The 72089-nt window shown below is 48.2% G+C and overlaps 1 protein-coding gene and 2 pseudogenes across 1 annotated transcript; all 3 read right to left on the bottom strand.

Moving 5' to 3' along the window:
• Positions 1–17905: 17905 nt before the first annotated feature.
• On the bottom strand, positions 17906–19476 carry LOC147988597 (uncharacterized). The gene is made up of 2 exons (XM_087543714.1): positions 18177–19476; positions 17906–17943 (listed from the first exon to the last, which is right to left on the bottom strand). The coding sequence occupies exons 1-2, from the start codon at positions 18868–18870 to the stop codon at positions 17906–17908; spliced, it is 732 nt and encodes a 243-aa protein (XP_087399840.1). The 5' UTR covers positions 18871–19476.
• Positions 19477–22908: 3432 nt separating this feature from the next.
• LOC147988596 (uncharacterized) lies at positions 22909–24291 on the bottom strand (annotated as a pseudogene).
• A 15643-nt stretch (positions 24292–39934) lies between these two features.
• LOC147988595 (uncharacterized) lies at positions 39935–61059 on the bottom strand (annotated as a pseudogene).
• Positions 61060–72089: the final 11030 nt, after the last annotated feature.

Raw genomic sequence — 72089 nt, 5'->3', positions numbered from 1 at the left:
TAAGAATATGATCACGTGGATCAACTTGTCTGTCTAGGGGTGCCCCCTGCCCCCGTATATAAAGGAGCAAGGGGAGGTGCGGCCGGCCAGGAGGAGGGCGTGCCAGGAGGAGTCCTACTCCCACTGGGAGTAGGATTCCTCCCCTTTCCTAGTTGGAATAGGATTCGGGAAGGGGGAAAGAGGAGAGAGAGAAGGAAGGGGGGGGGGGCGCCGCCCCCCTCTCCTTGTCCTATTCGGACTAGGGGGGAGGGGCGCGCGGCCCAGCCCTGGCCACCTCTCCTCTCTTCCACTAAAGCCCACTAAGGCCCATATGCCTCCCAGGGGGTTCCGGTAACCTCCCGGTACTCCGGTAAAATCCCGATTTCACCCGGAACACTTCCAATATCCAAATATAGGCTTCCAATATATCAATCTTTATGTATCGACCATTTCAAGACTCCTCGTCATGTCCGTGATCACATCCGGGACTCCGAACAAACTTCGGTACATCAAAATGCATAAACTCATAATATAACTGTCATCGAAACCTTAAGCGTGCGGACCCTACGGGTTCGAGAACAATGTAGACATGACCGAGACACGTCTCCGGTCAATAACCAATAGCGAAACCTGGATGCTCATATTGGCTCCTACATATTCTACGAAGATCTTTATCGGTCAGACCGCATAACAACATACGTTGTTCCCTTTGACATCGGTATGTTACTTGCCCGAGATTCGATCGTCGGTATCTCAATACCTAGTTCAATCTCGTTACCGGCAAGTCTCTTTACTCGTTTCGTAATACATCATCTCGCAACTAACTCATTAGTTGTAATGCTTGCAAGGCTTATGTGATGTGCATTACCGAGGGCCCAGAGATACCTCTCCGACAATTGGAGTGACAAATCCTAATCTCGAAATACGCCAACCCAACATTCACCTTTGGAGACACCAGTAGAGCTCTTTATAATCGCCCAGTTACGTTGTGATGTTTGGTAGCACACAAAGTGTTCCTCCGGTAAACGGGAGTTGCATAATCTCATAGTCATAGGAACATGTATAAGTCATGAAGAAAGCAATAGCAACATACTAAACGATCGAGTGCTAAGCTAATGGAATGGGTCATCTCAATCACATCATTCTCCTAATGATGTGATCCCATTAATCAAATGACAACACATGTCTATGGTTAGGAAACATAACCATCTTCGATTAACGAGCTAGTCAAGTAGAGGCATACTAGTGACGTTTGGTTTGTCTATGTATTCACACAAGTATTATGTTTCCGGATAATACAATTCTAGCATGAATAATAAACATTTATCATGATATAAGGAAATAAAATAATAACATTATTATTGCCTCTAGGGCATATTTCCTTCAGTCTCCCACTTGCACTAGAGTCAATAATCTAGATTACACAGTAATGATTCTAACACCCATGGAGCTTTGGTGCTGATCATGTTTTGCTCGTGGTAGAGGCTTAGTCAACGGGTCTGCTATATTCAGATCCGTATGTATCTTGCAAATCTCTATTTCTCCCACCTGGACTAGATCCCGGATGGAATTGAAGCGTCTCTTGATGTGCTTGGTTCTCTTGTGAAATCTGGATTCCTTTGCCAAGGCAATTGCTCCAGTATTGTCACAAAAGATTTTCATTGGACCCGATGCACTAGGTATGACACCTAGATCGGATATGAACTCCTTCATCCAGACTCCTTCGTTTGCTGCTTCCGAAGCAGCTATGTACTCCGCTTCACATGTAGATCCCGCCACAACGCTTTGTTTAAAACTGCACCAACTGACAGCTCCACCGTTTAATGTAAACACGTATCCGGTTTGCGATTTAGAATCGTCCGGATCAGTGTCAAAGCTTGCATCAACGTAACCATTTACGATGAGCTCTTTGTCACCTCCATATATGAGAAACATATCCTTAGTCCTTTTCAGGAATTTCAAGGATGTTCTTGACCGCTGTCCAGTGATCCACTCCTGGATTACTTTGGTACCTCCCTGCTAGACTTATAGCAAGACACACATCAGATCTGGTACACAGCATTGCATACATGATAGAGCCTATGGCTGAAGCATAGGGAACATCTTTCATTTTCTCTCTATCTTCTGCATTGGTCGGGGACTGAGTCTTACTCAATCTCACACCTTGTAACACAGGCAAGAATCCTTTCTTTGCTTGATCCATTTTGAACTTCTTCAAAATTTTGTCAAGGTATGTGCTTTGTGAAAGTCCAATTAAGCGTCTTGATATATCTCTATAGATCTTAATGCCCAATATGTAAGCAGCTTCACCGAGGTCTTTCATTGAAAAACTATTATTCAAGTATCCTTTTATGCTATCCAGAAATTCTATATCATTTTCGATTAGCAATATGTCATCTACATATAATATCATAAATGCTACAGAGCTCCCACTCACTTTCTTGTAAATACAGGCTTCTCCAAAAGTATGTACAAAACCAAATGCTTTGATCACACTATCAAAGCGTTTATTCCAACTCCGAGAGGCTTGCACCAGTCCATAAATGGATCGCTGGAGCTTGCACACTTTGTTAGCTCCCTTTGGATCGACAAAACCTTCCGGCTGCATCATATACAACTCTTCTTGCAGAAATCCATTCAGGAATGCAGTTTTGACATCCATTTGCCAAATTTCATAATCATAAAATGCGGCAATTGCCAACATGATTCAGACAGACTTAAGCATCGCTACGGGTGAGAAGGTCTCATCGTAGTCAATCCCTTGAACTTGCCAAAAACCTTTTGCGACAAGTCGAGCTTTGTAGACAGTAATATTACCGTTAGCGTCAGTCTTCTTCTTGAAGATCCATTTATTCTCAATTGCTTGCCGATCATTGGGCAAGTCAACCAAAGTCCATACTTTGTTCTCATACATGGATCCCATCTCAGATTTCATGGCTTCAAGCCATTTTGCGGAATCTGGGCTCACCATCGCTTCTTCATAGTTCGTAGGTTCATCATGATCTAGTAGCATGACTTCCAGAACAGGATTGCCGTACCACTCTGGCGCGGATCTTACTCTGGTTGATCTACGAGGTTCAGTAGTATCTTGTTCTGAAGTTTCATGATCGTTATCATTAGCTTCCTCACTAATTGGTGTAGGTGTCACAGAAACAGGTTTCTGTGATGTACTACTTTCCAATAAGGGAGCAGGTACTGTTACCTCGTCAAGTTCTACTTTCCTCCCGCTCACTTCTTTCGAGAGAAACTCCTTCTCCAGAAAGTTTCCGAATTTAGCAACAGAAGTCTTGCCTTCGGACCTGTGATAGAAGGTGTATCCAATAGTTTCCTTTGGATATCCTATGAAGACACATTTCTCCGATTTGGGTTCGAGCTTATCAGGTTGAAGGTTTTTCACATAAGCATCACAGCCCCAAACTTTTAGAAATGACAACTTTGGTTTCTTGCCAAACCACAGTTCATAAGGCGTCGTCTCAACGGATTTTGATGGTGCCCTATTTAACGTGAATGCGGCCGTCTCTAGAGCATATCCCCAAAATGATAGCGGTAAATCAGTAAGAGACATCATAGATCGCACCATATCTAGTAAAGTACGATTACAACGTTCGGACACACCATTACGCTGTGGTGTTCCGGGTGGCGTGAGTTGTGAAACTATTCCACATTGTTTCAAATGTACACCAAACTCGTAACTCAAATACTTTCCTCCACGATCAGATCGTAGGAATTTTATTTTCTTGTTACGATGATTTTCAACTTCACTCTGAAATTCTTTGAACTTTTCAAATGTTTCAGACTTATGTTTCATTAAGTAGATATACCCATATCTGCTTAAGTCATCTGTGAAGGTGAGAAAATAACTATATCCGCCACGAGCCTCAATATTCATCGGACCACATACTTCTGTATTTATGATTTCCAATAAATCTGTTGCTCTCTCCATAGTACCGGAGAATGGTGTTTTTGTCATCTTACCCATAAGGCATGGTTCGCAAGAACCAAGTGATTCATAATCAAGTGGTTCCAAAAGCCCATCAGTATGGAGTTTCTTCATGCGCTTTATACCGATATGACCCAAACGGCAGTGCCACAAATAAGTTGCACTATCATTATCAACTCTGCATCTTTTGGCTTCAACACTATGAATATGTGTGTTACTACTATCGAGATTTAATAAGAATAGACCACATACATCTGTATGTATAATTTCGAACAAATCTGTTGCTCTCTCCATAGTACCGGAGAACGGCGTTTTGGTCATCTTGCCTATGAGGCACGGTTCGCAAGTACCAAGTGATTCATAATCAAGTGGTTCCAAAAGTCCATCAGAATGGAGTTTCTTCATGCGCTTTACACCGATATGACCTAAACGGCAGTGCCACAAATAAGTTGCACTATCATTATCAACTCTGCATCTTTTGGCTTCAACATTATGAATATGTGTGTTACTACTATCGAGATCCAACAAGAATAGACCACTCTTCAAGGGTGCATGACCATAAAAGATATTACTCATATAAATAGAACAACCATTATTCTCTGATTTAAATGAATAACCGTCTCGCATCAAACAAGATCCAAATATAATGTTCATGCTTAACGCTGGCACCAAATAACAATTATTTAGGTCTAATACTAATCCCGAAGGTAGATGTAGAGGTAGCGTGCCGACTGCGATCACATCGACTTTGGAACCATTTCCCACGCGCATTGTCACCTCGTCCTTAGCCAATCTTCGCTTAATTCATAGTCCCTGTTTCGAGTTGCAAATATTAGCAACAGAACCAGTATCAAATACCCAGGTGCTACTGCGAGCATTAGTAAGGTACACATCAATAACATGTATATCACATATACCTTTGTTCACCTTGCCATCCTTCTTATCCGCCAAATACTTGGGGCAGTTCCGCTTCCAGTGACCAGTCTTCTTGCAGTAAAAGCACTCAGTTTCAGGCTTAGGTCCAGGTTTGGATTTCTTCTCTTGAGTAGCAACTTGCTTGCTGTTCTTTTTGAAGTTCCCCTTCTTCTTCCCTTTGCCCTTTTTCTTGAAACTAGTGGTCTTGTTGACCATCAACACTTGATGCTCCTTCTTGATTTCTACCTCCGCAGCTTTCAGCATTGCGAAGAGCTCGGGAATAGTCTTATTCATACCTTGCATATTATAGTTCATCACGAAGCTCTTGTAGCTTGGTGGCAGTGATTGGAGAATTCTGTCAATGACGCAATCATCTAAAAGATTAACTCCCAATTCAATCAAGTGATTATTATACCCAGACATTTTGAGTATATGCTCACTGACAGAACTGTTCTCCTCCATCTTGTAGCTATAGAACTTATTGGAGACTTCATATCTCTCTATCTGGGCATTTGCTTGAAATATTAACTTCAACTCCTGGAACATCTCATATGCTCCATGACGTTCAAAACGTCGTTGAAGTCCCGATTCTAAGCCGTAAAGCATGGCACACTGAACTATCGAGTAGTCATCAGCTTTGCTCTGCCAGACGTTCATAACATCTGGTGTTGCTCCAGCAGCAGGCCTGGCACCCAGTGGTGCTTCCAGGACGTAATTCTTCAGTGCAGCAATGAGGATAACCCTCAAGTTACGGACCCAGTCCGTGTAATTGCTACCATCATCTTTCAACTTTGCTTTCTCAAGGAACGCATTAAAATTCAACGGAACAATAGCACGGGCCATCTATCTACAATCAAACATACATGAGCAAGATACTATCAGGTACTAAGTTCATGATAAATTTAGGTTCAATTAATCATATTACTTAAGAACTCCCACTTAGATAGACATCCCTCTAATCCTCTAAGTGATTACGTGATCCAAATCAACTAAACCATGTCCGATCATCACGTGAGATGGAGTAGTTTCATTGGTGAACATCACTATGTTGATCATATCTACTATATGATTCACGCTCGACCTTTCGGTCTCCGTGTTCCGAGGCCATATCTGTATATGCTTGGCTCGTCAAGTATAACCTGAGTATTCCGCGTGTGCAACTGTTTTGTACCCGTTGTATTTGAACGTAGAGCCTATCACACCCGATCATCACGTGGTGTCTCAGCACGAAGAACTTTTGCAACGGTGCATACTCAGGGAGAACACTTCTTGATAATTAGTGAGAGATCATCTTATAATGCTACCGTCAATCAAAGCAAGATAAGATGCATAAAAGATAAACATCACATGCAATCAATATAAGTGATATGATATGGCCATCATCATCTTGTGCTTGTGATCTCCATCTTCGAAACACCGTCGAGATCACCATCGTCACCGGCGCGACACCTTGATCTCCATCGTAGCATCGTTGTCGTCTCACCAATCTTATGCTTCCACGACTATCGCTACCGCTTAGTGATAAAGTAAAGCATTACAGCGCGATTTCATTGCATACAATAAAGCAACAACCATATGGCTCCTGCCAGTTGCCGATAACTCGGTTACAAAACATGATCATCTCATACAATAAAATTTAGCATCATGTCTTGACCATATCACATCACAACATGCCCTGCAAAAACAAGTTAGACGTCCTCTACTTTGTTGTTGCAAGTTTTACGTGGCTGCTACGGGCTTAAGCAAGAACCAATCTTACCTACGCTACAACATTCGGTAACCACATACAAACTTCCTTTATAACCCTAGCGTCATCGAACCTTAAGTGTGTAGACCCTACGGGTTCGGGAACCATGCAGACATGACCGAGACGTTCTCCGGTCAATAACCAACAGCGGGATCTGGATACCCATGTTGCTTCCCAAATGTTCCACGATGATCTCATCGGATGAACCACGATGTCGAGGATTCGATCAAGCCCGTATTCAATTCCCTTTGTCTAGCGGTACGATACTTGCCCGAGATTCGATCATCGGTATCCCGATACCTTGTTCAATCTCGTTACCGGCAAGTCTCTTTACTCGTTCCGTAGCACATCATCCCATGATCAACTCCTTGGTCACATTGTGCACATTATGATGATGTCCTACCGAGTGGGCCCAGAGATACCTCTCCGTTTATACGGAGTGACAAATCCCAGTCTCGATTCGTGCCAACCCAACAGACACTTTCGGAGATACCTGTAGTGTACCTTTATAGCCACCCAGTTACGTTGTGACATTTGGCACACCCAAAGCACTCCTACGGTATCCGGGAGTTGCACAATCTCATGGTCTAAGGAAATGATACTTGACATTAGAAAAGCTTTAGCAAACGAACTACATGATCTTGTGCTAGGCTTAGGATTGGGTCTTGTCCATCACATCATTCTCCTATGATGTGATCCCGTTATCAACGACATCCAATGTCCATGGTCAGGAAACCGTAACCATCTATTGATCAACGAGCTAGTCAACTAGAGGCTTACTAGGGACATGGTGTTGTCTATATATCCACACATGTATCTGAGTTTCCTATCAATACAATTCTAGCATGGATAATAAACGATTATCATGAACAAGGAAATATAATAATAACCAATTTATTATTGCCTCTAGGGCATATTTCCAACAATGACATGCTGGTAAGCAGTATGACTTATATCGCCCACAACTCACTTGTGTTCTACTCGTGCATATTACATCAACGCGTAAAACCTGGCTCTGATACCACTGTTGGGGAACGTAGTAATTTCAAAAAAAATCCTACGCACATGCAAGATCATGGTGATGCATAGCAACGAGAGGGGAGAGCGTTGTCTACGTACCCTCGTAGACCGGAAGCGAAAGCGTTAGCACAACGCGGTTGATGTAGTCGTACGTCTTCATGGCCCGACCGATCAAGCACCGAAACTACGGCACCTCCGATCTTTATGTCTCGACCATTTCGAGACTCCTCGTCAAGTCCGTGATCACATCCGGGACTCCGAACAACCTTCGGTACATCAAAATATATAAACTCATAATGAAACTGTCATCATAACGTTAAGCGTGCGGACCCTACGGGTTCGAGAACAATGTAGACATGACCGAGACACGTCTCCGGTCAATAACCAATAGCGGAACCTGGATGCTCATATTGGCTCCTACATATTCTACGAAGATCTTTATCAGTCAGACCGTATAACAACATACGTTGTTCCCTTTGTCATCGGTATGTTACTTGCCCGAGGTTCGATCGTCGGTATCTCAATACCTAGTTCAATCTCGTTACTGGCAAGTCTCTTTACTCGTTCCGTAATACATCATCTTCCAACTAACTTATTAGTTGCATTGCTTGCAAGGCTTAAGTGATGTGCATTACCGAGAGGGCCCAGAGATACCTCTCCGACAATCGGAGCGACAAATCCTAATCTCGAAATACGCCAACCCAACATGTACTTTTGGAGACACCTGTAGAGCACCTTTATACCCAGTTATGTTGTGACGTTTGGTAGCACACAAAGTGTTCCTCTGGTAAACGGGAGTTGCCTAATCTCATAGTCATAGGAACATGTATAGGTCATGAAGAAAGTAATAGCAACATACTAAACGATCGGGTGCTAAGCTAATGGAATGGGTCATGTCAATCACATCATTCTCCTATTGATGTGATCCGTTAATCAAATGACAACTCATGTCTATGGTTACGAAACATAACCATCTTCGATTAACGAGCTAGTCAAGTAGAGGCATACTAGTGACACTTTGTTTGTCTATGTATTCACACAAGTATTATGTTAACGGTTAATACAATTCTAGCATGAATAATAAACATTTATCATGATATAAGGAAATAAATAATAACTTTATTATTGCCTCTAGGGCATATTTCCTTCAGTTTGCTAGCCAGTCCGGGTGTTTTATTTCTCTGATGAATCCGGCCTCCAATAACTTGGCTAGTTCCTCTCCCATGGCCTGTCTCTTAGGTTCGGAGAAACGCCGAAGAGCTTGCTTGACCGTCTTGAATCCCTTTGGGATATTGAGGCTATGCTCGGCCAGCCTGCGTGGGATTCCTGGCATGTCCGAAGGATGCCAGGTGAATATGTCCCAGTTCTCGTGCAGGAACTCTCGTAGTGCGGCGTCCATAGAGGGGGTTTAACTGTGCCCCGATGGAGGCTGTTTTTGTAGGTTCCGTTGGGTGGACTTGGAATTTGACTATTTCATCTACTGGTTTAAAAGAGGTGGACTTGGATCTCTTGTCGAGTATCACGTCGTCCCTGTCCACTATGGAGCGTAGCGTGGTTAATTCCTCGGCCGAGAGGGCTTCGGATAATGCCTCAAGGGCCAGTGCGGCTGTTTTGTTTTCGGCACGGAGTGCTGTGTCCCGATCACTGGCGAGAGTGATGATTCCGTTGGGCTCGGGAATTTTGAGCTTCATGTACCCGTAATGGGGTATGGCTTGGAAGATTATGAATGCCTCCCGTCCTAACGGAGCATGATAACCACTGCTGAACGGGGCCACTTGGAATGTAATTTCTTCGGACATGTAATTATCCGGCATGACGAATACCACATCTAGTGTGATTTTCCCAGCGCAGTGTGCTTCCCAACTGGGGATGATTCCTCTAAAGGTTGTGCTACTTTGCTCAATGTGGTTCCAGTCTATTTCCATCTTTTGAAGAGTTTCCTCATAGATGAGGTTTAATCCGCTGCCGCCGTCCATGAGTACTTTGGTGAGTCGAAAGCCGTCCACGATTGCACTGAGGACCAGTGCGGTTGGTGCTCGGGTTGTTCGGAATTTAGGTTCGTCACTGTCATTGAAGGTAATAGCCGTGTCACTCCATGGATTTATTGCTGGTACGTGGCAGATTTCGGCCATGCTGCGGAGTGTTCGCTTGCGCCTATTATTTGACGCGAAGGTCTTGAAGATCGTTAACACCGTATTGTTATCCATGGGATGGTGCTCTATGGTATTTGGGAGAAGAAGATCTTCACCACTTTTGGCCACCTGCCGGAGTATCCAACATGCTCTAAGGCTATGAGTTGTATTGTATCTGCTGTACTATGAATTTTGCAGGGTCCGTTGAGCCATCCCTCTAGTACGGTTCCATACCCTGTAGAGGGTTTTTGCTTTTTGGTAGTTGAGCTGGGTGTATTGTGATAATGCACCCTTTTGTTTCTAACTGAGTTTGTATTCAGGGCCGGATTATCCCAAAAGTTTATTTCGGTTTTTCAGGCACTTTCCATCGCATAGTACTTTCGTACTATGGACGCCAAGTCAGCGAAGCGTGTTATCTCACGGCGATTTATGGCGTTAAGGATTCCCTTGTCCGTGCAATTATTGCAGAAGAATAGGATTGCGTCTTCCTCGCGACAGTCCTTAACCTTGTTCATCGCAAGGAGGAATCTGGCCCAATAGTGATGTACTGTTTCCTGGGGCTCTTGCCTGATGTCGGAAAGATCGCTTATGTTTGGGTGGGTGGGTGGAATTGAATCCGAACCCTCACCTGATCTGGGATCGAGGGGCCGAGGAATTTCCAATTTTGGAAGTTCCAGTTCTGGGGTGTGACCCGATAATCCTAGCCCGCTACCTGACTCTAAGTTCAGGGATTGGATGTTGTCCTCCCGCGAACGGGCGTCTGGCTCAGAGAGATCGAGAATCCGGACATAGTTGGTCCTCAAGATGGAGGAAAGGTCGCCGCATTGTTTCTCCACCACTGCAATATGATGGGTGACCGGTGGAGAGTTAATCTCCCTTTGATCGGGTTTAAGCCCAATCCGATCATAGTCCGTAGCGACTCCCAAGGCGGCGATGCGATCCAAGAGCTCATTTAAGGAGGCGAGCTCCATTGGATCCATCTGTTTGGTGAGTGCCGATTTGACGTGGAGGCTGTTTTCGATGACCCATCGTCGGTGCGGTGGCCGAACAGGCGGTCATGATGAAACCTCTTAGCCGAAGAGTTTGGCCGACAGCCAAAGCTCCCGCGACAGTAATACCGTCTTTAAAGACAAGACGAGACATCCTTCCTTCTAGCGACGGCACAGAGGAACTCTCAATGAAAGCACCAATGTCGGTGTCAAAACCGGCGGATCTCGGGTAGGGGGTCCCGAACTGTGCGTCTAGGCAGATGGTAACAGGAGGCAGGGGACACGATGTTTTACCCAGGTTCGGGCCCTCTTGATGGAGGTAAAATCCTACGTCCTTCTTGATTAATATTGATGATATAGGTAGTACAAGAGTAGATCTACCATGAGATCAGAGAGGCTAAACCCTAGAAGCTAGCCTATGGTATGATTGTGTGTCGTCCTACGGACTAAAACCCTCCGGTTTATATAGACACCGGAAAGGGTTAGGTTTACACAAGGTCAGTTACAAAGGAAGAGATATACATATCCGTATTGCCTAGCTTGCCTTCCACGCCAAGTAGAGTCCCATCCGGACACAAGACGAAGTCTTCAATCTTGTATCTTCATAGTCCAGCAGTCCGGCCAAAGGATATAATCCGGCTGTCCGGAGAACCCCTAATCCAGGACTCCCTCAGCTGGTTCGGTGCATGTGAAGTGCACGGCAACGGGCAGTTCCAGTGCTCTTCTAGGACTTGGTCGGATGAAGACGTTGGATTTGGAGTCCGACGGGTACGGGGATGCTCCCCGGGCGATGAGCCACATCGAAGAAGGTTCTGTCGTTCGCGGCGGGCGAGTTCATCGGCTCACAAAGTGGCTTTGTCCGCGATGGTGCTTCTTCGGACCAGGGTATGAAGGTTTGTTGTCTCTCTTATCTCCGGCTGCGCTGCCAGGGTGGTGGAGATCGGCGGTAGTTGACAATCTGCACAAGCACCTCCAAGGTTGTGATTCTAATTTATCTCATCTCGGGGTGTTTTGTGCAAATGCACTTGGACTTTTTTCCTCTCTTTCTCTCATCAGGGACTGCGTGTGTTGTAACTTTGACAAATATTAAAACACGTGGTTACCATTTCAAAAAAAGGACTATACCAAAAGTACCTGATCAATCAGCCCAAGCACGTATATATGATCATCATCATTTATTGTCTTTGTCACCAAGATCTCATAGGCTACTCTGGCAGCATCCTTGCGGTGGCTATGATTGCAAGTTGATTGAAACCACTCGCCACCCACCTTAACGGTGCTTCTGAACTCAAGTCGATGATGGTCACGTTTTGACTCAGTATAATAAGCTGGCAAGTTCTGATTATTCCTTTGAGTCCACTCTTGCAAATAGTTTTTATAATTCGTACATTTGTCTGCATAACAAAGCACACACAAATAAGTACAATAGACCATCCATTAATTGTTATCATTCTATCACAAGATCCTAGACTCGAGAATATTTTGCCAGTGTTAGAAGCGAGAGGGAGGTTTGGTGGAATCGTTGATGTATTGCTTGAGCCTCGTGGGCATATATATATATACGAGTACAAGGTCGTCTTGGAGTACAAGACAAGGTGGAATAAATCCTACGCTATCCTATGTTTTCATAATAACAATGATACTCAACAGCCAGGAACAGATATACAAGCAGACCAGATCTAGTATAACTAAGTCGTTGATCCCCACTAACATATCCACCTGAACATGCCACTATGCCACTATAACTTGCAACTACGCATGGAAAAAGGCCCATCTCAACATACAACCATGCATGTTAAATGTTTTAATTACACTATGCTACTTAAGTACTTATATTCAATAATTATTTTATAATTATACAATACAAATACTTGTGTATTCATCTTACAAAGAGAAGCAGATGCGACAATATTACGGCGTTGAATCCAAGAACTTGAAATAAACACCATCTGGGCTAGAAGATGTTTTTTTTTGCGAGAGTGGGCTAGAAAATGTTAAGAAGACAACAAACAGAATTTGATTCTGCATGCATATGGTAATAGGCTAACGGCTCGAGACTCACATGGAGGAGCCCTCCATGCAATATAGTGTTGGAACAACAATCATTTGCCAGCTGTAATCTAGCCAGTTCATTTTGACACGCTTAACACAGGATGAGCTATGTTAAATAGCCTCATGTCGTAGTTGTACTAACATAATACTTGTGATACCAGGTTAAAGATTACAATGTAGTTTCGATAACTACAATAACCAGGTGCTACAAAGAGAGGGGCAACATATGATACGGAAAGGGAGACAACAACCCCGGTAGTCATAAAATAAGCATTTCTCTACAAAAACCAATGGAGTACACTTATTGCAATTCTTGTAAATTAAAATGAAATAATTTGGACAAAATAGAAATGAAACATTTAAACTGATTAATAAGTCACAAGCAAATCCCCAATCATATTCTCTACGGGTGTGTTTGGTTGGGGGACAAAATGGAATTGTTCCATCCCTATGTTTGGTATGAATTGATATAAATGGTGGAACAGTTCTAGAGTTTGTTTGCTTGAAGCAATATTATGGAATGGAATAGTTTCATCTCAGTGTTTGTTGGAGAGAGAATAAAATGGATATGGTTAAAATCACCTCTTACACTGAAGGGTGATGTTACATATGCATGTATATAGTTCACAATAATAACTCATTTGCATTCCAACCATATGTTACTTGAAGATTGAACGCCATTTAATTCATATTTCTAGTACCCCAACAGTGTAAACAAGATAAATCCAACAGTTCCAGTCAGCATTGCGGTGGCTCTCGCGTCGCTTCCGCTGCCGGCCATTGCGCGCACTTTTTCTGCTGCCTAGGAGATGTGCATCACCATGGCTGTCGCCTGCCGCCTGCACCGCTCGGTCTTTGGCCTCTTCCTAGGAGATGCACGCCGCCGCTGGCTACAGGTCCATGTTCATGATAGTTTGCATCGGTTACCAGATCATTAGGAGGCACTCACGTCAAGTCCCCTGACTAGTGGAAGCAGATCGGGATCAATTGGTTCCATCAATTTTGAGTAATCAGTTCGTTCCCCATATACATGGAATATTCAATCAGGCGAAAGCACATGGTTAAGTTCCACTTTGCAGGATTCTGTGAACCAAACAATGGAATGAGGTTAGGCTCTAGAACGGTTCCAGTACATTCTACTTCATTACCTCAACCATATCAATCTCCAAAAAGAAAGAATACATCAACCATATACACACCCTACAAGAATAGCAGACAAAGAGCAAATCTCTCCACACAATATTCCTCCATTGATATAGGCCCTGAGGAGTCCACCTAGATTGTGTTATTTACACATGAACTAAAATCCTAGGGCTGTTATGAATGTGCGACCAATCGGAGGATAACGCATGACTAATCGACGAACACAACTTCACAAATCTTAGTCCGCGAGATACGGCCAAGGAACCTAACATCGGAGAGAAAAACGAATGAGTGCGGCGGAAACGAGGAGGGGGGAGGGGTGGGGTGGGGGGTGAGTTTCACCAGGAACGGGATGCGGTTCCGCGGACGGGGGCACGGGTGCAGCGGCGGGAATAGCGTCTGGGACAACAGCGGCGGCAGCTATGGTGGCCATGTCAGTCTCGGATGGACTGGAGTCGCAGTGCTGTGGAGATGGAGGAAATCCGGACCTCGGCTGTGAACTACAGACTTGACTTGGTCGCTAATTTTGGGGGGAAACGGGTGACACACGCACAAATCAGAAAAAGAAACTGGCCAAAGGATTTCTATTTTTTGGTGGAAAGCCACTTGGACCACTTTACTACCATTATACTATTGTCATCTAGGGTGCCCTAGGACCTACCGCAATAGTTCAGTATATGTTGTCCTATGGCGTTTGCTTCGAAATAACATACTCCCCTGATATCCCAGACAAGCTCATCTCGCGTTGGACTAGTTAAGGAGTCTACACTGCCAGTTATGGGATGAATTATGTCTATATTTCCATTAGCTCATGGAGAGATTACATATAGGGGGAGACCTCAACGGCTCCAGGAAGTTAGGCACGTCCTAGGCGTGCGAGAGTCTATCCAGATCCTATAGACTAGGGGAGAGTTACATCATGAACAATTCATACAACAGAATTACAATACACAGTATGTATACAACATATACAACACACTAACCCCCCCCCCCCCCCCCCCCCGTAGCCGGAACTCCTTCTGGAAGGATGTTGAGGCTGAACTGGAAATCTTGAAACACCGCCGTGGGGAGTCCTTTGGTGAAGACGTCCGCAAATTGGGAGCTGGACGGGACGTGAAGAACTCGTGCTTCGCCAAGGGCCACGTGATCGCGAACAAAGTGCAAATCAATTTCCACATGCTTGGTCCGTTGGTGCTGAACTGGATTGGTCGACAAGTATGTGGCACTGATGTTGTCACAATAGACTATGGTGGCACGAGAGGGTGGCTGATGCAACTCATGAAGAAGCTGGCGCAACCAGCAAGACTCGGCAACACAGTTAGCAACAGTTCGATATTCTGCCTCGGCACTGGAGCGGGACACAGTGGGCTGTCGATTGGATGACCAAGAGACAAGGTTGGAGTCGACGAAGACACAGAAGCCGGAAGTGGACTTGCATGTATCGGGACAGCCAGCCCAATCGGCATCTGAGTAGGCAACCAGGTCATGCGAGGTGGATTTGAAGAACCGCAGCCCAAAGTGTGATGTGCCCTTGAGATAACGTAAAATATGTTTGGCGAGCTTCATGTGAGAGGAGTGAGGATCATGCATGAACAAGCATACTTGCTGAACCGCGTAGGACACATCAGGCCGAGTCAGCATGACATACTGTAGGGCCCCAGCAAGACTGCGATAGAGCGTGGGGTGCGAGACAGGAGGGCCGTCAGCGGCAGACAACTTGGCTTTGGTGTCGATGGGTGTGGCGATGGTGTTGCAATTGAGCATGTGTTCATGATCTAAGATCTCTAGGATGTATTGCTGTTGAGACAGGAAGAGAGCGTCAGGTGAACGAGTAACATTGATCCCGAGAAAATGGTGAAGATCGCCTAAATCCGACATGGAGAATTCAGACTTGAGGGACGATATAATGGAGTGTAGAGTGGCGGTGGTGTTGGCGGTGAGGATGATATCATCGACATATAGGAGAAGATACGCCACATGGGAGGCACTACGATAAATGAAGCGAAGAAATAAACCCTAGAGAAATAAGGAATGACTTGAAGCGAAGAAACCAAGTCTGAGGGGCTTGCTTCAAGCCATATAGGGATTTTTTGAGAAGGCACACATGGTTGGGGTGAGTTGTATCAAGAAAACCCGCCGGTTGAGCACAGTAGATGGTTTCACCAAGGTGGCCATGGAGGAAAGCGTTTTTGACATCAAGTTGATGGATGGGCCAAGAATGAGAAGTGGCAATGCTGAGCACAACACGTATAGTGGCCGGTTTGACGACCGGGCTAAAGGTTTCGGTGTAGTCCACACCCTCACGTTGAGTGAAGCCACGGACCACCCAACGTGCCTTGTAACGAGCCAAGGAGCCACCCGGATGGAACTTGTGCCGATAAATCCACTTCCCGGTCACCACGTTAACACCTGGAGGTCGAGGTACCAAACACCACGTCTCATTCTTTAACAAGGCCTTATATTCATCAAGCATAGCATTGTACCAATGGGGATCCTTAAGGGCAGTCCGGTAGGAAGATGGAAGGGGAGAGATGGGATTGGGCGAGGAGGAGACAGCGAATAAACGCTTGGGTTGGGCAAATTCGGTTTTAGCGCGCGTTGTCATTTTATGTGAGTTTTGGGGGGGGGGGGGGTAGCTGAGACAGCCCTATGTGGAAGACGAGGTGTAACAGGAGTTGGCGGCGACGGGATCGAGGAAGATTGCACAACAGAGGCGTTAGGGGCGACAGAGGAGGCGGGTGCGGAATTAGAGGTAGATTCAGTGGGTCCGGGCGGAGTGGATTGGGCAGAAGACGTGGGCGTGCATGGGGAGCGGGCGGTGTGATTGGTGGGAGGAGATCCTGACGCGGATTGGTTGGAGGAAGCGGGCCCACGGGACGCGTGGGGCGGAGTGGGCGGATGCGGGGCGTGGGGCGCGGAATGCGAGGGCGATCTGCTGGGGCCGCCCGTGTCTGAGGCTGCCAGGACGTAGATCCCGGGGCAGATCACGCTAGAGGCTGGGTCAGAGGGAGGATCCGGTGTGGCGAGTGCTCGTGTGGCCGTGGGTGTGGGCGACTCGTAAGGAAAAATTGTTTCATCAAATGTGACATGCCGAGAAACAATTACCTTGCGCGAGGTTAAGTCAAAGCATCGATAACCTTTGTGTTCGAGTGTATAGCCGAGGAAAACGCACCGAGTGGAGCGAGGGGCAAGTTTGTGAGGGATTGTGGCATAGAGATTGGGAAATCAAAGGCACCCAAAAACATGGAGGTGATCATAGGTGGAAGAGCGGCCGGTGAGGAGGAAGAAGGGTGTGTTGGAGCTAATGGCACTAGAGGGTCGCCGGTTGAGTAAATGTGTTGCTGTGTGTAGAGCTTCAACCCAAAATTGGGGAGGAAGATTGGCTTGGACGAGAAGAGTGCGGATGATGTCGTTTGTGGTGCGTAGTAAATGTTCTGCCTTGCCGTTTTGAGGAGAAGTATGGGGACAAGAGAGGCGAAATGAGATCCCATGGTGAGAAGAGAACGAGCGGAGGGCAGTGTTGATGAATTCACCGCCGCTATCACATTGCATGCATTGGATGAGAACATGGAATTGAGTGAGAATATATTGAAAGAAACGTAGAAGAGTGGCGAAAGTGTTGGATTTAGCATGCAATGGAAACGACCACGAGTAATGGGAGTAATCATCTAAAATAACAAGGTAATAGTCATAGCCAGAAAAGCTTGTAACAGGGGATGTCCAAAGATCACAATGGATTAATTGAAATGGGGCAGTAGCAACATTATGGGAAGAAGGAAAAGCCAAGCGAGGTTGGCGTCCAAGTTGACATGCCTCACAAAAGGAGGGTGTAACATTATTACAATCATGTAAAATAGAGCTAATGGTGCGAGCTAATGAAGATTTGCCGCGATGTCCAAGCCGACGATGCCACAAGTCACTGGTGGTGATGGAGAAGGCCCGGCCGCCGGTGGAGTTATTGCCAAAGAAGGGGTAAAGGTCGCCGGAGCTACTGGACGTCATGAGAACCTTCTAGGTGCGAAGATCCTTCACATAAAAGCCATGAGGAGTGAAAGTTATAGAGACATTGTTATCGATAGTAAATTGGCGAACAGAGATAAGATTAGGAACAATGGAAGGGGAGGCTAAAACATTGTATAGAGAGAAGGGGGTGGGGGAGAGGTTGATGGAACCTGACACCACAATAGGTAAATGCTACCCATTGCCAACAATAATGCTTGAGAAATCATGCCTCGGAAGAGAAGGAGACGAGAAGATACCTGCATTACCCGTCACGTGAGAAGAGGCACCGGAGTCGAGGAACCACTCGTTGGAGGGCAGTCCGGACTGATGGGCGGCGTGGTTGAAGAGAGCCGCATGACCCCAGGAGGGAGCCAGCTGGTAGCCGTGCTGCATGGAGTATGGCGACGGCGGCGGCCCGGAGAACTTGACGGGGTAGGCCTGCAAGTGGACGCCCGGTCGGGGGCCGAGCACACCCGCCGCGTTGGGGGCAGACCAGCCGGGGCGCGGGGACGGCAGAGCCATGTCGTACGGAGCGAAGTAGCCGGTGTAGGGGACGGGTGGTGAAGGGGGAGCGCCACGGCCGGACGAGTCGCCGCGCCCACAGCCACGGTCACCGTTGTGGCCACCACGGTAGCCACCACCACGCCCGGAGGATCCATCGGAGCCAGCGCGGTCGCTAGCAGGAGGGCGAGAACCACCGCGGTCGCCGAACCCGCCGGAGCCGCCAGAGCCGCCAGGACCGCCAGAGCCACCCGATCCGCCGGAACCGCCAGGGCCGCCGTGGGTGATGGAGAGGGCGGTGGCACCATCGGTAGTCGAGCGAAGGTTGAGGTTGTACTCGGCCAGCTCGAGCCGAGAACGGACGACGCCGAAGGGTGGGAGCGGGTGCGTGTCGCCCAGCACGATACAGATCGTCTTGAACCAGAGAGAGAGCCCGTGGAGGAGCTGCATGGTGAGGTCGTTGTCGGAGACGGCGGCACCCACGTCGGCGAGGCCGTCCGCAAGAGCCTTGAGGCGTCGAGCATATTCAACGACGGGAAGGTCGCCCTGCTGCAGGTTGCGGTACCGGCGAGTGAGGTGAAAGATCTAAGTGCCCTGGATGGCGAGGTAGTAGTCGGCGATGCGGTGCCAGGCCGTGTAGGCATCGAGAACACCGCCGGAGATGAGCTCGAGGAGAGGATCAGCCAGGGCGAAAAGCATCCAGAGAACTAGACGTTGGTCGACGGCGAGCCAATCGGCATCGGCACCGCGAGGGGGCGGGCTCTTGACATGATCCTGCACGCGATACTGGAGGAGGACGATGCGTAAGAAGGGGCGCCACTTGGAGAAATTGTTCTCAGCAGGATCCAGTTTGAATTTGACATAGTTGGAGATGTGATCGTTGTGGATGTTGAGAGGGGAGTGGCTGGAGGAGGGAGCAGTGGAGGAGGAGAGGGCAGAGGTGGTGGTGGAGGATGCAGCCGGAGTAGAGGGACAGGTCCTAGAGGAGAGGGCGCCGGAGGAAGGGGAGAGCGCCGCCGGAGAGGGAGGTGGGCTGAAGAGGTCCTCGAAGGCCATAGCAACTGATACGAAGTTATGGGATGAATTCTGTCTATATTTCCATTAGCTCATGGAGAGATTACATATAGGGGAGAGCTCAATGGCTCCAAGAAGTTAGGCACGTCCTAGGCGTGCGAGAGTCTATCCAGATCCTATAGACTGGGGGAGAGTTACATCATGAACAAGTCATACAACAGAATTACAATACACAGTATGTGTACAACATATACAACACACTAACCCCCCCCCCCCCCCCCCGCGCGCAGCCGGAACTCCTTCTGGAAGGATGTTGAGGCTGAACTGGAAATCTTGAAATACCGCCGTGGGGAGTCCTTTGGTGAAGACGTCCGCAAATTGGGAGCTGGATGGGACGTGAAGAACTCGTGCTTCGCCAAGGGCCACGTGATCGCGAACAAAGTGCAAATCAATTTCCACATGCTTGGTCCGTTGGTGCTGAACTGGATTGGTCGACAAGTATGTGGCACTGATGTTGTCGCAATAGACTATGGTGGCACGAGAGGGTGGCTGATGCAACTCATGAAGAAGCTGGCGCAACCAGCAAGACTCGGCAACACAGTTAGCAACAGTTCGATATTCTGCCTCGGCACCGGAGCAGGACACGGTGGGCTGTCGTTTGGATGACCAAGAGACAAGGTTGGAGTCGACGAAGACACAGAAGCCGGAAGTGGACTTGCGTGTATCGGGACAGCCAGCCCAATCGGCATCTGAGTAGGCAACCAGGTCATGCGAGGTGGATTTGAAGAACCGCAGCCCAAAGTGTGACGTGCCCTTGAGATAACATAAAATATGTTTGGCGAGCTTCATGTGAGAGGAGTGAGGATCATGCATGAACAAGCATACTTGCTGAACCGCGTAGGACACATCAGGCCGAGTCAGCATGACATACTGTAGGGCCCCAGCAAGACTGCGATAGAGCGTGGGGTCCGAGACAGGAGGGCCGTCAGCGGCAGACAACTTGGCTTTGGTGTCAATGGGTGTGGCGATGGTGTTGCAATTGAGCATGTGTTCATGATCTAAGATCTCTAGGATGTATTGCTGTTGAGACAGGAAGAGAGCGTCAGGTGAACGAGTAACATTGATCCCGAGAAAATGGTGAAGATCGCCTAAATCTGACATGGAGAATTCAGACTTGAGGGACGATATAATGGAGTGTAGAGTGGCGGTGGTGTTGGCGGTGAGGATGATATCATCGACATATAGGAGAAGATACGCCACATGGGAGGCACTACGATAAATGAAGCGAAGAAATAAACCCTAGAGAAATAAGGAATGACTTGAAGCGAAGAAACCAAGTCTGAGGGGCTTGCTTCAAGCCATATAGGGATTTTTTGAGAAGGCACACATGGTTGGGGTGAGTTGTATCAAGAAAACCCGCCGGTTGAGCACAGTAGACGGTTTCACCAAGGTGGCCATGGAGGAAAGCGTTTTTGACATCAAGTTGATGGATGGGCCAAGAACGAGAAGTGGCAATGCTGAGCACAACACGTATAGTGGCCGGTTTGACGACCGGGCTAAAGGTTTCGGTGTAGTCCACACCCTCACGTTGAGTGAAGCCACAGACCACCCAACGTGCCTTGTAACGAGCCAAGGAGCCACCCGGATTGAACTTGTGCCGATAAATCCACTTCCCGGTCACCACGTTAACACCTGTAGGTCGAGGTACCAAACACCACGTCTCATTCTTTAACAAGGCATTATATTCATCAAGCATAGCATTGTACCAATGGGGATCCTTAAGGGCAGTCCGGTAGGAAGACGGAAGGGGAGAGATGGGATTGGGCAAGGAGGAGACAGCGAATAAACGCTTGGGTTGGGCAAATTCGGTTTTAGCGCGCGTTGTCATTTTATGTGAGTTTTGGGGGGGGGGGGGTAGATGAGACAGCCCTAGGTGGAAGACGAGGTGTAACAGGAGTTGGCGGCGACGGGATCGAGGAAGATTGCACAACAGAGGCGTTAGGGGAGACAGAGGAGGCAGGTGCGGAATCAGAGGTAGATTCAGTGGGTCCGGGCAGAGTGGATTGGGCAGAAGACGTGGGCGTGCATGGGGAGCGGGCGGTGTGATTGGTGGGAGGCGATCCTGACGCGGATTGGTTGGAGGAAGCGGGCCCACGGGACGCGTGGGGCGGACTGGGCGGATGCGGGGCGTGGGGCGCGGAATGCGAGGGCGATCTGCTGGGGCCGCCCGTGTCTGAGGCTGCCAGGACGTAGATCCCGGGGCGGATCACGCCAGAGGCTGGGTCAGAGGGAGGATCCGGTGTGGCGAGTGCTCGTGTGGCCGTGGGTGTGGCCGACTCATAAGGAAAAATTGTTTCATCAAATGTGACATGCCGAGAAACAATTACCTTGCGCGAGGTTAAGTCAAAACATCGATAACCTTTGTGTTCGAGTGTATAGCCGAGGAAAACGCACCGAGTGGAGCGAGGGGCAAGTTTGTGAGGGCTTGTGGCATAGAGATTGGGAAAGCTAAGGCACCCGAACACACGGAAGTGATCATAGGTGGGAGAGCGGCCGGTGAGGAGGAAGAAGGGTGTGTTGGAGCTAATGGCACTAGAGGGTCGCCGGTTGAGTAAATGTGTGGCGGTGTGTTGAGCTTCAACCCAAAATTGGGGAGGAAGATTGGCTTGGACGAGAAGAGTGTGGATGATGTCGTTTGTGGTGCGTAGTAAACGTTCTGCCTTGCCGTTTTGAGGAGAAGTATGGGGACAAGAGAGGCGAAATGAGATCCCATGGTGAGAAGAGAACGAGCGGAGGGCAGTGTTGATGAATTCACCGCCGCTATCACATTGCATGCATTGGATGAGAACATGGAATTGTGTGAGAATATATTGAAAGAAATTTAGAAGAGTGGCAGAAGTGTCGCATTTAGCACGCAATGGAAACGTCCACGAGTAATGGGAGTAATCATCTAAAATAACAAGGTAATAGTCATAGCCAGAAAAGCTTGTAACAGGGGATGTCCAAAGATCACAATGGATTAATTGAAATGGGGCAGTAGTAACATTATGGGAAGAAGGAAAAGCCAAGCGAGGTTGGCGTCCAAGTTGACATGCCTCACAAAAGGAGGGTGTAACATTATTACAATCATGTAAAATAGAGCTAATGGTGCGAGCTAATGAAGATTTGCCACGATGTCCAAGCCGATGATGCCACAAGTCACTGGTGGTGATGGAGAAGGCCCGGCCGCCATTGGAGTTATTGCCAAAGAAGGGGTAAAGGTCGCTGGAGCTACTGGACGTCATGAGAACCTTCTGGGTGCGAAGATCCTTCACATAAAAGCCATGAGGAGTGAAAGTTATAGAGACATTGTTATCGATAGTAAATTGGTGAACAGAGATAAGATTAGGAACAATGGAAGGGGAGGCTAAAACATTGTATAGAGAGAAGGGGGTGGGGGAGGTTGATGGAGCCAGACGCAACAATAGGTAAATGCTACCCATTGCCAACAATAATGCTTGAGAAATCATGCCTCGGAAGAGAAGGAGATGAGAGGATACCTGCATTACCCGTCACGTGAGAAGAGGCACCGGAGTCAAGGAACCACTCGTTGGAGGGCAGTCCGGACTGATGAGCGGCGTGGTTGAAGAGAGCCGCATGACCCCAGGAGGGAGCCAGCTGGTAGCCGTGCTGCATGGAGTATGGCGATGGCGGCGGCCCGGAGAACATGACGGGGTAGGCCTGCAAGTGGACGCCCGGTCAAGGGCCGAGCACACCCGCCGCATTGGGGGCAGACCAGCCGGGGCGCGGGGACGGCAGAGCCATGCCGTACGAAGCGAAGTAGCCGGTGTAGGTGACGGGTGGTGAAGGGGGAGCGCCACGGCCGGACGAGTCGCCGCGCCCACAGCCGCGGTCACCGTTGTGGCCACCACGGTAGCCACCACCATGCCCGGAGGAGCCATCGGAGCCAGCACGGTCGCTAGCAGGAGGGCGAGAACCACCGCGGTCGCCGGACCCGCCGGAGCCGCCAGAGCCGCCAGGGCCGCCGGAGCCGCCAGGACCGCCAGAGCCACCCGATCCGCCGGAACCGCCAGGGCCGCCGTTGGTGATGGAGAGGGCAGCGGCGCCATCGATGGTCGAGCGAAGGTTGAGGTTGTACTCGGCCAGCTCGAGCCGAGAACGGACGACGCCGAAGGGTGGGAGCGGGTGCGTGTCGCCCAGCATGATACAGATCGTCTTGAACCAGAGAGAGAGCCCGTGGAGGAGCTGCATGGTGAGGTCGTTGTCGGAGACGGCGGTACCCACGTCGGCGAGGCCGTCCGCAAGAGCCTTGAGGCGTCGAGCATATTCAACGACGGGAAGGTCGCCCTGCTGCAGGTTGCGGTACCGGCGAGTGAGGTGAAAGATTTAAGTGCCCTGGATGGTGAGGTAGTAGTCGGCGATGCGGTGCCAGGCCGTGTAGGCATCGAGAACACCGCCGGAGATGAGCTCGAGGAGAGGATCAGCCAGGGCGAAAAGCATCCAGAGAACTAGACGTTGGTCGACGGCGAGCCAATCGGCATCGGCACCGCGAGGGGGCGGGCTGTTGACATGATCCTGCACGCGATACTGGAGGAGGACGATGCGTAAGAAGGGGCGCCACTTGGAGAAATTGTTCTCAGCATGATCCAGTTTGAATTTGACATAGTTGGAGATGTGATCGTTGTGGATGTTGAGAGGGGAGTGGCTGGAGGAGGGAGCAGTGGAGGAGGAGAGGGCAGAGGTGGTGGTGGAGGATGCAGCCGGAGTAGAGGGACAGGTCCTAGAGGAGAGGGCGCCGGAGGAAGGGGAGAGCGCCGCCGGAGAGGGAGGTGGGCTGAAGAGGTCCTCGAAGGCCATAGCAACTGATACCACGTTATGGGATGAATTCTATCTATATTTCCATTAGCTCATGGAGATTTTACATATAGGGGGAGACCTCAACGGCTCCAGGAAGTTAGGCATGTCCTAGGCGTGCGAGAGTCTATCCAGATCCTATACACTAGGGGAGAGTTACATCATGAACAAGTCATACAACAGAATTACAATACACAGTATGTATACAACATATACAACACACTAAGACTGCCGCCTCCTGCTACCCCACCATGTTCGTTGGTTCGGTGCCAGATCCACATTGGCGGCTCACTTGAAAAACATGGATGCCTTTTCATGTCAAGATCTTCATGAGGCGGGCCTCCCAAGAGTGATGTTGAACCGCAGAAATACTCGCTTTCCATGGTCTACCTTATGCGGATATGTGCCTCCCGTGCGACCAAGAATTGCAAAGGAATACATCACCTCTTGGTCGGCTGCTCCTTCTCCCGCCAACTCTGGCACAAGGTGCTCGTGTGGTGTCGTTCAACGGTTACTCTACCCCACCCCAACTCCCCTTTCATGGAGAGGTGGTGAGATACCCCAGCCATGTCCACATCCTCCTACTGAAAAGGTTTCTTACCCGTCCTTCTGACGGCTTGGCTTTTATGGAAGCATCGGAACGGCTGCACTAACTACAACCCTCCTTGAGCCATCTCCTACAACTCATCAAGGAGAAAGCTCGGCTTTGGGTGTGGGTGCTTTTGGCTTGGCCAACAACATTACCGAGTAATCTACATGTGATTGTTTGTAAACCCCCCCCCCCCCCCCGACCTCTCCCCGCCTCCCGTTGAGTGCTGGACCTCGTATTGTTGTTCTACTCTTCTACTAATGAAATATACACAAGCTTTGCGTACTCGCGGAAAAAACACTACTCAAGCAAGATTGCGCGCCAACCTATTCGCTTCCCTAGGGTACCCAGTGAATTAAACTAGGCATATACGATATCCTTTCTAAAATAATCTTCTAAGATAGTAGTGCATGGACCACAAAGTTTGATCATATTGATGTATGCTTGGATTACTTCTAATGAGGCTTCTTCGACAATCACTCGTGAACATTCGAGGTTCTTCACAAGGCCCAATCCTCGCTGAAGAGCAGTCGCGTTTGCTATTGTAACATCATGAAAATGATTCAGAAGCCAAAGAAGCTCTGGCGAGAGCCTCGCCGTGGCTGTTGCGGAGGATAGCAGCATCCACCCAGATAAATTGTCAAAGTAAGCAACATCGACATTCAACTTATATGAGTTTATAGAAGGTTTCTGCCTCGCTCTGGACTACTGACCCGGCGAAGTTACTCATGGTCGCATGCATAGCAAATGACATACTTGGGTTCAAAACATCCCCCTCCCCCTTGAAAATTTTCTTCCTCCGCCACCAAATGTATCAAGCACCAATGACTAAGCACCCATGGCCAGTGGCTCACTCAAAACCAAGTGATCTAGGACTGGTGATTGTGTTCTTTGTTGAGCAAGTAGTTTCTCCAGAATAACACTCTCAGACCTATCCAAATATTTTACTACTGCAAATACTTCATACAAATCCAACTAGCTCTAAACTTCATTAGTTTTTTTCCATGTAGACATAAGATGGCATAGATCATCTGCACCCTGATGGCAAACATTACATTGCAAACAGACACAAATATATCTATTCGCTAAAACCGTCATACCGGGAACAATAGCATCGAGAGCACGACATGTGAATATTTTTATCTTGGTGGGAATCTGAAGTTTCCATAAACATCCAACACTAGGTTGGTTGTAGATGAGACTTGTCCATCACCCCTTCTAGTTTGTGCTCCACATTGGTGTTGCCATTCGCCATAATAAACAAAATGAACCAAAAACAATAGGATTTTATGTGATACAATGCTACAAAGTCATTTGTCATGTTTATATTGAGGGGAAGGCTCACAATTCTTTCTGCATCAAACTAAAGTTTTTTTATCTTAGTGGGAATCTAGAGTTTTCACAATATTTCACACACTCGATTTCTTGTAGCTAAGCCTTGTCCCCCCCCCCCTTCTAGCATGTGCTCTGATGAGTGTTATTTTTGCACTCATTCACCCTTTGTTTAAACCAATGTATTTCATTAAAACCAAGATATTCACTTCGATATTGCTACTAACGACTACTGAATGCAAAGGATTCCACAAATCCCCTCGATGTGTTCCCACTGGAAATTGGCTAAAAGGGGAATAAATAACGTGTGAATATAGAAAGGAGTGGAAAAGGAGATAGAAGATATCAGGAGGAGGAGCGCCAGCGAAGATAGCACAAAAGATGGCTTTCCATACGACCGTGAGCACTCGTATGAGCGGTCGTATGGCATGAATTATGAGGTTCCTCGTCCACCTGAACAACTTTCTTGTGGAATGCCAAGCACCTCACCAAGTAGCAGGCTCGCATCGCCTGCGTCTAGCTGGGAAGACCTTCTCACCCTCGCCTTTTGGCACCTTCAGCAACGACAACTGCCCCTGGGGCATGTACAACGACTAGAACTCCAACACCCACTACACTCCAAGGACGCCAAGGGGAATGGCCTGACAAGGAAGTGGCAAAATTGCTATCGAGCTATCTATGGATTGAAATTACTATGTTCGGTTTTATGTCCAACTTTCTATTTATCAAGTTTATCTATGTTGCATGAGATTGTATGGATTCGGGGTTTGGATATTAGGGGGGCGGCAGCACATATGGATAAATGAGAGTCAGATGAGCACTTTCAGCAAATGCATTCGCGGACATATTGGGGCCTAAATTAGATATGTCTGGTTGGTGATGCTCGTAGTATGCCAACCAAACATGCCATAAACATAAAGATAGAAAGAACACCCAACCAGTAGGCATTCCTCTCTTGAGTCATGACGATTGGAAGCGTTCTCAAGGAAAAGTTGGAAAGTGTGGGAAGCACTTAGAGATTACACTTGGATCCTCAAGATAAATCATTCCAATGTCCTCTCTCCCAACCATATTCGAGAATTCTCCACCTTTTGGATGCTTATTCATGAATTCCACCTTGATGACCTCATGACGTTGTGTGAAAACACACGGCTAGTGGGGTTTACTTGGCATCTTGCGCTCTTAAGGCTCAACTTTTTGGAGCAATTTTTACCCATATAGAGCATATGGTTTGTAAGGTATGGGCACTATCTAAGATGATGTTTTTTGTTTGGTTGACACTTCAAGAGATAATTTCAACTGCCTACAGATTGTCCAAAGCAATGAAATGTGATCTTTGCCCCCTTTGCGAGAGAGAGAGAGAGAATCTGAAGCTCACCTTTTCTTAAAATGTCGCTATACTCCTATGCTTACGAAATTGGTCCACGATTCGCTTCATATGGAGAACTTTGACACATCCTCCTGGCACTTGGAGTGCTCCATGAAGAATTGGTGGGTGAATAGAATCGGCTCGAGCACACCAAATACAGAATACATGGCCTCTCTTACTATGTTTGTCATTTACTTCCTCTGTTCATTAATATGAGACGTTTTGGTAGTTCAATAGGAAATTTAGAATGAACGAAATGTCCCTGTCTTCCCGCGCAATTCTTCTCAACATCAAGGAAGAGGACAAACTTTTGGTAACTGTGGGATCCAAGAAATTAGGGACAATCATTTTGTGTGAGTAATCATTTTGTTACGAAACAAAGTGTTGGCCAGACACAGGAAACCCACCTTACCGTCCTTCTTGTGTCGGCCCGCGCACGACCGAGAGGGAGCCCTAGCCACCGTCGGTCTTCCCCCTACTCTCCTCCTACCTCGCCACCGCTAGAGGGCGCGGCCGGGCGAAGCCCGGTCATTGCCGGCAGTGGTGGGGTTCTTTTGTCTCCTCGCACGGTCGCTTCGGGGTAGGATGCAGCGGCTGGTCGGGGACGCGGCGCTTGGCGGCGGACGGGGCGGTTCATTGGTGCTGAGGTGCGGTTGTGGTGTGGGCTGGCGGCGTGATAGGCGGCACGATTGTTGGTGAGTGCGAGCAGGCCGCGGATGGCGTGGGCGTCTTGGCGGCGGTGCGCAGATCCGGTCGGCTTGTGGTACGGGGCCTTGGCTGCGGGCGTCCGTCTTCTGCCATGGCTGCTGGTGGGGGTGGCAGCGCTGTGGTGCTGGTGGTGCTGGCCAGCGGGTGGTGTCGGCGCTGCGGCTTCGTGGCGGCGCGTCCAGATCGTCCCTTGTCGCTGCGGGCGGCCCTCTCTCCGTTATGGTGAGGGGGCGGCGCGGCAGAGGTGGAGGTGGGCGGCCCTCGTCTAGATGGGCCCTTGCGGCTGGACTGCGGCCCTCGGCGCGGGAGAGCCTCCCTGGTAGGCTACCTTGGCTGCTGCTGCGATTCGTTTTGCTTTCCCTCATCGGCGGGCACGCAATTGTGGATGGCCTCGCGGAGATGTGTGCCAGCTACCATGGTGGAGCGACAAAGGGGTGCTCGCGGGGGAACTTGGTAGGAGGGATGGGTGGCCTCGATGTGGTCGCGCCACCTGTCACCGGCACCGTTTGTTGGTCCGGATGCGTCCACTCCTCCTTCTCCCCCTTTCCTCGTGTTCGGCGGGGAGCTCGATTGGAGGGATGGGTGGCCTCAATGCGGTCGCGTCACCTGTCATCGGCACGAGGTGTGCCGGTCAGGATTTGTCTGCTCCCACTAGTAGAAAAAGGACCTAATGTGAGACACATTAGTCCCGGTTTGATTTTGATCCGGTACTAATGGTACCATTAATGCCGGTTCGAACGGTTATGCATCAATGCCGGTTCGTGTTGAACCTTTAGTACCGGTTCGTGCCACGAACCGGTACTAAAGGGGTGGTGGCTGGCTGGCATCAGGCCGGGGCCCCACCATCACCTTTAGTACCGGTTCATGGCACAAACCGGTACTGAAGGGCTAACCTTTAGTACCGGTTCGTGCCATGAACCGGGACTAAAGGGGTCTGACCTATAGTCCCGGTTGGAGACACAAACCGGGACTATAAGGCAATTTTCAAACTCTACCCCTCCCCCCCCCCCCCCCCGGTATCGCCATTTCAGTTTTGAAAAAATCAAAAGAAAATGATAAAAACTTCAAAAAATAAAATCCTTTGAGAGGTAGTTATATTACTACATCTACTAGTTAGGAAAATTTGAAAACTTAAATTTGGACATGTTTTGCAAAAAGTGTAGGGAAAATGTAAAAACGGCTATAACTTTTGAATACGATGTCGGAAAAAACGTATAATATATCAAAAAATTCAGCACGAAAATCCGCATCTGATTTTGACAGCCTACGGCCTGTTTGTAATTTTTTAGAATCCTCAAATTCCAAAAGGAAAAAAGATATGCCCAAATTTCAGTTTTTTTTAGTTTTGGTTAAATCTGGTCAAACTATGGTCAAACAACTTATTCAAAAAGTATTAATGTTACTACATAATTAGTCAAGAATATTAGTGTTACTAAATAATTATTTCAATTTTTTGAATTTTGGTCAAATCTGGTCAAACTATTGTCAAACTATGGTCAAACTTATTCAAGAAATATTAGTGTTACTAAATAATTACTGTTTTTTAGAATAATAGTTTCAAACTCAAACGGTGAAACGTGTGACCTAATGCTCAAGCTAAACTGCTGAGGGTTAATAGGATTGACAGCTTACATTTGTCAGGAAAACAACAAGTGCAGACTTGGAAAGTAGGGGGAATAGAACTCCGAAGTTAAGCGTGCTCAAGCTGGGGGAGTTTGAGGATGGGTGACCAGTCGGGAAGTTAGACGATTTGGAATGAGTGATCCACACTTTGAGCAGTTGAGAGGGGTGATTAGAGACTAAATCATCAAATAATTCGGAAAATCAAGAATTGAAAAAAATCAGGACTAAAGGCCCTTACAAACCGGTGCTATTGCCCGGTTCTGCACTAGTGTCCCCTCTCTCCCCCTTTCCTCGGCCATGGGCGGGATGGCACAGGTCTACCAGCGGAGCGTCTGCGAGTGGATGTTTTGGTCGAGGGTTGTCAGTTGGTCCAAAGCAGGGGCCTTTTGTAGGTCTCGGGGTTGTCTGGGTGCAGGGCGGCGGCTCTGGCGGCAGGAGGCACGGCATTTTGTGTTGGGGAACGTAGTAATTTCAAAAAATTTCCTACGCACACGCAAGATCATGGTGATGCATAGCAACGAGAGGGGAGAGTGTGATCTACGTACCCTTGTAGATCGACAACGGAAGCGTTTGGTTGATGTAGTCGTACGTCTCCACGGCCCGACCGATCAAGCACCGAAACTACGGCACCTCCGAGTTTTAGCACACGTTCAGCTCGATGACGATCCCCGGACTCCGATCCAGCAAAGTGTCGGGGAAGAGTTCCGTTAGCACGACGGCGTGGTGACGATCTTGATGTACTACTATCGCAAGGCTTCGCCTAAGCACCGCTACAATATTATCGAGGACTATGGTGGCAGGGGGCGCCGCACACGGCTAAGAATATGATCACGTGGATCAACTTGTGTTCCTCTGGGGTGCCCCTGCCTCCGTATATAAAGGATCAAAGGGGGGTGCGGCCGGCCTAGGAGAGGTGCGCCAGGAGGAGTCCTACTCCCTCTGGGAGTAGGATTCCCCCCCCCCCAATCCTAGTTGGAATAGGATTCGCGGAGGGGGGAAAAGAGAGAGGGGGGCCGGCCCCATCTCCTTGTCCTATTCGGACCAAGGGAGGGGAGGGGCGCGCGGCCCATCTTGGGCTGCCCCTTCTCTTTTCCACTAAGACCCATTAAGGCCCATATAGTTCCCGGGGGGTTCCGGTAACCTCCCGGTACTCCGGTAAAATCCCGATTTCACCCGGAACACTTCCGATATCCAAACATAGGCTTCCAATATATCAATCTTTATGTCTCGAACATTTCGAGACTCCTCGTCATGTCCGTGATCACATCCGGGACTCCGAACAACCTTCGGTACATCAAAATGCATAAACTCATAATATAACTGTCATCGAAACCTTAAGCGTGCGGACCCTACGGGTTCGAGAACAATGTAGACATGACCGAGACACGTCTCCGGTCAATAACCAATAGCGGAACCTGGATGCTCATATTGGCTCCTACATATTCTACGAAGATCTTTATCGGTCAGACCGCATAACAACATACGTTGTTCCCTTTGTCATCGGTATGTTACTAGCCCGAGATTCGATCGTCGGTATCCAATACCTAGTTCAATCTCGTTACCGGCAAGTCTCTTTACTCGTTCCGTAATACATCATCCCGCAACTAACTCATTAGTTGCAATGCTTGCAAGGCTTAAGTGATGTGCATTACCGAGAGGGCCCCAGAGATACCTCTCCGACGATCGGAGTGACAAATCCTAATCTCGAATTACGTCAACCCAACATGTACCTTTGGAGACACCTGTAGAGCACCTTTATAATCACCCAGTTACATTGTGACATTTGGTAGCACACAAAGTGTTCCTCCGGTAAACGGGAGTTGCATAATCTCATAGTCATAGGAACATGTATAAGTCATGAATAAAGCAATAGCAACATACTAAACGATCGGGTGCTAAGCTAATGGAATGGGTCATGTCAATCAGATCATTCAACTAATGATGTGATCCCGTTAATCAAATAACAACTCTTTGTCCATGGTTAGGAAACATAACCATCTTTGATTAACGAGCTAGTCAAGTAGAGGCATACTAGTGACACTTTGTTCGTCTATTTATTCACACATGTATTATGTTTCCAGTTAATACAATTCTAGCATGAATAATAAACATTTATCATGATATAAGGAAATAAATAATAACTTTATTATTGCCTCTAGGGCATATTTCCTTCAGTCTCCCACTTGCACTAGAGTCAATAATCTAGATCACATCGCCATGTGATTTAACATCAATAGTTCACATCTTTATGTGATTGGTTCACATCTCCATGTGACTAACACCCAAAGGGTTTACTAGATTCAATAATCTAGTTCACATCGCTATATGATTAAGACCCAAAAAGTGATCATGTTTTGCTTGTGAGAGAAGTTTAGTCAACGGGTCTGTCACATTCAGATCCGCATGTATTTTGCAAATTTCTATGTCAACAATGCTCTGCATGGAGCTACTCTAGCTAATTGCTCCCACTTTCAATATTTATCTAGATTGAGACTTAGAATCATCTGGATCAGTGTCAAAACTTGTATCGACGTAACCCTTTACGACGAACCTTTTGTCACCTCCGTAATCGAGAAATATATCCTTATTCCAGTAAGGATAATTTTGACCGCTGTCCATTGATCTACTCCTAGATCACTATTGTACTCCCTTGCCAAACTCAGTGGTAGGGTATACAATATATCTGGTACACAGCATGGCATACTTTATAGAACCTATGACCAAGGCATAGGGAATGACATTCATTCTCTTTCTATCTTCTGCCGTGGTCGGGCTTTGAGTCTTACTCAATTTCACACCTTGTAACATAGGAAAGAAACTCTTTCTTTGACTGTTCCATTTTGAACTACTTCAAAATCTTGTCAAGGTATGTTATTTATTGAAAAAACTTATCAAGCGTCTTCATCTATCTCTATAGATCTTGATGCTCAATATGTAAGCAACTTCACTGAGGTCTTTCTTTGAAAAACTCCTTTCAAACACTCCTTTATGCTTTGCAGAATAATTCTACATTATTTCCGATCAACAATATGTCATTCACATATACTTATCAGAAATGTTGTAGTGCTCCCACTCACTTTCTTGTAAATACAGGCTTCACTGCAAGTCTGTATAAAACTATATGCTTTGATCAACGTATCAAAGCGTATATTCCAACTCCGAGATGCTTACACCAGTCCATAGATGGATCGCTGGAGTTTGCACATTTTGTTAACACCTTTAGGATTGACAAAAACTTCTGGTTGCATCATATACAACTCTTCTTTAAGAAATCCATTAAGGATTGCAGTTTTGTTATCCATTTGCCAGATTTCATAAAATGCGGCAATTGCTAACATGATTCGGACATATTTAAGCATAGATACGAGTGAGAAACTCTCATCGTAGTCAACACCTTGAACTTGTCGAAACCCTTTTGCGACAATTCTAGCTTTGTAGATAGTAACACTACTATCAGTGTCCGTCTTCCTCTTGAAGATCCATTTATTTTCTATGGCTTGCCGATCATCGGGCAAGTCAACCAAAGTCCATACTTTGTTCTCATACATGGATCCCATCTCAGATTTCATGGCCTCAAGCCATTTTGCGGAATCTGGGCTCATCATCGCTTCCTCATAGTTCGTAGGTTCGTCATGGTCTAGTAACATAACTTCCAGAACAAGATTACCGTACCACTCTGGTATGGATCTCACTCTGGTTTACCTACGAGATTCGGTAGTAACTTGATCTGAAGTTACATGATCATCATCATTAGCTTCCTCACTAATTGGTGTAGTAGTCACAGGAACAGATTTCTGTGATGAACTACTTTCCAATAAGGGAGAAGGTACAATTACCTTATCAAGTTCTACTTTCCTCCCACTCACTTCTTTCGAGAGAAACTCCTTCTCTAGAAAGGATCCATTCTTAGCAACGAATGTCTTGCCTTCGGATCTGTGATAGAAGGTGTACCCAACTGTCTCCTTTGGGTATCCTATGAAGACATATTTTTCCGATTTGAGTTTGAGCTTATCGAGATGAAACTTTTTCACATAAGCATCGCAACTCCAAACTTTAAGAAACGACAACTTTGGTTTCTTGCCAAACCACAGTTCAGATTGTGTCGTCTCAACAGATTTAGATGGTGCCCTATTTAACGTGAATGCAGTTGTCTCTAATGCATAACCCCAAAATGATAGTGGTAGATCGGTAAGAGACATCATAGATCGCACTATATCTAATAAAGTACGGTTATGACGTTCGGACACACCATTACACTATGGTGTTCCAGGTGGCGTGAGTAGTGAAACTATTTCACATTGTTTTAATTGAAGGCCAAACTCGTAACTCAAATATTTTACCTCTGCGATCATATCGTAGAAACTTTTATTTTCTTGTCACGATGATTTTCCACTTCACTCTGAAATTCTTTGAACTGTTCAAATGTTTCAGACTTATGTTTCATCAAGTAGATATCCCCATATCTGCTCAAATCATCTGTGAAGGTTAGACAATAATGATACCTGCTGCGAGCCTTAATATTCATCGGACCACATACATCAGTATGTATGATTTCCAACAAATCTGTTGCTTGCTTCATTGTTCCAGAGAACGGTGTTTTAGTCATCTTTCCCATAAGGCATGGTTCGCAAGCATCAAGTGATTCATAATCAAGTGATTCCAAAAGCCCATCAGCATGGAGTTTCTTCATGCACTTTACACCAATATGACTTAAACGGCAGTGCCACAAATAAGTTGCACTATCATTATTAACTTTGCATCTTTTGGTTTCAATATTATGAATATGTGTATCACTACGATCGAGATCCAACGAACTTGTTTCATTGGGTGTATGACCATCGAAGGTTTTATTCATGTAAACAGAACAACAATTATTCTCTGACTTTAATGAATAACCGTATTGCAATAAACATGATCAAATCATATTCATGCTCAACGCAAAAACCAGATAACACTTATTTAGGTTCAACACTAATCCCGAAAGTATAGGGGAGTGTGCGATGATGATCATATCAATCTTGGAACTACTTCCAACACACATCGTTACTTCACCCTTAACTAGTCTCTGTTTATTCTGCAACTCCTGTTTCGAGTTACTACTCTTAGCAACTGATCCAGTATCAAATACTGAGGGGTTGCTATAAACACTAGTAAAGTACACATCAATAACATGTATATCAAATATAGTTTTGTTCACTTTGCCATCCTTCTTATCCGCCAAATACTTGGGGCAGTTCTGCTTCCAGTGACCAGTCCCTTTGCAGTAGAAGCACTTAGTCTCAGGCTTAGGACCAGACTTGGGCTTCTTCACTTGAGCAGCAACTTGCTTGCCGTTCTTCTTGAAGTTCCTCTTCTTCCCTTTGCACTTTACTTGAAACTAGTGTTCTTGTTAACCATGAACACTTGATGTTTTTCTTGATTTCTACCTTCGTTGATTTCAGCTTCACGAAGAGCTTGGGAATTACTTTCGTCATCCCTTGCATATTATAGTTCATCACTAAGTTCTACTAACTTGGTGATGGTGACTAGAGAATTCTATCAATCACTATTTTATCTGGAAGATTAACTCCCACTTGATTCAAGAGATTGTAGTACCCAGAAAATTTGAGCACATGCTCACTGCTTGAGCGATTCTCCTCCATCTTTTAGCTATAGAACTTGTTGGAGACTTCATATTTCTCAACTCGGGTATTTGCTTGAAATATTAACTTCAACTCCTGGAACATCTCATATGGTCCATGACGTTCAAAACGTCTTTGAAGTCCCGATTCTAAGCCGTTAAGCATGGTGCACTAAACTATCAAGTAGTCATCATATTGAGCTAGCCAAACGTTCATAACGTCTGCATCTGCTCCTGCAATAGGTCTGTCACCTAGCGGTGCATCAAGGACATAATTCTTCTATGCAGCAATGAGGATAAACCTCAGATCATGGATCCAATCCGCATCATTGCTACTAACATCTTTCCACACAATTTTTCTCTAGGAACATATCAAAATAAACATATGAAAGCAACAACGTGAGCTATTGATCTACAACATAGATATGCTAATACTACCAGGACTAAGTTCATGATAAATTAAAGTTCAATTAATCATATTACTTAAGAACTCCCACTTAGTGATCACGTGATCCAAATCAACTAAACCATAACCGATCATCACGTGAAATGGAGTAGCTTTCAATGGTGAACATCACTATGTTGATCATATCTACTATATGATTCACGCTCGACCTTTCGGTCTCAGTGTTCCGAGGCCATATCTGCATATGCTAGGCTCGTCAAGTTTAACCTGAGTATTATGCGTGTGCAAAACTGGCTTGCACCCGTTGTAGATGGACGTAGAGCTTATCACACCCGATCATCACGTGGTTTCTGGGCACGACGAACTTTGGCAACGGTGCATACTCAGGGAGAACACTTTTATCTTGATAATTTAGTGAGAGATCATCTTATAATGCTACCGTCAATCAAAGCAAGACAAGATGCATAAAAGATAAACATCACATGCAATCAATATAAGTGATATGATATGGCCATCATCATCTTGTGCCTATGATCTCCATCTCCGAAGCACCGTCATGATCACCATCGTCACCGGCGCGACACCTTGATCTCCATCGTAGCATCGTTGTCGTCTCGCCAATCTTATGCTTCCACGACTATCGCTACCGCTTAGTGATAAAGTAAAGCATTACAGCGCGATTGCATTGCATACAATAAAGCGACAACCATAAGGCTCCTGCCAGTTGCCGATAACTTGGTTACAAAACATGATCATCTCATACAATAAAATTTAGCATCATGTCTTGACCATATCACATCACAACATGCCCTGCAAAAACAAGTTAGACGTCCTCTACTTTGTTGTTGCAAGTTTTACGTGGCTGCTACGGACTTAAGCAAGAACCAATCTTACCTACGCATCAAAACCACAACGATAGTTTGTCAAGTTGGTGCTTTTTTAACCTTCGCAAGGACCGGGCGTAACCACACTCGGTTCAACTAAAGTTGGAGAAACTGTCACCCGCAAGCCACCTATGTGCAAAGCACGTCGGGAGAACCGGTCTCGCGTAAGCGTACGCGTAATGTCGGTCCGGGCCGCTTCATCCAACAATACCGCCGAAACAGAGTATGACATGCTGGTAAGCAGTATGACTTATATCGCCCACAACTCACTTGTGTTCTACTCGTGCATATAACATCAACACATAAAACCTAGCTCTGATGCCACTGTTGGGGAACATAGTAATTTCAAAAAAATTCCTACGCACACGCAAGATCATGGTGATGCATAGCAACGAGAGGGGAGAGTGTGATCTACGTACCCTTGTAGATCGACAACGGAAGTGTTTGGTTGATGTAGTCGTACGTCTCCACGGCCCGACCGATCAAGCACCGAAACTACGGCACCTCCGAGTTTTAGCACACGTTCAGCTCGATGACGATCCCCGGACTCCGATCCAGCAAAGTGTCGGGGAAGAGTTCCGTCAGCACGACGGCGTGGTGATGATCTTGATGTACTACTGTCGCAAGGCTTCGCCTAAGCACCGCTACAATATTATCGAGGACTATGGTGGCAGGGGGCACCGCACACGGCTAAGAATATGATCACGTGGATCAACTTGTGTTCCTCTGGGGTGCCCCTGCCTCCGTATATAAAGGATCAAGGGGGGGTGCGGCCGGCCTAGGAGAGGCACGCCAGGAGGAGTCCTACTCCCTCTGGGAGTAGGATTCCCCCCCCCCCCCCAATCCTAGTTGGAATAGGATTCGCGGAGGGGGGAAAAGAGAGAGGGGGGCCGGCCCCATCTCCTTGTCCTATTCGGACCAAGGGAGGGGAGGGCCGCGCGGCCCATCTTGGGCTGCCCCTTCTCTTTTCCACTAAGACCCATTAAGGCCCATATAGTTCCCGGGGGGTTCCGGTAACCTCCCGGTACTCCGGTAAAATCCCGATTTCACCCGGAACACTTCCGATATCCAAACATAGGCTTCCAATATATCAATCTTTATGTCTCGAACATTTCGAGACTCCTCGTCATATCTGTGATCACATCCGGGACTCCGAACAACCTTCGGTACAGCAAAACGTATAAACTCATAATATAACTGTCATCGAAACCTTAAGCGTGCGGACCCTACGTGTTCGAGAACAATGTAGACATGACCGAGACACGTCTCTGGTCAATAACCAATAGCGGGACCTGGATGCCCATATTGGCTCCTACATATTCTACGAAGATCTTTATCGGTCAGACCGCATAACAACATACGTTGTTCCCTTTGTCATCGGTATGTTACTAGCCCGAGATTCGATCGTCGGTATCCAATAACTAGTTCAATGTCGTTACCGGCAAGTCTCTTTACTCGTTCCGTAATACATCATCCCGCAACTAACTCATTAGTTGCAATGCTTGCAAGGCTTAAGTGATGTGCATTACCGAGAAGGCCCCAGAGATACCTCTCCGACGATCGGAGTGACAAATCCTAATCTCGAAATACATCAACCCAACATGTACCTTTGGAGACACCTGTAGAGCACCTTTATAATCACCCAGTTACGTTGTGACATTTGGTAGCACACAAAGTGTTCCTACGGCACACGGGAGTTACATAATCTCATAGTCATAGGAACATGTATAAGTCATGAAGAAAGCAATAGCAACATACTAAACGATCGGGTGCTAAGCTAATGGAATGGGTCATGTCAATCAGATCATTCAACTAATGATGTGATCCCGTTAATCAAATAACAACTCTTTGTCCATGGTTAGGAAACATAACCATCTTTGATTAACGAGCTAGTCAAGTAGAGGCATACTAGTGACACTCTGTTCGTCTATGTATTCACACATGTATTATGTTTCCGGTTAATACAATTCTAGCATGAATAATAAACATTTATCATGATATAAGGAAATAAATAATAACTTTATTATTGCCTCTAGGGCATATTTCCTTCATTTTGTGGGCGGAGCGTGCGTCTCAGGTGCGGGCGGGCAACCATGGCCACATGGGTGGACTGGTTGCGAGTGTTTGACGGAGTTAGGGTGCGACGGTGGGGTGTGAGCGTCGGGGTACACCACTTCCCCACTCCTTTGGCTGGCCAACCGTGGCGGCGGTCGGTGACATTGTATCCTTCTTGAAGAATCCGTCGCGGTGTTCCCACTCATGCCGTCTTGCTCCGGGTGAAAACCTGATCTTCGCGGATCGGGCGGTGGCAGTTATCCATGGTCGTACCCTTCTTGAAGGCACTACTTTGGAGGCCTAGCTTTGTTGTTGTCCGGCTCACATCTCTATTGCGTTGTCGGTGGGGTGGTGTGTCGGTGCCCGGCACCTCTGTATCTTGCCTTGGGTGTGTGCGTTGTTCGGTCTCTCAGATGTATTCAGTGATGGTTGCTTTATGATATCAAGCGGGGGAAACCCTTTTTCGGTACTCATTTTGTTGCAAGGGAGGCAATTGCAAAACAAACTCTATTCTCTTCTTAATTAATGGATAAGGTGGTTTTCAAAATAAATAAATAAGACGCCTGGAAGCATTAGAACAGCTGATGCTTCAACTAGGTGCTCCAGCTGAAGAATGAAGGCAACGAAGTTCTTGATGATGCCACATCGGTAAACAAATTTTCAGTAGCAACATCAGCACTAAAGGTTTTGCATCAGGAAAAGGGGGAGAGATCCACCTTGGAAATACATTCTGGGCTTGTCATCGGACATCACATGCATTACAACGGTAGGTAGATAAACTATATATATGTACTAAAGTAATGCTTGGACAGTTGGGATTAAGTCAGCTGTCTTGTCCTAAAAATGTGTTCCCCTTGTAAGCAAAATATGTGCCTTGCATGAATAATCAGACACATGCCAAAAGTGCATGATGCCAACAGAATCAGACATAACATTGATAGATGAAATTCTGACACATGACCAGCGAGGAGTAGCAATCACAAAGGTGCGGGACCTGAGAAAACAACATCATACCACACATCCTATTCTTTCTTTTCTCTTTTTTTGAGATGGAAACATCCTATTCTAGGTCCATAGGATCCATGGTGTCATCCCCTTGTTCCACTTGGGCGTTCTGCAGATTTTGTCCACTTGAGCTCCCATACATCAACGGGACAGCACGCAGCAGCTTCTTGTTAGCGGAACCAGGCAACACCATCCCAGGTCTTTTCACGTTACCCTTTGCACCTGCACAGCAAAAACATTCCCATGTTAAGAATGACGAGTCGAAACTAGTAGCTCAAGACTGCCAATGCTAAATATAGGCCAGACCAGGCCAGCTAGAATAAATTCCAGTTTCAGAATTAATGTAGTTGACAGCCAGGTGATGTGCTCTTTTGCGTGTCCATTTTGGTGTTATAGAACACCGTAGATTTCATTATGATGTTTAGTTCCAGATCAGAGTCTTAGGCCTGCAATTACTCCTTTCGTCCTATTATATAAGATGTTATTACAACCAATGTACTCATATATATGTTCTATTATGGGCCGGAGCGATTACATTTTACTGGACCTCGCGTTAACATGGCCTCACTGGAGCAAAAGGATTACATATATAAATCTCTCAACAGTAATGGACCTGAAACGGCTGTAGTACTGCATATATCTCTATGTCACGAAGAGGAATTTTATTTGATAGTGTATGTGAGAACTAGGCAGTAAATAATGGTGAGACAGGCCAGGGTGTTGTCATCAACAACCTGGTGGAGTCAGATACATGGAGCTGGTGGTTGGAATGTAGGTGAACTCCAAGCTGTGCCTGCTACGTGGTCTGAACTCAGAAACTCCTTGCAACACCTTTTTCTTTGTGTTGACAGCAAGCACCCATGCCTCCTCCTCCATCTCATCGATCTTGGCCATGAAGTAGACGACATCGCCACTGTCATCACCCAAGCTGATTGTGGGGTGACCAATGTGGAGCCTCTCCAAGGCTGTCGCGGCAGGACTATATATCTTCCTCTGTTGGCAAAATAGGCAGCAATTGTGCCATGTCTGCAGGGACGATGATATCAGAAGCACTGAGCTTGCAGTCCATCGTCCAGCGGGAGGTGACCGTCCTGCTCCACCTGAGGACGGTCCAGCCATCTGAAAAGTAGGTGCCGTGGAGCCGGCTTGGGCGAGCCCCCGTCCGGACCTGGATTTGCACCTCGACATACTGAATGCGATCATGTACCATAGCAACGGTGTGGTAACGCTGTGTGGTACCACGGAGAATGTTGCGTGGCTTAACCGGACCATTATCCGGCAGCGAGATGTATCGAATCTGCAGTGGTGGAGCTGTCCTCCTTCCCTCCCAAGACATCGCAGAGGGCAATGCCATGCTCAAGGTCGACCCATCCCATGGTGCCGGCATCTCCCCCGATGTTGATGAAGATTCGGGATTGATGTGAAGCAAGCAGGAAACTATGTTTCTTGCCCTTCAGAACTGCGGCCTTGCGGTCCCATGTCTTATCCTGGGAAGTTGTACGTGTAGAGGTTGTAGCGGCTCCCATGGCGTTCGATATCATGAGTACGGAGAGTGGCGATCTTGTAGCCGTCCAAGCCCTGGCGGCGGTAGCGCAGGAGATCGACCTCGTTGTTATGGAAGTAGTATGGGGCGGCGTGATAGAAGAGGGCTGGCTCAGGAATAATGATAAGCTCGAGCATCGGCGGCACCCCGCGAGAAGCGTCGGGGGCCCGGTAGATGTAGTAGTCGTGCTTGTGACACGGATCTTGTGTCTAGGCGATAGGATTTACTCTCAGATGATCAGATCGAAGATACAAGTAGCTAGGGTTTTTCAGCAAGAAAGGGGATCGGGGAATGAGAGCCAGAGGTGGGAGAGAGGATACATCGCCCTTGCGGCGCCGTCAGGTCTGATCTATCGATGCCCTAGTTCTCCACTCGTTTCGCCTCTAGTAGTCTCACTTGCTCCACATGGTCCCGGTCACTTGGCGGTTGGGCTGGCTCTCCCTCCTGGGCCGGTCTGGTGGTGCTGGGCCTTGGTCTTCAGTAGTTCCCGTGACATTCCTCCCCCTTGCTTTTTGGCTTGTCCCCAAGCCAAGGCTCGAGGAAAACGGGCGCGAAGGGGCACTTCGTCCTTCCAGGTGGACAGCGATCGGGGAAACCCCGACCAGTGCACCAGTACTTGCGGTACTTGCCGGACTCCACGCTGCACGTCTCGACGCTGAAGGATGGCTGCCGGCACCTGGAATGGTAGGAGATCTTCATCGAGGACTGGCAACTCCGGCATGATTTCTGTGTCCGAAGGCACGCCCGCGCGGAGCTGCTACACATGGATGACAGGGTGGATCTTGGCGTGCTCCGGTAGCGCCAACTTGTACGCCACCTTGCCGACCCGCCCGATGACCTGAAACGGACCAAAGTATCGAAAAGCCAACTTGTGGTTAGCTCGAGCCGCGACCGATGATTGCGCATACGGCTGCAGCTTGAGATACACCCAGTCCCCAACTGCAAACACCCGGTCCATTCTCTTCTGGTCTGCCTTTGCTTCATCACTTGACGAGCGTGGTGTAAGTGTTGCTTCAGGGATTGCAGCACTGTGGCTCGGTCTTTCGTCCAAGCTGCCAGGTCAGACACCGTATCGTCTGCGATATTGGTGATACCAAAGAATCGGGGTTTGTGTCCGTACAGCACCTCGAAGGGAGAAGATTTGAGCACTGAGTGGTAGGATGTGTTGTACCAGAATTCTGCCAGGGCTAGCCAGTCAGCCCATTTGCTCGGACAGTTGTGGGCGAAGCATCTCAAGTAAAGCTCCATGCAGTGGTTCACCCTTTCCGTTGTGCCATCGGTCTGCGGGTGCCGCGCCGACTAGATGTTCAGTGTGGTCCGTGTCAGCTTGGCCAGTTCTTGCCACACCCGACTTGTGAAAATCCGATCTCTATCTGAAACCATCTTGTCCGGAGGTCCGTGCAACTTGAATACATTCTCCATATATGCCTTGGCCACTTGCAGCGCAGAGAGTGGGTGCCGGAGTGGGATAAAATGGGCGTACCGTGTGAGTTTATCCACGACCACCAGGATGGAGTTGTAGCCCTTCGACCTTGGCAGTCCTTCAACAAAGTTTAAGGTTACCATTTCCCAAGCCTGTTCTGGAATTGGAAGAGGTTGGAGAAGGCCAGGATACTTGACATGCTCTGGCTTGGCCTGCTTGCAAATGACACAATTGCCCACGAACTTCTTAACGGCCTGCTTCAGTTTAGGCCATGCAAATAGTCTGATGATGCGGTTGTATGTCGCTTGGACTCCTGAGTGTCCTCCCAGTGCTCCGGAGTGTAGTTCGTGCAGCACCTTGTTCTGGGCCTCTTTGTTTTGACCCAGCCACACTCTTCCTTTGTATCGGATGAGGCCATTTGTTACCTGGAAGGGCCCTTTTAGCGCAATCCCTTGTTTTGCCTTATCCAACATGTCGCTGCAGCTTGAGTCTGCACTGTAGCCTTGCTTGACTTGAGTTAGCCACGTAGGGACGCAGACCGTGATTGAACAGTTGGTCCCAGTCGGTCTGCGAGACAAGGCGTCAGCGGCCAGATTGGTTGCCCCTTTGCGGTACTCGATCTTGTACTATAATCCCAACAGTTTCGACACTGCCTTGTGCTGCCAGGGTGTGGTGAGTCGTTGGTCATCCAGGCACGTTAGGCTGCGGTGGTCTGTGCGAATGGTGAACTCAGACTGCATCAGGTACGGTCGCCATCTCTCCACTGCCATGAGGATGGCGAGGCACTCCTTCTCGTAAGTGGATAACATCCGATGTCGAGGGCCAAGCGCTTGTACTGCCGGCGGTACCGGAGCCGTTTCTACATCTGCCTTGATTTCTGCTACCAGCAAAACGTGAGCGATGGCCGTCCGTGCTTGCAACAGATTCAGTTGGGTAGAGGAGATGGGTTCACAAACAATCTCTAAGCTTTCTATCCCCTGGAGTTGCACCCGTTTGCCTTTGTGTTGAAAAGCCATAGATTTTTCAGTCCAATTCACTGTCATCAGCCCTCGGGACTCGAGCCAGTCCATTCCCAGTATAATATCATAACAGCCGAGCTGAAAGAGTTTGAATGTGGATCGGAACTTCTCTCCTTGGATCTGATATTCACAAACTGGCATCTCCTTGTCGCATAAGGTGACAGCTCCATCAGCCACCTTCACCTTCAGGGGTTGTTTCATTGGCTGCACTCCTGGCCAATTCCGAGCCACCTCCGAATTGACAAAACTATGAGAAGAACCTGAATCGACCAGCATCAACAGCACTTGGTTCCCCACTTTGCCATGCAGCCGGAAAGCTTTAGGCGCCTCTGTACCCGTGATAGCAGCCGCCGACAGCAAACATAAGTCCTCTTCAGAACTATCAACCTGAGCACTTGGCGAGGGGTCTGGTGATGTTGGTGGCGACAGCATGCCCACCATTTCCTCCACAACGTGCAACTGCACCGTGGAAGCGCAGGTATGCCCTGGCCCCCATCTCTCTCCGCAAGTGAAGCAGAGTCCCCGCGCTTTTCTGAAGTTGCGCAAGGCCTTGAGCCTGTCGTCCACTGACGGAGACAAGCCCGCGGGCGCCTTGGCGATGTCGAGCCCGCGGCGTGTCTCAAGTGGCGATGGTGTTGGTGAGGTACGCCCCACAGTTGTGGGCGCCGGCAGGGTGAGGGCCAACGGGGGCTGTGAGGTGAATCACCTCGCTCGCGTATTGCTGCTCCCCGGCCAAGGCAGCGCATTGTTCTCCTGCTCCAGGCGCACCAATTCGACCACCTCTTCCTGCAATTCAGCCAAAGAGACAGCAATTTCCAAATCTTTGGGTTGATGAAGCATTACAGCAACCTTAATCTCATGATGTAATCCTTCTACAAATTGGATAGTAAAGAATAGGGGATCCCACGAGCTATGATGAGCTAACAGACTGTGCATGGACAAATTGAATTGTTCAGCATATTCGAGAACCGAGCCTGTTTGCTTCAGCTTTGAAAACTTGCGCAGAAGTAATTGAAATTCAGAGCGGCCAAATTTGTCTAGCACAGCTATGCAAAACCTTTCCCAATTATCACTCTTAAGATGCATTTTGGACCACTCTAACCACAAAGCAGCCGCCCCCGTGAAGTGAACGATAGCTGTGTCCACCCACACGTGCGGATCGAGCCCATTCACACGGAAAAAGGCCTCGCAGCGGAGACGCCAACCCATAGGGTTGTCGCCGTCAAATTCAGGGCACTCCATGAGTTTGCTGCCAAAACGACCACTCATGCCTCCTTGGTGACCACCACCGCCCAACTCAGGGGAAGGGGGAGGGGGGAAAGGAGTTCGGAACATACCATTGGCCGGGACCGGCGTAGTGAGGATCGGTCCCTCACTAGCCGAAACCCATGGAAGTAGAGCCCTGCGGTGGCCAATTTGCCTGTGACCATCGTCACTTTGCTCGAGTGTGGATGATGGCGCGTCCGCCGTACGGAGATCTGGCGCCGTCTTGTTGGCTTGTGCGCCCCCCGACGCGATTTTCTCCAACTGCGCCCGGATGTCGCCGAGATCCGTCTGGAGCTGCCCCACCGCGGCGTCCACGGTGGGCCGCCAGGTCGCGAGATCCTGGACGACCGGCTCGAGAGCAACGAGTGCGGGCTCCATCTTCGCTACCGCGGGCTCCATGCTGGCGACCGAAGGGGCTATTTGATCCAGCGTCTGCTGAATCGATAGGAGGGCCTTGGCGATGCCGCTCCGCTCCGCCGCCGCTTCCTCCAGTTGCTTCTGAACATCCGCCCCCGCCATGATCTCCTTGATGCTGCGCGTCTTCGGCGCCAGAATGCGCTACGGATGAGGAATTTTTGGTGGGATTTATGGCTCTGATTACCAAATGACACAGATCTTGTGTCTAGGCGATAGGATTTACTCTCAGATGATCAGATCGAAGATACAAGTAGCTAGGGTTTTTTAGCAAGAAAGGGGATCGGGGAATGAGAGCCAGAGGTGGGAGAGAGGATACATCGCCCTTGCGGCGCCGTCAGGTCTGATCTATCGATGCCCTAGTTCTCCACTCGTTTCGCCTCTAGTAGTCTCACTTGCTCCACATGGGCCCGGTCACTTGGCGGTTAGGGTGGCTCTCCCTCCTGGGCCGGTCTGGTGGTGCTGGGCCTTGGTCTTCAGTAGTTCCCGTGACATTCCTCCCCCCTTGCTTTTTGGCTTGTCCCCAAGCCAAGGCTCGAGGAAAACGGGCGCGAAGGGGCACTTCGTCCTCCCAGGTGGACAGCGATCGGGGAAACCCCGACCAGTGCACCAGTACTTGCGGTACTTGCCGGACTCCACGCTGCACGTCTCGACGCTGAAGGATGGCTGCTGGCACCTGGAATGGTAGGAGATCTTCATCGAGGACTGGCAACTCCGGCATGATTTCTGTGTCCGAAGGCACGCCCGCGCGGAGCTGCGACACATGGATGACAGGGTGGATCTTGGCGTGCTCCGGTAGCGCCAACTTGTACACCACCTCGCCGACCCGCCCGATGACCTGAAACGGACCAAAGTATCGAAAAGCCAACTTGTGGTTAGCTCGAGCCGCGACCGATGATTGCGCATACGGCTGCAGCTTGAGATACACCCAGTCCCCAACTGCAAACACCCGGTCCATTCTCTTCTGGTCTGCCTTTGCCTTCATCACTTGACGAGCGTGGTGTAAGTGATGCTTCAGGGATTGCAGCACTGTGGCTCGGTCTTTCGTCCAAGCTGCCAGGTCAGACACCGTATCGTCTGCGATATTGGTGATACCAAAGAATCGGGGTTTGTGTCCGTACAGCACCTCGAAGGGAGAAGATTTGAGCACTGAGTGGTAGGATGTGTTGTACCAGAATTCTGCCAGGGCTAGCCAGTCAGCCCATTTGCTCGGACAGTTGTGGGCGAAGCATCTCAAGTAAAGCTCCATGCAGTGGTTCACCCTTTCCGTTGTGCCATCGGTCTGCGGGTGCCGCGCCGACTAGATGTTCAGTGTGGTCCGTGTCAGCTTGGCCAGTTCTTGCCACACCCGACTCGTGAAAATCCGATCTCTATCTGAAACCATCTTGTCCGGAGGTCCGTGCAACTTGAATACATTTCCATATATGCCTTGGCCACTTGCAGCGCAGAGAATGGGTGCCGGAGTGGGATAAAATGGGCGTACCGTGTGAGTTTATCCACGACCACTAGGATGGAGTTGTAGCCCTTCGACCTTGGCAGTCCTTCAACAAAGTTTAAGGTTACCATTTCCCAAGCCTGTTCTGGAATTGGAAGAGGTTGGAGAAGGCCAGGATACTTGACATGCTCTGGCTTGGCCTGCTTGCAAATGACACAATTGCCCACGAACTTCTTAACGGCCTGCTTCAGTTTAGGCCATGCAAATAGTCTGATGATGCAGTTGTATGTCGCTTGGACTCCTGAGTGTCCTCCCAGTGCTCCGGAGTGTAGTTCGTGCAGCACCTTGTTCTGGGCCTCTTTGTTTTGACCCAGCCACACTCTTCCTTTGTATCGGATGAGGCCATTTGTTACCTGGAAGGTCCCTTTTAGCGCAATCCCTTGTTTTGCCTTATCCAACATGTCGCTGCAGCTTGAGTCTGCACTGTAGCCTTGCTTGACTTGAGTTAGCCACGTAGGGACGCAGACCGTGATTGAACAGTTGGTCCCAGTCGGTCTGCGAGACAAGGCGTCAGCGGCCAGATTGGTTGCCCCTTTGCGGTACTCGATCTTGTACTGTAATCCCAACAGTTTCGACACTGCCTTGTGCTGCCAGGGTGTGGTGAGTCGTTGGTCATCCAGGCACGTTAGGCTGCGGTGGTCTGTGCGAATGGTGAACTCAGACTGCATCAGGTACGGTCGCCATCTCTCCACTGCCATGAGGATGGCGAGGCACTCCTTCTCGTAAGTGGATAACATCCGATGTCGAGGGCCAAGCGCTTGTACTGCCGGCGGTACCGGAGCCGTTTCTACATCTGCCTTGATTTCTGCTACCAGAAAAACGTGAGCGATGGCCGTCCGTGCTTGCAACAGATTCAGTTGGGTAGAGGAGATGGGTTCACAAACAATCTCTGAGCTTTCTATCCTCTGGAGTTGCACCCGTTTGCCTTTGTGTTGAAAAGCCATAGATTTTTCAGTCCAATTCACTCTCATCAGCCCTCGGGACTCGAGCCAGTCCATTCCCAGTATAATATCATAACAGCCAAGCGGAAAGAGTTTGAATGTGGATCGGAACTTCTCTCCTTGGATCTGATATTCACAAACTGGCATCTCCTTGTCGCATAAGGTGACAGCTCCATCAGCCACCTTCACCTTCAGGGGTTGTTTCATTGGCTGCACTCCTGGCCAATTCCGAGCCACCTCTGAATTGACAAAACTATGAGAAGAACCTGAATCGACCAGCATCAACAGCACTTGGTTCCCCACTTTGCCATGCAGCCAGAAAGCTTTAGGCGCCTCTGTACCCGTGACAGCAGCCGCCGACAGCAAACATAAGTCCTCTTCAGAACTATCAACCTGAGCACTTGGCGAGGGGTCTGGTGATGTTGGTGGCGACAGCATGCCCACCATTTCCTCCACAACGTGCAACTGCACCGTGGAAGCGCAGGTATGCCCTGGCCCGCATCTCTCTCCGCAAGTGAAGCAGAGTCCCCGCGCTTTTCTGAAGTTGCGCAAGGCCTTGAGCCTGTCGTCCACTGACGGAGACAAGCCCGCAGGCGCCTTGGCGATGTCGAGCCCGCGGCGTGTCTCAAGTGGCGATGGTGTTGGTGAGGTACGCCCCACAGTTGTGGGCGCCGGCAGGGTGAGGGCCAACGGGGGCCGTGAGGTGAATCGCCTCGCTCGCGTATTGCTGCTCCCCGGCCAAGGCGGCGCATTGTTCTCCTGCTCCAGGCGCACCAATTCGACCACCTCTTCCTGCAATTCAGCCAAAGAGACAGCAATTTCCAAATCTTTGGGTCGATGAAGCATTACAGCAACCTTAATCTCATGATGTAATCCTTCTACAAATTGGGTAGTAAAGAATAGGGGATCCCACGAGCTATGATGAGCTAACAGACTGTGCATGGACAAATTGAATTGTTCAGCATATTCGAGAACCGAGCCTGTTTGCTTCAGCTTTGAAAACTTGCGCAGAAGTAATTGAAATTCAGAGCGGCCAAATTTGTCTAGCACAGCTATGCAAAACCTTTCCCAATTATCACTCTTAAGATGCATTTTGGACCACTCTAACCACAAAGCAGCCGCCCCCATGAAGTGAACGATAGCTGTGTCCACCCACACGTGCGGATCGAGCCCATTCACACGGAAAAAGGCCTCGCAGCGGAGACGCCAACCCGTAGGGTTGTCGCCGTCAAATTCAGGGCACTCCATGAGTTTGCTGCCAAAATGACCACTCATGCCTCCTTGGTGACCACCACCGCCCAACTCAGGGGAAGGGGGAGGGGGGAAAGGAGTTCAGAACATACCATTGGCCGGGACCGGCGTAGTGAGGATCGGTCCCTCACTAGCCGAAACCCATGGAAGTAGAGCCCTGCGGTGGCCAATTTGCCTGTGACCGTCGTCACTTTGCTCGAGTGTGGATGATGGCGCGTCCGCCGTACGGAGATCTGGCGCCGTCTTGTTGGCTTGTGCGCCCCCCGACGCGATTTTCTCCAACTGCGCCCGGATGTCGCCGAGATCCGTCTGGAGCTGCCCCACCGCGGCGTCCACGGTGGGCCGCCAGGTCGCGAGATCCTGGACGACCGGCTCGAGAGCAACGAGTGCGGGCTCCATCTTCGCTACCGCGGGCTCCATGCTGGCGACCGAAGGGGCTATTTGATCCAGCGTCTGCTAAATCGATAGGAGGGCCTTGGCGATGCCGCTCCGCTCCGCCGCCGCTTCCTCCAGTTGCTTCTGAACATCCGCCCCCGCCATGATCTCTTGATGCTGCGCGTCTTCGGCGCCAGAATGCGCTACGGATGAGGAATTTTTGGTGGGATTTATGGCTCTGATTACCAAATGACACGGATCTTGTGTCTAGGCGATAGGATTTACTCTCAGATGATCAGATCGAAGATACAAGTAGCTAGGGTTTTTCAGCAAGAAAGGGGATCGGGGAATGAGAGCCAGAGGTGGGAGAGAGGATACATTGCCCTTGCGGCGCCGTCAGGTGTGATCTATCGATGCCCTAGTTCTCCACTCGTTTCGCCTCTAGTAGTCTCACTTGCTCCACATGGGCCCGGTCACTTGGCGGTTGGGCTGGCTCTCCCTCCTGGGCCGGCCTGGTGGTGCTGGGCCTTGGCCTTCAGTAGTTGCTGTGACATCTTGATTCGGTGATCGTCGTACGTCAAAAGAAACAGGGCGAGGTCCCCCGCCGTGGAAACCATTTGAGGCTCGGAGCTGAAGCTGGTGGTGGTGGGGTTTGCGTTAGTGTGGGAGACGCAGAAGACTCGGAGAATCAGGAGGGAGGAGTTGTAGCTGAGGGAGGAACGATGAGGGGGGAATAGATCTGTTAGTATTATCAAATACGAGATAGACTAAGATTTATTTTGTCTTAGTACTATTAGTTGATCATTGTATCCCTATATATATATATACGAAATATGTATCTGGCAACTGTGTGGCAGATTGCAAAACTGCCACACGATCTCATCAACGTCTGTTTTTAATCTAGTGGACACGATGCCGCCTGGCAGCGCCCCCTGTTATCTCTCTCCCTCACCCGCTCCAGCCACGCCGCCGGGAAGGCTCCATGCGCCCGCGCGATGCGCTTGGCCCCGGCTGCACCGGCAGCTGTCGGTCGCCAGCGTCCCTGCCCACTTCAGCCCGTTCTCCTTCCCTTCCTCCTCTCCATCTCCGCGCCTGAGCTCACGCCGATGCAGCTCTGCCTCCCGACCAGGGCCGGCCCTGAGGAGGGCAGGGGGGCAACCACCCCCGGACCCCCAAGGTCCAGGGGCCCCCGTCAGGTAGAACATACACTAGTAGAAAAAGGGCCTATAGTCCCAGTTCGTAAGGGCCTTTAGTCCCGGTTCCTGAACCGGGACTAAAGTGTCGGTACTAATACCTCCCCCCTTTAGTCCCGGTTCAATCCAGAACTGGGACTAAAGGCCCTCCACGTGGGCAGTGCGCAGAGCCCAGTCAGGAGACCCTTTGGTCCCGGTTGGTGGCACCAACCGGGACCAATAGGCACCAACCGGGACCAGTAGGCATCCACGCGTCAGCATTTCTGTGGCTGGGTTTTTTTTGAAAGGGGGGGGGGGGTTGGGGGTTTTGGGGGGTTAATTTAGGTGTTTCATATATTATGTTAGCTAGCTATAATTACTAGAGAGAAGTGTCCTCTCTTATGTCCGTGCTTGGTCGACGCTACGTACTATACATACGTATAGAGAGGACTAGACACGCTGGCTAGCTAGTAAGCAAACGAAGGAAACAGAAGATCGTGATGAACATATATGCATACAGAGAGAAGTGATATCGACCACCTCTCCTTCTCCGAGAGATTGGTCGAACAACAAGTTCTCGTATATCTATCTGACACTACCGGCTACATATATACAGTAATTATCTCTTACAAATATAATCATACGGACTCAGGGTCAACATAGAATTCTCCGTCTTCAGGGATCACGTGGTCAAGAAAGAATGCCGCCAATTCCTCTTGAATTCCTCGCATGCGAGCTGGTGCTAGGAGTTCATCCCGCTTCCGAAACATCTAATTTAAAGAAGGGGGTCAATACATATATATATATGAATGAATGAAACTCAACACAAATGATGGTAATAAAATAAAATTGTGAATGTTGTTATTTACGTACTTCATATTGTTCGTCAGTGTAGCACCGCTCACAGGTCGTGTGGCGGATGGACTCGCAAACATAGTATCCACAGAAATCATTCCCTTGTTCCTGCCACAACCACTTTACAAGAAATAGAGGTTAATCAAACTGATAAGCAAGAATGCCAAATGGTATTGATGAAACTAGCGCTTGAATGACTAGTAGATGCGCTTAAAATGCTACTATAGCTAGTACTTACTTTCGGGTGTCTAAATTGCAGCTCCTTCGGCAGTCCCAGAGCTTTTCTGGTGAATTTTCTCCAAACCCTGCCGGACAAAGAAAACAATTACTTGATATATCAGGAAATGAACAAAGTTGCTGATATGGTGGATAATGATCGATTTAATTTACTTCTCGAGTATTTGAGTCATGTCTGCATAGTCCTTGGGATCTTTTCGTCTTGAGTCTAAGACGGTTACTAGTCCCTGCTCAAGCTTAATATGTAGGAGAATATAGTGGAAACTGCACACGCATGCATAACTCATCAATTACATTACTATAACCTTGACTAATATATAAGGGAAACCGAATACGCACAAGACAGTAACACTCACTTGAAGTTGTAAGGAAAGAATATTATATCTTTGTTTTGATTTATTATCAACGATTCTAGCATGCTGGCCTCGGTTTCTGCGGCATGAAATTTAACCTAAGTTGCATCTATGAGATATGTGTTAATGAACCCAATATCACCGACTTGTCTTTTCTTCAATTCGATGATCTTCAATCTGCATAATATAGTGAGGATGATTATAAATACATGCAATGAAAGAGCTAAGCTATATAGAGAAACTTAATGACAGAAGTAGTACTACTTACAGACAGTAGCAGGTGACAGTTGCTTTATCGAGGGCCAATTGATTGAAAAACTGATAGAACTCCTCAAATGGAACAGGCAACAGATCAATTCCAACGAGGTCATGCTCCTTTTTAACTTTCAAATACAAAGTACTCCTCCCCCCAGAGTCTCTGCAGATTTTCAAGTACCAATCATGCAATCTTCGCATCATCGTTGATAGAGATCTTTCATCTTTGACGAGAGGCTTCCCGTACTCGTATCTTTGTATCTGCACATCCATGGGTTCATAATGTACATCGTCGGGCAGGTAATCTGCAAGATTGCTATAACCGGGCACCATCCTCGGATCATTAGCGACGTTGTGGCTAGGCACCTTAAGTGGGGGGCACGATTGCTTCGCTTGTTCGCCGAGCTGGGCAATTTGTTTCCCAGCTCGTCGTTCTTTCAGCCTTTGATCACTGACAGTACTTCCGGACCGCTCCGCTTCGGCAAATTCCTTTCCAATAATGCGGTCATAGTTTCCTTTCGGCGAATCAGACTTCGGTGGTTTTGTCAGGGCAGCCAGAGTGCGCTTCACTTTCACCCGATCTACCTTCTCCTCCGGAGGTGGATGTTTCTTTGCTTTCACCCCTTCAAAGAATTTCTTCACTTCTTCTCGCGCGATCTTGGCGTTCTCCTCCTGGGTCCTCTCGTATGGTAACTTCTCTGGAGTCTTCAGAGAAGGACCGAATCTGTATGTCCTCCCGCCTCTGGTTGTACTGCTAGACGCCGACCGAGCAGACGTAGCGGTTGTCTTCTTTACTTGCTTAAGAGGTGGAGGAGAAGGACTACGACACGCTGGAGCAGCTGGAGCGGCGGCAGGTCTCTTCCGCCCTTGCTGACGAGGCGGAGAAGGAGGAGGCTGGCTGCTCGGGCGCGTCGGCGCAGGCGGAGAAGGAGGCGGAGTGCCGCCGCACGCCGGAGAAGGAGCCGGCCGAGGGACCTGATCATCACTCGCCGGAGGAGGAGGCGGTGGAGGCGGAGTGCCCTGACTCGCCGGAGGAGGAAGAGGCGGTGGCGTCCAGTTCGGAAGGTTGATGAGCTCCTTCCGCCATAGGCATGGAGTCTTCAGAGCAGACCCCAGCCGAGTCTCCCCTTCACCGGTAGGGTGGTCAAGCTGGAGGTCCTCAAATCCCTCTGTTATCTCATCCACCATCACCCTAGCATATCCTTCTGGAATCGGCCGGCAGTGAAAAGTTGCGCCGGGTTCAGTAGGAAAAACAGAGCCAACAGCCGCCTTGACCTTCAAATTCATCCATTGCGTCATAAGGTGGCAATTTTGAGACTCTGTTATAGCATCCACGGGATAGCTGGCAGGAGCCGTCAAGGCATGCTCCGGCTGAAGCAGCTCGGTGGAAGTCACGCTGCTTCTGCGCTGAGATGGCAGGGTAGCTTCGGGGGAGGCTTCGGCAGTACATTTGCTGCGATTTGCTTCTCGTTCCTCTATCGCTTGTACCCTTGCGTGCAACGCCTGCAGTTCGGTCTGTTGCACTTTTTTCCTCCTCTCATGGGATTTGTAACCGCCTGCGTCTAGAAACCCAACCTTCCACGGAACGGAGCCTGGCGTGCCTCGTGTCCGTCCAGGGTGCTCAGGATTCCCGAGGGCCATTGTGAGCTCGCCGTGCTCTCTGTCTGCAAAGAACGTCCCTTCCTGCGCTGCTTGGATATACTGCTTAAGCTTACTGACTGGTATGTCCATTTGTTCGTTCGTCCAAATGCACTTCCCTGTTTCAGGGTCCAAGGTTCCGCCAGCCCCGAAGAACCAAGTCCGACAACGGTCTGGCCAGTTAATTGTCTCTGGTTCGATCCCTTTATGAACCAGATCATTCTCAGTCTTGGACCACTTAGGCCGGGCTACGAGGTAGCCACCTGACCCCGTGCGATGGTGAAGCTTCTTCTTCGCAGCATTTTGCTTGTTTGTCGCCGACATCTTCTTACTCTTTTCCGATGTCTTGTGGGCCACAAATGCGGGCCAGTGATCTCTGATATTCTCATATCTGCCCTTAAATTCTGGTGTCTCATTATTTTCGACAAACTTATTCAGCTCTTTCTTCCACCTCCTGAATAGTTCTGCCATCCTCTTCAGAGCAAAAGACTTGATTAATTTCTCTTTAACCGGGTTCTCTGGATTATCCTCAGGCGGTAGGGTGAAATTTGACTTCAGCTCAGTCCAAAGATCATTTTTCTGCATATCATTGACATAAGAGACCTCAGGGTCTTCTGTAGCCGGCTTAAACCATTGCTGGATGCTTATCGGGATCTTGTCCCTAACCAGAACCCCGCACTGAGCAACAAATGCGCTCTTTGTCCGGAGGGGTTCAATAGGTTGGCCGTCGGGCGCGATTGCTATGATCTCAAACTTTTCATCCAAGCTCAACTTTTTCTTCGGGCCTCGTCTCTTTACCGAAGTTGTGCTCGATCCGGAGGGCTAGAAAAAAGAACAAAGACTTAATTAATATGTGTACATACCAAAACAATGAATGCATCAATCAGCTAGTCAGCATAGGCTTAACTAATATATATACCTGGCCGGACTCGGTTCGGTCACCGGAGCCGTCCTCATGTTCTTCTTCTTGCACCGGCATTAGGTCACCGTAGCCAGCTTGTTCACCCTCTCCTTCCAGACCATCGGTTTCGTTGAGAAACAACGAGATGGCATCACTTCCTTCTGCGATTATGTCCCTCAACAATGCTTCTTTTGTTGCTTCGTCTAGGGCGGTGTCCATAGTTTCTACAAATATTTACAACATGGCAATTATTATTCAAACATGATAGATGGATATATTAGTGCCAAACGTAGAACTAGCTACCTAATCATAGTAAGCTATCGGGAGGGGGTATATATCGACAACGACGACACTACATCTATGTCCCTCGACGACCCTCGTTCCCGATAAAAAAAAGAGGAAGAAGAAGGAAAATAAGAGGAGAAGAAAGAATAGAGGAGAAGATCTCCTCTATTCTTTCTTCTCCTCTTTTTTTCTTCTTCCTCTTCTTTTTTTATCCTCTTCTTCCTCTCATGTTCGATAGGATCGCCGAGGGGTCGGGAGGTTGCGTAGTGTCTCAGGATTCAACAAAACCATGTCTTCATCATTAGGCGAAAGTAACATGTGCATGATGGTACGAAGCTCTTCAAAGTTGTTCTGGAACGGACTCCCAGATAGGATAATCCACCTTTTGGTACAAAGTTCAGCAAGAGCCTTCCGAATATCGCTATTTGGAAGGCCTTTGCTGAATTGGTACCAAAAGGCGGATTATTCTATCCTGGACTCCATTCCAAAACAACTTTGCAGAACTTCGTACCAACATGCCCTGGTTACTTCCGGCTAATGATGAAGGCATTGGATTTCTTCAATACTTTGACACTAGGAAACCTCTCTCGACCCCTCGGCGATCCTCGACCCCTCGAACCCTCGACGACCCTGGAACCCTCGACCCCTAGACGACCCTCTTCTTCCTCTCATGTTCAAGAGGATCGCCGAGGGGTCGGGAGGTTGTCTAGTGTCAAAGGATTCAACAAAACCATGTCTTCATCATTAGGCGAAAGTAACATGTGCATGATGGTACGAAGCTCTTCAAAGTTGTTCTGGAACGGAGTCCCAGATAGGATAATTCGCTTTTTGGTACAAAGTTCAGCAAGAGCCTTCCGAATATCGCTATTTGGAAGGCCTTTGCTGAATTCGTACCAAAAAGCGGATTATTCTATCCGGGACTCCATTCCAGAATAACTTTGCAGAACTTCGTACCAACATGCCCTGGTTACTTCCAGCTAATGATGAAGGCATGGATTTCTTCAATACTTTGACACTAGGAAACCTCTCTCGACCCCTCGGCGATCCTTGACCCCTCGAACCCTCAACGACCCTGAAACCCTCGACCCTTGACCCCTTAACGACCCTCGACCCTCTACCCTAGTTCCCGACCCTCGACCAATAGAGGAGAAGAAGAAAGGAATAGCTAGAGGAGAAGATCGAAGAAAAAAAAGAAGAAGAAAAAGAGGAGAAGAAGAAGGAATATTGGAGAAGAAGAGAAAATAGAATATATTCTATTTTCTCTTCTTCTCCACTATTCCTTTCTTCTTCTCCTCTTCTTTTTCTTCTTTTTTCTTCTTCTTATTTATTTCTCCTCTTCTTTTCCTCTCCTCTTCTTCTTTCTTTCCTCTTCTTATTTTCTTCTTTCCTATCCTTCTTTTTCTAAAATTGTAACTTTTGCATATATAAAACTTTTCTAAAATTGTAACTTTCTATATAAAACTTTCCTATCGGGAAGGGGAGAAGATCGAAGAAAAAAAAGAAGAAAAAAAAGAGGAGAAGAAGAAAAAATAGAATTTTTTTCTATTTTTTCTTCTTCTCCTCTATTCCTTTCTTCTTCTCCTCTTCCTTTTCTTCCTCTCCTCTTCTTCTCCTTTTTCCTCTTCTTTTTTTCTCCTCTTCTTCCCGACCCTCGCCCCCTCGAACACTTGGCGACCCTCGACCCTCTACCCTAGCTAGTTCCCGACCCTCGCCCCCTCGATCCCTCGAACACTCGGCAACCCTCGACCCTCGACCCTCGGCGACCCCCTCCCCCCATGATGTCGAAGTTATCGGGGAGGGGGTATATCGACCCCCCTCATGTCGAAGTTATCTGGTACACACATATACATACATACACATATACACTACACACATGCATACATACACATACATATACATATCTGCATGCACACACATATACACTGCACACACATACACATACATACACATATATATACACTACACACATGCATACATATATCTCAAAAAAATTAACAGAGGCGGGCGGCGGCGTGGCAAGCGGAGCATGTACGGGCAGAGCACGGCGCGCAGCGGCGTCGGGGCGCGGCAAGAGCACGGCGGGCAACGGCGTCGGGGCGCGGCTGGCGGCGGTGGCAGGGCGCGGCGGGGGGAGAGGAGGAGAGGAGGGGAACGGCACGGTGGCTCACAGTGGGAGCGGGCCGGGAAGGCGTCGGGGTAGGGCTCGACGGCGGTGGCGAGGACGGCGAAGTGGAGCAGCCTGACGGCGTCGGGGCAGGGCTCGGCGGTGGCGGAGGCGATGATGAGGGGCAGGGCTCGGCGGCGGCGACGGCGACAAGGAGGACGAGCAGCCTGGCGGCGTCGGCGATGGGGAATGGAGCACTTGGCGAAAATTTCGCAAGGGTTGTCTATATAGCCAGAGCAATGGTCCCGGTTCGTGGCACCAACCGTGACTAATGCCCCCCTTTGGTCCCGGTTGGTGCCACGAACCGGGACCAAAGGCCAATTTTCAGCAGCCCAAAGGGCGGGAAGCGGCGGCCTTTGGTCCCGGTTGGTGGCACCAACCGGGACTAAAGGGGGGCATTGGTCACGGTTGGTGCCACGAACCGGGACCAATGCCCCCTTTAGTCCCGGTTGGTGCCTCCAACCGGGACCAATGCCCTTGTGCGCCCCGCGCCCATAAGTTTAGTCCCACAACGCTAGTTGACAGCGCCCAACACCAGTTTATAAGGTTTGCTGCCTCCTCCCTTTTGAACTCCTTTGAACAGCAGGCCTATGGGCCTAATTTGACACTGCTTTGCCTGTGGGCCTATTGGGCCTTCTGCGGGCCTGAATCCTGGCCCATGTAGGGTTTCTAGTCGTAGTCAGGCCGTGGAGGCCCAGTAGGTGGCATTGTTTTTGGTTTTTTCTTTTTTATTTCTATATTTTTTTGGTTTTTTATTTTTTTATTTATACTTAAAACTAAATACTTACAGTTTTTTAGTGATTTCTTTTTGCTTTTAGGTCACAAAAATTATAAACTTTCTGTTAGTGCCATTAGTTTTAAATTTTAAATAGTTTAAATTTGAATTTTTAAAAATTTGTGTGAATCACTAGTTTATGAATAACTTTACTATAAAATTAGAATTTTTTTCTATTTTTTTTATTTCTACTTAAAACTAAATAGTTACAGTTTTTTAGTGATTTCTTTTTGCTTTTAGGTCACAAAAATTATAAACTTTCTGTTAGTGCCATTAGTTTTAAATTTTAAATAGTTTAAATTTGAATTTTTAAAAATTTGTGTGAATCACTAGTTTATGAATAACTTTACTATAAAATTAGAAATTTTTTCTATTTTTTTTAATTCTACTTAAAACTAAATACTTACAGTTTTTTAGTGATTTCTTTTTGCTTTTAGGTCACAAAAATTATAAACTTTCTATTAGTGCCATTAGTTTTAAATTTTAAATAGTTTAAATTTGAATGGCATATTTTCTAATCTTTCTAATCTTTCTAATCTTTCGAATCTTCAAGCGCATAATTTTCTAATCTTTCTAATCTTTCTAATCTTCAAGCCTCGGTATGAATGGCATATTTTCTAATCTTTCTAATCTTCAAGCGCATTGCATCCATCTTGATCTTGTGATCATCGACGACATCCGCAACATGCAACTCCAATATCATCTTCTCCTCCTCAATTTTTTTATTTTTTCCTTCAACAAATTGTTTTCTTCTTCAACTAAATTTAACCTCTCGACAATAGGGTCGGTTGGCATTTCCGATTCACATACATCCTAGATAAATAAAATCTATGTCACGTTGGTCGGCATAATTTTCATAAACAATAAATGAACCAATAGTTATGAAGATAATATACATACCAAATCCGAATCATAGACAGGACGAGGGCCGACGAGGGCGGATACCAAAACCATCGCACTATATAAGATGCAATAATAAATGTAAGAAAATGATACAAGTATCTATCTAAACAGACAAGTAAGAATATTTTTCCTTTCAGAAAGAAGATAAGAACAAGAGGCTCACCACGGTGGTGTCGGTGATGAGATCAGCGCGGGTGATCGACGGCGGTGAAGACGGGGACGGGGCGTGACGGACCGCTAAATCTAGACAAATCTCAAGGAAAATGGAGCTTGGAGGTCGAGCTTCGAGAGGAGAAAGTTTAAGTAGTGTGGCTCGGGCATTCCATCGAACACCTCATGTGCATAGGAGGTGAGCTAGAGCACCACAAACCCCTCCCCTCGCCGGTCAGAGAAAAACAGAGCACTGAAGTGCTCTGCTCGCGGGCGAGGGTATATATAGGAACCTCATTGGTCCCGGTTTATGGCAAGAACCGGGACTAAAGGGGAGCCTTTGGTCCCGGTTCATGCCACCAACCGGGACCAATGGTGGTGGGCTAGGAGCGAGGCCCATTGGTCCCGGTTCGTCCCACCAACCGGGACCAAAAGGTCCAGACGAACCGGGACCAATGGCCCACGTGGCCCGGCCGGCCCCCTGGGCTCACGAACCGGGACCAATGCCCACATTAGTCCCGGTTCTACACTGAACCGGGACTAATGGGCTGAGCCGGCCTGGACCATAGCCCTGTTTTCTATTAGTGATATCGTATTAGACCTGATCTATTAGGACTTGTATTAGCCGCAAGGGCCTAGCAGCCACGCAGGGAGTCCATGAGATCGCGGGAAATTTCTGCAGCCGTGAGTTTCCTTCTGATGGCGAGTCCTCACAATCCCTGTCCCAGGCCCCCGGACGCGAGGCGAGGTGCTGCCGTATGACGAACCGCCGCCGGTGTGCAGCAGGCCGACCAACTCCGCTCCGCTCTCTGGTCTCCAGGCGCTGGACGCACACGCACGTCGCGGAGCTCCTCCTGCTGGACCCAGACAAAAATCCATATTGTGTTATCGCCGAGATCTGACCGATCCAAGGTTTGTGATGTCTACAGTTTATCACTCTCCTTGTACTAACTAGATTTATAATAAGTTCACGGTCGCTGGTCTGTTGCACTGCGTGGCTCGATTTAATTTGCTCCGCCACTTGATCGTGATGCATCTCGTAAGATTCACAAACACAGGTCTAGAAGAACCCCATAATTCTTGCCCTGGCATTTCCCCCTGTTCCATGCATGTAGCGCCGGTCAATTGTCCTATATTGGCATTTTATGTGTACTGCGAGGACTTTAGAAACGAGAATCTACGATAATTAAGTAATTTTATCTTCGTATATGCATTCATGCATATATAGCTTTGCATTGTTCAAGCTTTCATATGAAGTTTAAAAAGTATATGTGTCGGGTAGCAAAAAAAAAATTGACATAAAAATTGTTTTTTAGATGAATGTACATGTTTATTGGTTACATTTCATACATATATATCAGTTATTACTGCTATGCTATTTTATATGAAAGGGCCCTGAGTTTTATGTTCGCCCCGGGCCCCTAAAATCTTAGGACCGGCCCTGCTCCCGACCTCCCTCTGGTACTCCTTCCAATGCCCAACCGACCCCTAGCGCGCTGCCCCCCACCTCCCAGCATGCCTCCTGCCGTCGACGACCCACTTCATGCTGACCTGACCACCACGCGCCATTGGAGCACTTTGCGCCGACCGCCGCCCAACCCCCAGCAGCGACCTCCTCCTTGTTGGCCAATTGTGCGACGAAGTCGGCACCTGAAGCCACCTCGCATGCGATCACACAACACACTGGCGGTGGCCACCGCATTGTTTCCCCGCCGTTGTCGGGTTCTATGCCGATGTGCCGGCACCGCTGCACGCCCTTCCTCATCACCGTGCTTTCCCGTAGAGGCATCACGAGCAAGTTTATAATAGAGAGACGTCGCGTCACCAACCCAAATCCTTTCCTGCCATGGAGTTCGATGCTGCCATCCATGTTCTCCGCTGTGTGTGAGCTTCCTCTTGGCAGCGTCACAATGGCCAATAGGTGGGAATCATGAATGTGACAAAGCCGAGTTTTCCTGATGAGAGTAGGCTGCGAAAGCCGCCTCCCTCGTTCTTTCATAGGAGGGGCCGTAGGCACGAGAAGAAAATATATCCATCCTCCCCTCTTCCTCTTGACTTCACGGGAAGATTAAGGGAGGAAAGGAGATCATTTGTGGCTCATAGGATGCACTAGGCTTCCCTCAAGAGATGTGTGCGTGTACATTTCTTGTCTTCTTCGCCTCATTCAGTTCTTCGCCAGAGCAGGAGCACGCTTGAGTAGGTTGTTGTTGCTGCTTATCTCTCTCTCTCTCTCTCTCTCTCTCTCTCTGTATGTATATCTTGTTGCTGCCCTGCTGCTCCACTTCGTCGGGCGACAACATTACTGCTTTCTTGTCATGTGTGGAGGTGGAGGGGGGGGGGGGGGGGGGGGGGATTACCACGGTGTTTTTTGCAGAGGTAGTTCTAATCCGGGAAAAAAGCTATTGAAAACATACCACGGTAACTTATATGTACAAAGCATATGTAAACACCTTGGTAATTTTGACCGGAGAAAATTTATTGAATAATATACCCTGAAAACTTGCTCGTGATAACTTTAGTATAAATATATGAAGCGCGAACCTGATAACTTCGTACAAACACCACGATATCATTGATTGAAGAAAACGTTGTTAAAAAACATACCCTCGATAACTCTGTGTAAATACATGGTAATATATGCACCGAAGATCTGATAACTCGGGTACAAATGCAGTGGTAATTGTGACCTTGGTAAAAAAGTTGTTGAAAACACCCTACCACCCGGTACTTCAGCATAAATAGCATGATAATATATGAACCATAGACATGATAATTTAAGTACAAATACCGCCATAACATTTTGACCAAAGGGGGAAGTTGAAAAACAATAGCATGGTGATATACGAACCCCATACTTGATAACTTAAGTACAAACACTGCCTTAACTTTTGACCAAGGGGGGAAATTTTGTTGAAAAACATACCTCGATAACTTTTGTGAAAATAGCACGATAATATATGAACCGCATATCTGATAACATACCCCCGATAACTTTTGTGAAAATAGCACGGTAAGAAATGAGTGTGTGGTAGTTTTGCTATCTGCCACACTGTTTTTGACATGTTTTGCCTTTAATATTTTAGCATTGAAAAACTTTTGTTTCACCTATCAAACCTGGCACATAAACTTTTCCTGTGGTAAATTCTCTATCACCACCATGATAAATGATGCGCCACCAACATGTTAACTTTTGTATACCACGCGGTACATTATGTGTAAGTAGCATGGTCATAAGCATTGAAGGCGTGATAACTTTGGTGAAAGCATCATGGTAACTTTGATCATCGGGAAGAAATTTGTTGAACCTCAGCCCCCGGTAATTTATGTAAATAGCACGATAACATTCACGCCATAGACCTGATAATTTAGATACAAATATCATGGTAATTTTAACTATTGGTGAAGAAAAATATGAAAAGGTACCAGATAATTTATGTGTAAATAGATGATAATATACGCAGTGCACATGTGATAACTGAGGTAGAAACACCATGGTAACTTTGACCATAGGGAAGATTTTTTTTAAGATACTCTGGTATCTTCTGTGTAAATAACACCGTACTATGCCTCCTTCCCCTGGTATTTTTATGTGTAAATAGCATGAAAACATCTGCACGCGATAACTAAACACCATGATAAGTTTTTGACCATGGGGGGAATTTTGCTGAAACATACCCCTAATAATTTTGTGTAAATAGCATGATATTTTAAGCACTGCGGGCTTGATATGTTACCTAGAATCATCATGATAACCTTTTGTCCCCGGAAAAAGTTGTTCAAAACATCCCTGATGATTTTTGTGTGAATAACATGATAATATAAGCACCCAATAACTTACAATATAAACATGATGGTAACTTTTTACCAAAGAAAAATAAGTTGTTAAAAACATGCACTCGCCTCGCAGGGCCTCTTAGATGAACACAACACATGATGTGTCACGGAAAAGCCACATAATGTTTAGTGTCATGAGGGGCACACGTGCACGTGGGTTAGCCCAAAAAACGGCCCACTTTGACCCGCTATAGGCGTGATAAGTTACGCAAAAACATCATGGTAATTTTTGACCTATGAAAAAAGTTACCGAAACACACCTTTAGGTTTTTAGGTGTAAGTACCATGATAATATACGAACTGTAGACCCGGTAACTCATATATAATCCCCATGGTAACTTTGACCAGGGGCGAGGTTGATGTACACATACCCTGATAACTTATGTGTAAGTACCACGGTATTTTACACATCGAAGACCTTATAACTTGTGTACAAAACACAGTGGTAATTTTGAAAGGGGTGTTGTTGTTGAAACATAGTACCTGGTAAGTTCTATGTAAATAGCACGGTAACTGATGCAACACAGACCTAATAAGTTGCATGCGAATACCATGGTAACTTTGTCCCGAGGGAAAATCGTGGTAACTTTCTGTACCATTTTGTAGTAACACATTTGTAAAAAAGGGATCAAAACGATTAGTTTCTTTAGTTTGAGCAACAAATACCTAAGGGTGAGTTGGTTGTGGTGGTGCCCTTTGGTGCCAAGGAGGTGTGGGTTCGAATCCCACATGCGCAATTTTTTTTATCATGTGGTAGACGTGAAGTGGTTGTTTTCTCGGTGGTGGGCGCGCGAGATGTGCGGGAGAAGCAGGTTTCTCGGGCGAGCCTGCAGGGTCGTTCGGGAGAAGGTGGGGTCGAAGGAAAAGGGATCGTATGGTACTTTAGAGTGAAAGAAGTAGAGGTGTGGTAGTTTTGCTTATATGACACACATGTGCCAAATATCACAGTCCATATATATATATATATATATATATATATATATATATATATGCCCACAATGCTCAAGCAATAAACAACAATTACATCAAACCCTCTCTATTCCTTCTAGTATGGTATGAGCCTAACCGATTCAAACTCTACCCGTCATCCGCCGCTTCCACCTCACGCTGCCCCTGGGACGGTCGGCCTTCATGACCGCCGCCGGGGGTCGCACCGCCCGTACATAGGGCTCGTCCGCCGGTTATGTTGACCGGTTGTCCTAAAGAGTTTTTTTCCCGATCTCTTGATCGAGTTTTTCTCTCTCTCGCCGGTCGCTTTTATCGGCGTTTACTTTTTGGTTTTCCGATCTAAAATCGGTTTGCGTCGCCCGTCGCCGCTGTCGACCCCCGCGCCTCTACTCCGACATCGGCGTCGACTATACCAGCCGCTTCGTCATCAACCACGCGGCAAGGCTGAACGCGCCGCCCAAGGGACGCCTTCGTGCCTCGCTGTTAGCCGCTCGTCCGTGCGGTCTCCATCGCCGGTTCGTCTTTGTTGTCATCCCGGACATCACCGAAAACGTCGCCATCGACTCTATCATGGCGCGTACAGTGTCGTCGATCATGCGCCAGACTACGCTAACCACGTCCTCGAGCACGCGTCTACTGCCGATCGAGCCCCAGTTTGCTGTCGCTCGTCCCTTCGAACCGCTGCGTCGCCGCCCTGAGGTCTTACAGCTGGCTGCCCTGACCTGCGCGCCGCTCCCACAAATGCCTCGTCTTGTTGTTGCACCACGGCACGCGGTATATGTCGCCGCCCCGAGATCCTCCTGCCGGCTACCCTCACGCTGCCTCCCATCGGGCCGTCGCCCCCGGCCCATGGTTCTCCCTGCGGCTGCCACGCCCCACGAGCCGCTGGGCTGTAGCACTACGGAACGCAGTCACCGCCGTAGCTCGAGGCCGTCCCCGCGGCGTCACTGACCCGCGCACCGCCGTAGCGATGTGGCACGCGGTCCACGTCGCCGCCCCGAGGTCTTCCCACCATCGCCTCGACCTGCCCGCCGCTGCTGCATCACCCCTTCGGGCCGTAGCGCTATGGCCCGCGGTCCACTCTGTCGTCCCCGCGCGCCGACTTCCCATGGTATTCGCCACGCCGCCTCCCTTAGCGTGGGAATGCCATAGTCAGTGCCGGTTTTCGTCACGCTGTTGGGTTCTTATTCGCCCACTTCGAGCATCGCCGCCGCACTACTAACCCAGTCGCCGCCACCGTCGGGCCACCGATGCCGCTCTTCCTCAGTGCTGCTGCCGCTCGCTCACCCGAGTGGCGCCGCCCGTCCAACCCCCTTCGTCTTCGTCGAACACCAGCCCGTCGCCAGCGTTGTCGTCATCTTCCCTGACCACTTCGTCTACTCCAACAACCGTTGGCGACATCGGCCCCGCGCTGATTGGCGCTACAACCGTTGTCGAGTCCTTTTCTGCTGGCCCCTCCGACTCCTCCACATGGCGTACAGCTCGTGCAGGTCCCTCGTCTACGCATTGCCTGGTGTTTTCAACACCGACGCGTGCCTTTGTCCATGACGTGTTCCTGGGCCGGCAAGCCTGGAGTGGCGCTTCGTCAACTTCATCATCGTCCATCTACGCATGCCCGATGCTGGCAACACCAATATGTGCCTTCGTCTACGACGTGTACATGGGTTTGGCAAACCTGATGCGACGCCTCGTCAACACCGTCTTCTTCCCGACGCACCACTACTTCGACACACCACTGCGCCCATGACTAAGTCGGTGCCTCCTTGAACCCGCGGCTCCACGGCGGCTCCACGGCGTCTTCCTCGACACCGGCTATCCCGACTCGACATCGACCACGGCATTCTTCGCACGGCTACCTTGACCACTGCTACACCACCCATACGCTCTCGGCTACCTCGACATCGGCACAAATTGCTACCGCCTAGCTTGAGCAATCTCGTCGGTTTCCACTTCAGCTACGACTTCCGCAATGCATCGACTGTTACGATTGTGGGTGGTATCCGTCGGCCTGTCTTCTGATTCTTCTCCAGTCTCATCGTCTGCGGCTCTATCATTGTGACTACGGGGAGATGTTGAGTATCGATTGGTGGCGGCGGATCATGAGATTGTGGGACCAAAACATCCAGCTAGTCCTTCTCCTCCTCGATCGTGCTGGCCGTCGGATGGACGGCCCTCGTCGGACTACCTTCGCCTCTTCCTTCGCCGGGGGCAAACCCTACTATTGTACCGCTCTCTCTCTCTCTCTCTTTAGCCGGCGAGCAGTCCTACGAAAGAAATCCTTGAAGCCTGCATGCCCCCACCATCTCCGAGCTGGTGAATGAACTTGTCGACGCAGTCTTCAATGTCATATGCCAGCTCCCTGACCAACGATGTCCATGCCTTCACTTGGACATCTGGATCATCTAGCATGGCATACTTCTGGACCGCAGCATGAATGCTAGTCACCTCGGATTTGAGGGAGCGGATCTTGCGGCGGACGCCTTTCAATTGGCCGCACTCACCGGCGAGAAAAGCTGTGAGCTTCACCAGCAGGGGACCCAACGCGCCCAGTGAAGTGCTCATCACCGGCGCCATCAGTCTCTGTCTCTTCCTTGTTCAGTTGTTCTGCACTCCAGCTCTTGTTTGTGTGTGTGATGGTACTGGGGAGAATTCAGACAAGCAGGAGCACAGATGAAGGGCGGGTACCAGACCAGTTGAAAGATTTAGAGGCCTTTTACAATACATTGAAATATTTTAAGCCGTTTATTTTTGTGGTTCAACGGTCGAGATATAGCAATACTACACCATAATTCAGGTAGTATATTCAGATGATAGGGGTACTTTTGGCAGTTCATTATTGTAGATCGAGCGGCAGCGAGAGGGAGGCCGCCGGTGCCGCCATTTGTGCCGCTGGCAGGGTGGTGCGGGACCGCAATAGGTCGGGGATGACACGGTGGGTGGGCTGCCGTGGGCGCGGGCCTGGACGGGAGGGAGCGGGAGAACAGGTTGTGCTCTCCTTCGGTCGCACAGTCACGTGGCCGAGCACGTCGCCGCTGCAGAGCGTGTGAACAGGTTGCTCTCCTTCGGTCCCGCAGTCACACTGCCGAGCACGTCGCCGCTGCAGAAGCGCGAGAACATGGTGCTAGTTCTCGCCGTTTCCGTTTCTCATGATTATTTCACAGTTGATAAGGTGCTAGCTTGCTTAAGCTTGGTTTCAGAATTGACGGTGAAACATCACGAGCTAAATTTTTACGCAGTGTGGTTGGGTGAGCAGTTTTTCGTAGTGCTGCAGTTTTGCATGGCAAAGCTCCTGAATTCCAAGTATCTTATTTGTTGGTGTTGATGGAGACAGCGAGCAGCAGCCGGTGTCGTCGTCTGCTTCGTCTACCTTCGGCGTCGGCTCAACAGGATGAGCCGGCCTGCCTGCGCTTGTCGGCAGCGCAACTTGAGACAGTCCCAGGGGAGATGAGGGCGTACAATGGCAATCGATTAATTCTGTTTCCCCTGCTCGATTGATCGTACGCCCTGAGAGTCTAAGCACAGATGAACAGTAGGAAATTACCAAGCTATCGTCGAACCAATCTTTGAGTCAAACAATATCAGCCGTTGGATCAATTTAATACTACCTCTTAAATTCGGTAGTATGATGTACCGTAAAAAATCTCAAGATTTACCTTGGATCACAACGATGGCTGGCATGTGCATTTGGTCAACACGCCTCACGCGCTGCTAGCATGTGCTTACATATACTACATGAGCTCAGCCAAAAAAGATAAACATTTTGCCATTTTGTAAGAAAGAAAATTCAAACATTAGCCCTTCATTATTGTACAGTTGTCGCCGTTGACTAACTGAGGCTTGAATCCAGCTATATGCTTGTATGAGATTCGCCTATGCACTCCCAGCAAGTAAAAACAAGTCTAACTATAATATGTACTCCCTTCAGTCATTTTTACTCTGCATATAAGAATTGTTTAAAGTTAAACTTCGCAAAGTTTGACCACATTTATATGAAAATATATCAACATCTATAATACTAGGGAAAAGTCCCTAAACTCTTTTGAAAGTATAGAAATGATATCTTAACTCCAAAACCAGTAAAACTTGGTCCCTAAACTTTTCAAACCAAATTAGTTTAGTCCCTTAACTCAACAAAAACAGTTTCCATTCATGATTTTGACAGGTCGATGCTCACATGGCAATCTTCTTCTTCCTTCCCAATTTAACTCTGCTAGGCATTTCGTCCAGCAGTTGGCGCGCGTCCAGAAACAGAAGAAGGAGATAGGCATGGAGCTATTGTGACTCGCGGCAGCGCCCGCAGAAGGTGGAGGCGACCGGGGAGCTGCATTACGGCGAGGCTCGCTGTCGCCGTCGCCGGTGACGCGCGCACACACTCGCGCATAACCATTAACCACACCAACACACACGCCGGTGGCGGTTGCTCTGCCATGCGTCCGTGTGTCCATGGCGCGAGCTTGGAGTCGGTTCGACCCGTCGACCGGTTCGAGCGTGACGTCATCAACCCAACACGCACGGACACTTGTGTGAAACAGAACGCCGACCCTGTCAGAACGTGGCCTCGGCGGAGCTTGTGCTTGACCAACGGCACGACTAACGCTGTCAATGGAGGTGCATGCTGAGGGCTTGTCCGAGCTACTCGTCGGCTCCTCCTGCTCGGGTCCCCCGTTCAGCAGGTCGGCGGCGGCCCGCCTCGTGCAGGCTGCAGCTCGACGGGTGGGTGTGCGGCGGGTTCACGGCCCACGGTGACATGGAGACACCGAGCGTGTTGAGCGGAGCCCCGGGAGCTTCTCCACGTTTCGTCGCCGGCAGCGCGGAGCCGACCGGGTTGCCGGTGTTCAGGGAGTGCCAGCGCGGAGGAGAAGGCGTCCGGTCCTCTTGCACGAGAAACCATTTAGCCGCAGTGCTGCACAGTGCAGACATACATACAGTACAAGCATGCATTACTCGCTATTCAGGCATGATCTATTCATATGCCAAGCATGGAAGGAAGAGCTAGAACAGCTATTCATGTGCAGCTCGACGCCACTCCCTGGGTCGCTGTGCTCATCGCGCTGCTCGATCGAGCGCTCCACCTCCGCTGCATGACCGTAATGGACAACGCCGTCGCCGTTCTCATCCGAGCTCGTCACGCCTGGATTGGATTTGGGGCCAGTTTCGAAGAAAAAACAATGTGGACTATGACATCGCGGTCAAACCCAGGCGACGTGACAAGTTTTGGTCAAAACCATGTCAACGTCGGACCAAAACCACCCGAAGCGATACAAGGGACTGAAGTAATCTGGTTTGAGAAGTTGAGGGACTCAGGTTTGCCAGTTTTAAAGTTGAGAGATCATTTCTGTACTTTCGAGAAAGTTTAAGGACGAAAAATATACTTTTCCCATAATACTACAATGTGAAAATTAAAGTCATAACGCATCTAATGATGTCAATTTCACATTGTGAATGTTGATATCTTTTTCTTAAAGTGGGTCAAACATTATGAGGCTTGACTTCAGACAAATTTTATATGCGAACTAAAAAAGACCGGAGATTGTTTCTGTTTTGTGTTGCGGAAAGTAAAACCAGCAGCAGTGTTGGGAGAAAATAGAGGTTTCTACTAAATATTCTGTTAATACCTGTCGATGCATTTCGGTGCATAAACCTGCTTGCAACGACTCTGTTTGTGACTCTGTACAGCTGCAGATCAACTACTGAAACAGGCATAGTTGGCAGGATTAAGGCACAGCTTCATCCATTAATTGGGCCTCCCTGCATACACTGCAATAGAAGAAACAGCAGAACCATTGTAGTTCAATATTATACTTGTATGAGCCAGGCATGACAACAGCATCTCTTCACCGTACCACCGATGCGCAGGTCCCTCTCAGCTGCATAAGAAAAGAAAATAATACTCCCTCCGTTCCAAATTACTCGTCGTGGTTTTAGTTTAAATTTTGAACTAAAACCACGACAAGTAATTTGGAACGGAGGGAGTAGGAGTGTGAATACAGGTAAAAACAGCTACTTTCTGGATTTACACCAGGCGAGACTAGCAATTACCACAAACATTGGTATGCGTTCGAGGGTATTACCAAATTTATCTTGTTTGAGACAAGTTATCATAAAGAACTCAAATTTACAAGTTTAACAAGCTAGAACAAAATTTCAGTGCAGAATGCTTTACAAAATAATTGTGATTATTGTCTTGTTTGTTAACAGCATATAGATCAACAACAAACTGGCAAGTTGAACTATTTGTGATAGATAGATGTTGGAATATCAGCCGATTCAAGAACCTGGTGGTTCAAGTGCAAATGTGGAATATCTCTAGAAGCCTGAGGTGTCCATATCAACTCCACAAAGAACCTAGAACGTGGCTAACTTCATGCGCCTACCACTTTCTGTTCAGCATGATAATAACATCCACAAAGTTAGAATAACCAGTTTCACATTCATGTTAACACTAAAAGTGTTCTAACAGCAACTTCACCCAGCATGACGTGCGCCATAGCCAGTAATTTTTCTTTGCCAAGAACAAAACCAGCTGGTGTCTAGAGACAAAATTATGGAGTCGGAGATAATGGGCAAAAACATGTCGACGCATTTGTACAATTCAAAGAAGATTACAAAATCTTACCTCAGCTTGCACCAGCTCTGAATGCACGCTCAACCACCGAAACAGACATGGATGGTAGGATTAAGGGACAGCTTAATCATTGCACCTCCAAACACATACTCCATATAATCGGTATAGAAGAAACATGATAATCATTCCGTTTCAGTGGTTAATGGTTATGGAGCATGCCTAAAAGGAGTGTTTCTTGGTTGGTTGGTTGGTCGATTTACCAGATGAAAGCTGCAGAAAAGCATGTAGCAGCAGCAGCACTTCAAATACTACTACTACTATTACTACTACTACTACTACAAGAGAACAAATTGATGATAGGCCTACAAACTTACTGCAAAGATAGCCAGCCATCAGAATCTTCTACAAGCTTTTGATATATACCAAAGATTGCTGCGGAAGTACTGGTAGTCAGCCTTCTCAGTTGCACAAAAAGGAGCTGTATAAAAGACAGTAACAGCTGAGTAAATTCACGTGTATTTGCTGCAACTTTCTATGGCTTTACATCAGGACAGTGATGCAGGGTGACTGGCAAGTGCAACACTTGCATACATCTGAGGGCAGTAAACAAATATCTTGCTTCAGATATGTCATCCGGAAGAACTTAAATATCTGAATATGCTAGAAATACCTCAAGTCTGAAGGCGGCAGCGAGCTAGCTAAATTGAAATTTCAGTCAGGAAGATTATGTTACGAAAATAATAATGAGATCTTGTTGTCTATTTTTTTTAGAAAAGGAGGATTACCCCCGGCCTCTGCATCTGGACAATGCATACAGCCATTTTATTAATTATTCACAAAGACCTTACAAAATAGTATATCAGGTAGTATGAAGCCACCGTCTTAGCAATATCTGTCGCTACTCCTATTCACTTGATGACGGGGTGTTCGATAGTCCGAACCTAATACCAAACAGACATCGCACAAATGCCTAGTATCAAAAGCCGGAGGCCCCAACCAAGCCAAATACTGGGTTTGGGGCACAAACCGGTCCGACACACTCTCATGTGTCGTCGCCACCATCTTCCACCAATCCATATTCAGAGCAGAAACTAATGCACCGACCTTGCCAGGCCTCTCTCCCATCGATGTCACCATGGCGCCAGACAGCGTCCTCCTCTTGCGCGAGTCCATCTCCGCGCATCGGACGCCGAATCTCCACTGCGTCACGCTGTCGAGATCCGCCGTCTTTGATGCGGTAAATGAAAAACAATAATGAGGTCTTGTTGTCTATGGACAGATGAAATGAATATGGATGTGTTGACTTGTGAACAAAAGAAGAACACCGAGGTGATCTAATCACTAATAATGATTTTTTCTGAAAAGATTCACTAATAATCATAGTGATAACAACACAGAAATCGTCCACAGAGTCATGATCTGAGAAAAATAGATGAGACTAGCAAACT

This window comes from Triticum urartu, chromosome 1A, assembly GCF_056163025.1.
Source record: "Triticum urartu cultivar PI428250 chromosome 1A, HENAU_Tu73, whole genome shotgun sequence".
In the NCBI taxonomy this organism is placed as follows: domain Eukaryota; kingdom Viridiplantae; phylum Streptophyta; class Magnoliopsida; order Poales; family Poaceae; genus Triticum; species Triticum urartu.
The sequence above is the reverse complement of the archived record's forward strand: the minus strand, read 5'-3'. Positions and strand labels throughout refer to the sequence as shown.

Coding starts and splice junctions, on each gene's coding strand:
- LOC147988597 (XM_087543714.1), bottom strand. CDS start 18,870: ATGCAGCTCCTCCACGGGCTCTCTCTCTGGTTCAAGACGATCTGTATC. Junction 17,944..18,176: donor TCACGTGACGGGTAATGCAG/GTATCTTCTCGT, acceptor TTTTATGTGAAG/GATCTTCGCACCTAGAAGGT.